The following is a 72,089-nucleotide window of genomic DNA, read 5'->3' as shown; positions in this document are numbered from 1 at the left end:
TGACCTGAGCTGAAGGCAGACGCTTAACGACTGAGCCACCCAGGCGCCCCAGCAGTTGGTTTTTTTAAAATGTATGCTTTAGAAATTATGGAAATAGCATATTCATGAATTTGCCAATCAACAGGATGTTGATATCTATAACACTCCACAATTGCTTACTTCCTGGTTTTCACTAGAAATTTAAGTTTCTAAGAGTTAAGAATTCTAATATATGGAATTAAAACTGCTAAAAAAAAAAGAAAGTAAAACTACTGGAAATAAGAAGAGAACAACTGTGTGTACAAGAAAAAAAAGTAGGTGTTTTGGTAAAAAAAAAAAAAGTATGAGTTACAGAGATGTGTTTTTGTTGAGGGAAAAAGAAACTTTTGGGGAAAACTTTTTCTCCTCTGTCAAGTGAATCAATTTCCATTGCAGAGCTTCAGCAGTTCCAAACCTGGGCAGACTCACAGTTAGCCTTCAAGATGTGCTTTATTTAATTTAAATGAGAATTAATTGCCACCATGCTGTAATTGAGAAGTTGTACATAAAGCTCCATATTTCTACTTTCTACTGAAAACTGAGAAACACTGCCCAGTTTTATCATGATAACAATCGGCTGGACTTGAGGAGCAGCTCCCTCTCTCCCTTAAACAGAGACTTGCTCTAATGCCTACCAGGCTCAGTTCTTTCATTTCCATCAGGTAGTTGCTCCTGGGGGCATATAAACTGGGAACCCTATTCTAAAGCCCTACCTTGAAAGAACCAAGCAGGGAATTCAGAGAATCCCCTGTCCCTTCCTCCTGCTTTTCCCTTTGAGATACCAGTCATCTCATTCAATTTGATTATCAGACCCTGTCCAGACTCCACACTGTCTACAGCATCCATTTGTGCTGGAGATGGTAATAGTCAAGGCAAATTGAACACATTTATTTTTATTATGAACCTAATGGCACATACGTTTGTTTTCTAGAGATTCCCTGAGTATCATAGGTTAATGTTTATCTGAATCTATTGCTTCAACTAGGCAATTTTGAAAGCTTTTCCATAAGTGTAATACCAGCAGCTACTGGGGAATGTCTGAGTTGGTTGGTTGGTTAAGAAAATACATACACCCACAAAGCACATGCACATGCACATGCACGTGCACAGAGTGTCTTTCAATTCTTCAAATCTTCTCCTCCAGAAGCACAGTTCTAAATTTAGCAGCTAATTTAGTCTTCCAACACATCTGTCAAAGAAAGCTGGACATGTCATCTTGGCTGCGCATTAAAATCTGGTTGCCCCTCGGACCAGCCAGCTCAGGATGTCTGCGGGTGGGATTCCAACTCCAAGCTCTCAGATGATTACAACGGGCAGCCACAGTGGGCAGCCACTGCTGCAAGATATGCCTACCAGGCCTCCAGGAAAGTCCTTTTGGTTAATACATAACGCGTTCTCTCTGAGCCACAGGTAATTCATAGAAGTATGAATAACAATGATCTAACTCACTGGGTAAGTGTGAAAAAAACTACCAAGTGCTATGCAAATATGATTAAAAGATGATGACCCTGAGGAGAAGGATAATGATGGAAATGTAGGAGCCTAGCACCTGCCTGCTGAGCACAGGCTTAGAAAATTTGGTTGTATTATTCTCTCTTGATTCTATTTAAATTATTTTTAAAATCCCAGTTTAAAAAAATGTACATCATGTATACCCATCACATGGATAAATCTAATCATTATGCTGAGTGACAGAAGCCAGATACAGAAGAAAAATTCTGCATGATTCTATTCACATAGACTACAAGCTAATCTACAGTGACATAAAGCAGATCAAAGATTAATCTTTCAGGGGTGATAGAAATGTTCTGTGTCTTGATTGTGATGGTTGCTTGGGTGTATTTGGCTGTCAAAACTCATGAAATTGTACAATTTTAATGGATGCCGTCTATTGAATGTAAATCAGTCCTCAATAAAGTTGAAAAGGGAAAAAAATAAACTCACAGAAACCCAGTTAGGAAAAGGTAATATTATTTTCTAATTTCATGTATCTTTAAATCCTGAACTTCTGGAAGAACATCAGCAAGACAAAGGTGGAGGAAAGACAGTAAACAAAATGGAAGTTTGTTTTTTGGTTTTTTTTTTTGAGTAAGCTCTTGGGCTCTGAGTTGAAAAGATCATGGAGAAGGGACAATAGTGTCAATATTTTCATGTTTCATGAGTGAGAGGAAAGAGAGCCAGAGCCCATTCAGCCATCCTCAAAGTACTATTGCTCTTACCCTGTATTTTTTGCTGCAGTTTTCACTCTGGCAACATTTATAGTTGCTATCATTCTCCAATACAAGAAGAACTGCTGCTACTATAAGCATCTGTAGTAGGGAAGAGAGGAAATATCAGAAATGAAATACTAGTCATAATCAGAGCACAGTGATTCAGAGCAGGGACTCTGGGGTCAAGTGAACCTGGGTTCGAATCCCAGTGCTGCCATTTTCTAGCTGTGTGAGTTTGAGAGTCCTTCCCTATAAAATGGTGTTGGGAACGCATCTCATTGGGTTGTTAGGAGGTCATGTATGCAAAATTTTGAACATAGTGCTTGGTTTATAGTAAGTGATTGATAAATGTTAGCTATTATTGGCATGGCATCAAAAGCTAATGATTAAGCAGTAAATGGTATGGACATGGGAATACCACCCCACACAGCAAACCTGCATTTCTCACTGACTGAGTTGCACAGGTCAAAGGAAAATCATTCACCAGACTTTTCTGTTTGCCAGCCTCTCTCCATTTACTGCCCTCTGGGAATGCAGGTGAGAGGCATGGTTAATCTGAAACTACATGTCTTAATTCAAAGTAAAGTCAGTTTGATTTGCCCAAGCACTCAAATCATCTCAGGTTCAAATTTTCAAGCGTGCTTTGTCTCTATCAAGCCGACAGACTGGGAGAATTCAATGTATTCTACTTTCTTTTCTTGGTACCCTAAGCAAAGGGCTCGAGTTCTGAAAAGAACGTGGATTTCTTTACTGTTATAGTTCCCAGTCTGGGCAGGTATGGACCGTGAATTGCTTCTGACAAATTCTCCACCTATCCTTTACTCCCAATGCTCAGGACTGAATCTTGAAGCTGAGTTCCATTGTTATTTTACTATGTGTAGTCAACATTTCCAGTTTCCAAGTTCGTCAGCTTTTGTTTGTCTACTTATTTATTTATCTACATCCCTCTTCTTTCGCTTAAAAAGATTTGATGCAGTAACAGTCATGTTTTTCAAGAATTCCTTGACAATGGAAAATAGAGAACTGGTTCTTTTCTAACTTTTAAATTTTACACAGAATATAAGCCAAAGAGTCTTATATTCTCCTCCTTTCAACACCATTAGTTATCGCAGATTTTAATAGATTCTGGTTTAATCTTATCAATGCCTTGCAACCCTTCTATTGACTACGGTGACATATTGAGGGAAACAATGACGAGAGAAAGCACAGTACAACAGGTACAGTAACTGGCTTCATTACAATATTAGTAGAAACAATTAGACCTAGACCCTGGAGTCCTGTGTCCTAAGAGAAACACAGGCATCGCTCGTGTTGAAAGAGAAACTGCTTTTTTTTTTCATTGTAAAATTATAACTGGAATACAGGGCTCAAGCTTAATGGAGGAACATTACCCCAAATCCCGCACCCTCACATGTTTTTATGTATTTACTCCTAGTATATTACCACATGTGTATATTTGGCATAGTTGTAATCGTAACTTATTCACAATTTTTGTATCTTTTCTTTTTTTCTTAACACAAAATAATATGCATTTTTCATGTTACTACATCTTCATAATTATCATTTTCATCACCATAGAAAGTGAATGTACCACAATTTATTTGGCCAATTCTATGCTAGGGGGCTCCTACTAATTACTTACTATTATGAATAATGCTGCCATATATATCTATGTATGCATCTCTTTCCTTATTATGGATTAGTTGCTCAGAATTTATTCTCAGGTTTAGGATTACTGAGTCAAAAGACATAAGCATTTTCATGGATCTTAATACAGCATATCAAAATCTTCTCCAAAAGGTTTGCATTCACTTATAGTGCAATAACCAAACATTCATTATGTACCTACCTATCACATAGCAACTTCAATAGCACTGGATATCAATACTTTAAAGTTGACTAACTTCATATGCAAAATAGTAACTAAATGAAAACTGTTTTCATCATAGTTATTCAAATATTATAATAATTAAGCACCCATGAAGATGTAGAGATAAATTATAATGCATTTTCTTTTGTGTCATTGGTGGTATAGTAAGCTTGTACTGCACAACGTGCTGTTTTTAGAAATGATATGATCAGGAAAAGGGTTTTTTCCTCCGACTTGCCAACATGATTTACTACCAGCTTGTTTTTAAAGAGCACAAAGTCATCAGGAAAACATTCATGGATTCTGACTGGAAATAATTTGATTTCATTTTCAAAAACACCCCCCATTATGAGGTGTATAATATCAGACTATTTAATGATGATCTGGCCCATTCTTCAACAAGTATTTATAATCGCAGTATTCGCTGGCTACCTATACATGTCAGCCTCCGTCCTGGGCACTTCCTTCATGAGATTTTATTGAATCCCCACAATTACCCTAAAAAGTAAATGCTATCACTCCCATTTTTCAGATGAAGACACTGAGGCTCAAAGACATCAAGTAACTTGCTCGAGGTCTCATGGCACAAATGGCAGAGCTTGTATTTGAACACAAATTTGAATCTCCAAATCTCTGTTTTTTCCACGCGGTCTTGATACCTCTCCAATCTAGAGAAATCATGAGTGCAGATAGAAAGTATTCTAGAAAAGAGCACTGCCACTGGACATTAAACAGCTTAAACCAACACACAGGGTTCATGAGGACATAATATTTCGACCAGCCAGCGACCCACAGACTTTCATTAGGACTAATTTCCTGCACTGCTGAAGTGACATAAATGGGCAGCTTACCGAAGACAAAGCTACCCTCCCAAGCCCTCACAGACTACCTGTCCCTCTACCCCCACCCATCTTCCAAATCCCAAACCCAGGATTAGTGGCATGATTTTTCCATTATTCATTATTTCTGCTAGGAACAAGACAATGCTTAGTAAAAACACCCCCTTCTGCAACCCCAAGTCTCCAAAGTCACACTTACCATGATACCTGAGAAACAGATTCCTTCAAAATACCACACGTAGTTGGTGAGTTTATTGCTGGATGCATAGGAAGTTTGCCCATTTGGGAAATACAATAATATATTCACAATTATGCTCCAAAGTGCAAGCAGAATCAGCAGACCACTTAAGCAGCCTCCACATTTCCGAGACCCCATTTTACCCTGCTCAGAACCTGCAGGAGATTTCAAGAGTGTAGAATTACATAAAGCCTAATTTTCTTCCTACCTGTCCCCTTTTTTTTTTCTTTTTGAGATTACCTACCACTTTCTGGGTCAGAGCCCTTCACTTCATATTCATGAGAAGCCCAGGGCTCGGACAGAACTGCAGCCTGCAATCTCTGGTGAGAAATAGTGGTTTACTGTTTGGAGAACAATAGACAATGATCCAGGGCTGAAGAGCGGAGCTGGTCTTCATCCTGTGCCAAAGGAATGCGGTGTTTTTACTGCATTTTAAAGTAAGTCATTTTCCTCTGGATTACAGAAAGAAAGCCTTAACCCTGAGCATATTTTTAAGAAGGAAGTTGGGGTGGGCGGTGGGGTTGGAATCAAATCTGGCAAATTTCATCCAATGGTGAACAGGGAGGTTAAAGGGAAAACTACCAAGGAAGTTTATGCTAGAGCAGTATATCCTGACTTTATGTATCTACCCTTCATTCAGTATACTCTATTTTGTGCTCACTATTCACCAAGCTTTGTTCCAACTGCAGGGGACACAAAAAGACAAAGACAGGGACAGGCTGATGGGGGAGAAAAACAAGACATCCCTGTGGGTGAGTTTACTGTTGCAACATGGGTACAGTTTTCCTTCCAGGAGTTCATCTCTGTGATTTCTACCTCTCTAGAAAATAATAACAGGTATAAATTCGTATCTCTCTTGCTGCTTAGGAAAATGGGTAAAAGAATCTGGGTAATTTGATTAAGACTTTATGCGTAAGAAGTTTGAAACAAGGATTTAAGAATTATTGCTTCTAAATGACTGCCCTGAATAGAAAGAGCCACAGGTCCTTCTAATTAGGATGACATGAGCAAAGGATTAAGGGATGGCATCCTGACACTGCTATGTTTTTTTGTTTTAAAGATTCTGTTTATTTATTTATTTGAGAGAGCCAGCATGAGCAGGGGGAGAGGGGCAGAGGGAGAAGCAGACTCCCTGCTGAGCAGGGAGCCTGACTCAGGGCTAAATCCCAGGACACTGAGATCATGACCAGAGCCAAAGGCAGGTGCTTAACCAACTGAGCCACTCAGGCACCCTCACCCTTTTTTGATGATTTTATTTATTTATTTATTTATTTATTTGAGAGAGAGAGGAATTGTTGACACTACTATGTTAAAGATGATGTGGACAATGGTGGTAAGGAATTCAAGGTTTGCCTGACCTCATTGCCACCTCTTTCTATTGGTAACAGCAGAACCCTGTTCAACTTAACCTTCTTTTTAAAAATTATTTAATTATTTATTTCTTTATTTGACAAGGACAGAGAGAGGGAGAGAGCACAAGCAGGGGGAGCAGCAGAGGGATAAGCAGGGAGCCCAACGTGGGGCTCAATCTCAGGACCCTGGGATCATGACCTGAGCCAAAGGCAGACGCTTAACCAACTGAGCCACTCAGGCGCCCCTCAACTTAACTTTCTTTTTTTTTTTTCAACCTCTTTCTTAAGTCTCAACTTCCTCATCTGTGAAATGGAAATTAAAAAAAAATTATACCTTCCCTAGAAGAATAATGTGAGGGTTAAACAAGATTTTGTGTACAAACCACAGTGTCAAGTGATATAGAAGGAGTAGACAATAAATCAGAGCCATCATTAACAATAAAAAGAGCAGTTATAGGGACATAATTTCAAAACAGTACAGAGAGCAGAAGTAACATCTGCTCTCTTGGTACCCAAAGAGTTCTGTTTCATGAGCTCTTAAATCTTGATCCCAGAAGTATTTACATTAATTTGTTAGTGTCCTCCAGAAAGTATTAATATTCTATAATATATATACTTTTAAGTCAAGAGAATAAAAACTTATTTTATATAAATAATGTTATATTATATTCATACTTTTTTTTCCCAAAAAATTGAGATCCTGGGCTCCTGGGTGGCTCAGTCGTTAAGTGTCTGCCTTCGGCTCAGGTCATGATCCCAGGATCCTGGGATCGAGTCCCACATCGGGCTCCCTGCTCGGCGGGAAGCCTGCTTCTCCCTCCCCCACTCCCCCTGCTTATGTTCCCTCTCTCGCTGTGTCTCCCTCTGTCAAATAAATAAATAAAATCTTTAAAAAAAAATTGAGATCCTTGGATCCACTTTTGGATTCAAACAAAAAAAACCTAGAAACTAAATCTTATTCTAGGATGGGTTCCAAAGAGATTTCTTGGCACCCCTGGTGAGTGTGATTTTTTTTTTTCCCTAGTGTTTTTGAGCAAAGTGCATCACCAAGTCTGGTCATTGGATTTTTTTTTCCAGGGACATAGAAGCAAACTAAAATCATATTTACTAGAACCCTTAGGATGATAGGGAGAGCAACAGTTTGGGCTGAATATTTATTGAGCACCTCTTATGTGCCAAGCACTGTTCTAAGAGCTGGGGAGAGATGGATCCATGAAGGAGATAGTTCAAAATCCTTGCCCTTGTAAAGCTTACATTCTATTGTGGGGAGATTAACAATAAAAAATATATATATATAGCTTGTCAGATAGTGATCAGTATGGCTAAAATAAATCAAGAAAAGGGCAAGTAGGAGTGCCAGAGAATAGGGATGGGAATATCATTTCAAACAGGGTGGTCAGGAAAGACCTTAACAAGATGACATCTGAGTAAAGATGTGAAGGCAGTGGAGAGTGTGAGCATGTAGGGAACTTGGGGGGAAAGGATTCCAGGCAGAGAGAATGGCAAGTGTACAAAAGCCCTGAGGTCAAAGTGAATCCTGGCGAGGAGACCACTGTGGCTAGAGCCAAGTGAAGGGGGGGGAAAGTAGTAACATCTGAGATTAGTTTTGAGTAGGAAAATGACTTGCTATGTTCAAAGGCTCACCATGGCTGCTGTGTTGTGAATTGGTTGAAAGAAAGGAGGTGAGTTCTAAAGATATTTCAACAATCCAGGTAAGAGATAATAGTGGCTCAGACCATGACGGTAGTAGCCGAGATGGTGAAAAAAAGGCTGGATTCTGTGCATGTGTGTGTTTAAGATTTTATTTTACATAATTTCTACACCCAACGTGAGGCTCGAACTCACAACCTGGAGATCAAGAGTCACATGCTTTACTGACTGAGCTGGCCAGGTGCCCCTGTATGTATTTTTAAGACAGAATCAACAGTATTTGGTGACAGATTGGATTGAGTATAAGAGAAAAAGAGGCATCAAAGATGACTACATGGTGCAAGGCCCAAGCAACTGGAAGAATGAAGTTGTCATTAACTGAAATGACCAAAACAGCAGGTTGAACAGGTTTGGGAGGGGAAAAGATGAAGTGGTAAGTTTCAGGCATTCCAAGTTTTGAGATACCTATTAAAATCCAAGTGGAGATGCCAATTAGGTAGTTGGATATACAAATATGAAGTGCAGGAGAAAAGTCTTGGGTGGAGTGTATAAGAGTTGTCAGCATTTGATATTATTTAAAGCCATGAAACGCTATGAGAATAAGTGTAGACAGAAAAGAGGCCCAAGGACTAAATCCTGGGCAGTCCAATGAGTTGAGTTTGGAGACATGACAGGGAGCCAGCAAAGGAGCCTGAGAAGTGGCCAGTGAGTTAGAGAAAAACCAGAAGCTTATCCTAAAATTTGAGTTTCTAGCTGAGGAGGAAGTAACCAACTGAGTCAAATGCTGCCTATTCTTCAAGTAATATGGGAGGACTGAGAGTTGGCTATTGGATTTAGCAACATGGAGGTCACCAATGATCTTGATAAGAGAAACTGGTGGTGCGATAGACATAGGAGGCCCACTGGAGTGGGTTCAAAAGAGAACGGAAAGAGAGGAGAGGAGTTTTTTTGGAGAGTTTTACTATAAAGGAGAGCAGAAAAATGAAGCAGTAGCTGGAGGAAAATGGAAGTCAAGGGAAAAAATTTAATGGGAAAAATTGTAGTATGTCTGTACATTGATGGGAATGTTCTCGTTGGGAGTGGGTGAGGGGAGGTGGGGATTGACAATGCAAGAGAGAGAGGGGAGAATTGCTGGAATGTGTCCTTGAGTAAATGAGAAGGGTTGGGAGCATGTACACAGATGGAGGAGTTGGTCTTAGATATAGCCTGGGCCCCTCAGTCCTTGGCACAGAAAGGAAGACAGAACAGACGAGATTGGATTTGTTTTCTTGGTGAAACAGGAAGCAGGTTGATCAGCCGAGAAGGAGAATGGGGGGAGAGTATTAAAGGTTTGGAGAGAGAGGAAAAGGTATAAACAGTTGCCTAGGATGGTGGATGGTCTGGAGGATTGCCAGCAGGCAGTGGGGGCCCAATGAGGTCATGAATGGATAGTGAGCCTGGGCAGCATGATTGAGTGTTTTTCCTAGTGAACTGCAGCTGCAGAGGTATGGGCAGAGGAGTAAGGAAGCTGGAATTGTCAGGACTGGGACTTTGCCAGGCAAGTACCGTGAAGAGAGAGAGAGGCAAGGGAATCAAGAATCTATGTAAGAGAGTGATTACAATGATGGATCATGGAACGCAGTGTGAGAAAGTCAAGGACATGAGAGGATGTGAGGAGAGAGAAAAGGGGGTTGGATTTGGAGACTGTGTGTCCCAGTGTGGTTGAAGAGTTCCTTGTTTGGGGTGGCAGAAAGAGAAAGAGCTGGAAAGGCAGAATTTAATGATTGAGAAGTGGGATGCTGGAATTTGAGATTAAAATGTTTCAGGCATTGATGAAGACAAAGTCTAAAGGTGTATTATGGGCTGAATTGTGTCCCTCAAAATTCATTATGTTGAAGCACTAATCCTTATAACCTCAGAATGTGACTATATTTAAAGTGGTAATTAAGTAAAAACGGGGCTGGTAGGGTGGGCCTTAATCCAGTGTGACTGGTGTCCTTATAAGAAGAGGAAATTTGAACACACAAAGAGATACCAAGTGCACCTGGTGTACAGAGAAAAGACTGAGTGAGGACACAACAAGAAGGCAGCTATCTGTAAGCCAAGGAGAGAGGTCTCAAGAGAAACCAAACCTGCTGACATCTTGATCTTGGACCTCAAGCTTCCATTACTCTGAGAAAATAAATTTCTGTTGTTTAATCCCCCTAGTCTGTACTATGTTGCAATAGTAGTCCCTGCAGACTAACACGGTGTGGCCATGAAAGTGAGAGGCGAGGTAGGATGGAAAACAAGAGGATTGGAAAAAGGAATTGAGAGGATTTATTGAGATTTTATTCTTATTCTTATTGCTGATACTTTGTACTTTGAAGAAGAGTGACTAAATACTTTTTGTTAAAGTTTACAGAGAGTGGAATCATTGAGGATTTTCCATCTTCTACCAGCACAATGGCTTCCAGTAAATTCCAATGTTGGTGAGATGAGCAGTCACTCCCAATTCGGGTGTCCCTCAAAGTAATCATGATGAATTGACATCTAATACTCATTAGATGTCTTTTTTCATGCTAGAAACTGTGCTAGAAGCTTTCACATACATTAAAACAAACAAACAAATGAATGAATTCAATGACACTAAGGTGAAAGCATTATTAATCTCATTTTGCATGTGAAAAAAAAGGACCTGAGAAAAAAAAATTTTCAACTTGCCCAAGAACTAGAAGTTAAGTCCAAGACTTTTATATTCTTTGGACTCTTCAACTGCCTTTGCCGGATACACTTCTATGTATCAATCCCTTCTTCTTCATTGCAAATGGGTTTCGAATGTGGATATTCTGATTCCTTGGTAGTGGCTGCCTACAATGTTATTTTGAAGACACACTGGTAACAAGATAGGTTAGCTAGATATATGACTGCTGTCTACTGTGGAGATAGGGTCAGGGAAGGGCAACATGCATGGCTAATACTCCCCAGTCTTAGTCGACTTTTATGTCACAGGTAGTTACGAAGACTTGGGGAGGTACAGGACCAATTGCCATTTGGAAGACCGTTCAGTAAGTGTGAGGGTGACAGAAGTAAATAAAGAGGATATGACAGGCTGGAAAATCTGATAAAATTGTGGAAAGGGGAGTTGAGTAATATCCTTATTTTGGTGATCCCATTAATGAATACATCTAATGAAGTGTCCCCAGACAAGCAAAAAAAAAGAAAAAAAATTTACTTAATTTCATTTCTAAGAAGACTCTTTTTTAACCTGCCTCCTGAAAAAAATAGGTGTACTCATGAAGAAGATTCCTGAAGCCATTTGTCTCCAGTAAACTCCCAATTTTCTTGCCAATGAATTCTTACTAAATCAGGATTTTCTTGCTAGTCCTCCAGGAACCAGGGAGAGTCACTGGGCTGCCGTGCTTATTGGCTGCTTCTGGCCTTGGCTTCCTGTTCTCAACAGCAGAGCTGAGGAAATCCGCAGGATGCTTGCTACCAGGGGACAAGATGACTCAGGAGGAAACACTCCACCTAAAATAGTCTTGGTGTGCAGCCTCTGAGTCACTTTGGAATCAAAGTTAATGTGTGATCCTGGAATTAATCCCACAGGTGATGGGAAATGGAGAAGAAGGAAGTATCTGAAAGAAGTTTATCCAAAAGAAAAGTTTGCCACAAAGATGAAAATTTAACTGCAGAAAAGGCTACTACTCAGGGAGAAATTTCATCCTGGAAGTTCAAAGTGGTTGAATTACGATTTTCTCCAGTGACCATGGGCATAAAGTGGTCGTCAAGGCCCAATCTAGGGACCCACCGGAAGTGGATATTTCCTTAAAAACACATTAGGAAAGCAGCAGTAGAACAGCTGTGTAAACAGAAATGGACCACTGGGTTGCAGTAGCCTTGATTTTTGTCTTTATAATTCTTTCTCAAGAATTATCTGGCCAAAATGTTTATGGTGCTGCTAGACTCTACGTTTATCTCTAATTCATAAACATCTAGTGTTTCACCTACTGAGAGAGGGGATGGAATATACAATTCATATTCAAAGCTCTCCAAGCAACATTCTGTATTTGGAATGGCCTCTCAAACCTTTGTCTTACCTGCCCTTTCCCCTGTTCATCCTGGCTCCAGCCCTCAGAGTCTATTTATTGTAGTTCTTCCCAATGAGGGACCAAGGAACTGGTATTCCATCACTTATTCTTTAAATGTATTGAACGATTACCATCTAGCAGGAAGGCAAAGAATGCCAATTTTTTTGCCCTCAAGATGCTCAGAATCTAATTGAGGAAATAGAAAATTTCAACAACAGGTTTGTAATACAAAATGTCAAATCTCCCAATAGATTTAAGCATAGGCTTCTTGAAATCACAGCAAGGCACAGGGAACTTGAATGGAGCTGGAGGTTCATGGGAGATTTCTTGCTAAGGCAGGGACACAACTGAGTCATCACGGTGAAGAAGCAGGTAGCTGGGCAAACTGTGACTCAATCAAAGTTAAACATTCACTGGTAGATAAATGCAATGTATGAAGCTTGATTGGATCTTGGCTTGGAAAACAACGAGGTGAAATATATTTTGAGGACAATAGCAAACTATGAATACAAAGAGTATTAGACAATATTAGGTGTTTTAAATTTACTTAAGGTAAAGTAATGGTGTAGTTATGAAGGAGGTTGTTCTAATTTTTAGGAGATACATACACTTGAAATGTATTTAGCAAATGGTTTAGTAAACATCTGAAATCTGAAATGGTTTAGCAAAAGGAGGAGGAGGAGGAAAAGGAGAAAGAGGAGCAGAAGAAGAAAAGAAGGAGAGGAAGGAGGACCAGGAAGAGAAGGGGAAGGAGAAGAAGAATGAATCTATGGTAGATAGATAAAGGAGTCAAACATAACAAAATGTTAACAATTGTTGAATTGAATCTGGGTGTTCATTACACTAGTTTTTCAACTTTGTTGAGTTTTTGAAAATTTTCATAAAAAATAGTGGGAGAAAAAAATATCCTGGTAGATATTCAGTTGCATAAATGCCAACACTACCCAAAATTCAGAGAGTGTATTCATGCTGGGAATAGAAAATAAATGCTCTTCCCAAACAACCACATTAGGCTACACAGAAGTACCGAATTAGGAAAAAGGGGCCTAGTCTGCAACTTAGAGCCAGTGTCCAGCTACCTGAGTGGGAGTGAATGTAGTTGGGAGGGTGGGTGAGGAAGGAGCTCAGAGCTTGAAGAGTCTTGTTTGTGTCAGGCTGAGGAGTTTGGACCTTATCCTGAGGAAGTCAGAACCACTTAAGAGTGGAGGGCATTTTAGAGGCACATTTGAGGGATGGATCAGAGTTTGGAAGGCATGGAGCTAAGAGATCATTACAGAGACAAGTGCAGTCATCCCATCAGAAATAAAGAAGGCCAGGGCACCTGGTTGGTGCAGTTGGTTAAGCGTCTGACTCTTAGTTTCAGGTCAGGTCCTGATCTCAGGGTCATGAGATTGAGCCCCATGTCGGGTTCTGTGCTTGAGATTCTTTCTCCCTCTCCCTCTGCCCCTCCCACTCATGCTCTCTCTCTCTCAAATAAATAAATAAAGCTTTAAAAGTAAAAAGAAAGAAGGCCAAATGTTGGGGAGGATGCAAAACAAGCTGCTTTGGAAAAGAGTTCGGCAGTCTCTTACAAAGTTAAATATATACATACCCTACAAACTAGCAATTTCACTCCTAGGTATTTACTCAAGAAAACAAAAAACTTAGTCCACACAAAGACTTTGACAAGAATGTTTAGAGCAGCATTATTCATAATCACCAAAATTGGAAGTATTGACTAGTAAATGGATAAAGTGTACATTCATAAATAGAATAGTGTGTAATAAAAAGGAATGACCTACTGATACTACAACATGGATGAATTTCAAAAGCCTTATGCTAAGTGAAAGGAGCCAAACTAAATACTGTATGATTCCGTTGCTATGACATTCTGAAAAAAAACAAAGCTAATGGTACAGAAATCGGAGCAGTGGTTACCAGGTGCTGGGGTATGGGGAGGATTTGCCTACAGGGCACATGGAACTTTCTGGGGTGATGGGGAAATATTTTATATAATATTTTTATCATGGTGGTGGTTACACAGCTGCACACATTTATCAAAGCTATGCACCTACAAAGGGTGAGTTTCACTGTATAGAAATTGGATATCTCAATATACCTCCCTTCAAACAAAAGAAAAAGAATAATAGGACATGAGGACTGAATGGATAGAGAATAGGAGAAGGAAAAGTAAAAGATGTTTTGGTAATCAAGAAAACAGATACACTAATACAAGAAGTGGAAATGTCAGAGGATAGCACCTGATACAGCCAGTTAACTGTTGCAAGAATAAAATGATCAATCAAGTTATATCTAGGAGTAATTCAGAATATATTAAAATATTTTCATCTATTTTTATGTTACTACTTTAGCAGCCAACTTGGCACAAGTGTGAGGAAAATGTTATTAACTTTAAAAAGTATATAATGGATTCTCAAGAAGAAATTTATATTCTGGAAACATAGAAAGTTTGTGTGTGTGTGTATGTGTGTGTGTGTGTGTGTGTGTGTGTATGCATGGGCATTCCTGTCTCAAAATATCTGATGATAATCTTCTTTGCGTTGTGTTTTTCACTGATTTTACATGGTTTTTAAAATTTATTTATTTGAGTAAAATTAAATAATTTTAATTTAAATAATTAAAATGTATGCAAAATGCTTTCTTAATTCCAATTAATAAAAAACACTAATTTTTTTTTAAATGAAGAATGCTTATAATATGGTGGAAGCAGTAAGTATGGAGATAGTTTGGAGAGAATTCAAGAAGATAGAATCTTTTCCAGGAAGTGATTTTTCAGATAAGATAGGCTTGCACATGGGCATATGGACCTCTCAAATAAGAATACTACTATAGTATTTGTGGGGAGAAAAGAGTGGAAATAATCTAATTTTCCATTAATAGGAAACTGGTTAAATAAATTATGGTACATCTATACAAGAGAATACTACGCAACAGTTAAAAACGAGAAAAATTTATGTGTGCTGGTATGCAACAATGGTTGAATTTTAAAAAACAACAACATTGTACAGAATATTACTAATTATACAACAAAAGAGATCACACACACACACACACACACACACACACACACACACTGCATAGCCATAGACTATCTCTGGAAGACTATGACCAGAAGCTGTTTTATCTGTCAGGGTCCATCCATTCAGGAGACAGAAATTACACAATAATTTGAATAGGAAAGGCTTAATATAAAGACGAGTTAGTGGCTGCCGGACACTGGCTGGGCCACCACCCGCCACAACTGATGGGGCCACTGGCCACATAGAGGCCATGCCGCCTGGACCTGCGCCTGCCCCGCCGCACAGCCCGCCGCCATGCCCGACATTCGCGGGCGCCGTGAACATGGCCGCCAGGGTGTGGCGCCAGCTCTTCTGGAAGAGGTGGCTGCTCGCCCTGGTCTTCCGGCTCTTGCTTGTCTACTTCCTCCTCAGCACCTTCAAGCAGGAGGAGAGGGCAGTGAGAAATCAGAATCTCCTCTAGGTTCAAGACCATGGCCAGCCTATTCTGTGGAAAGTGCTGCAACACTTTCCGGCCTGGCCACCGGTGCCGGAGCTCCATTCAAGGGAAGCACCTCGTCACTGACAGGCTGGGATACGTTGGTGAAAGGGAGGATTTGCTGGGGAATGGCCACTGGGACGTCAACGTCCCTGGCACAAAGCAGTACCGCTGTGACGGCTGCTTGCCTCACCACTGCTGCAGCGCTTGCAAGTACTGCGTGTCCTGCTGCCGGCAGCCCAGCAAGCGACTTCTCCTGGCGCGCTTCCTCACCTGGGCAGCCATGGTGTTCCAGAACCTCTTCATAGCCGTCAAAGATCACTTTGAATTGTGTTTGGCCAAGTGCAGGACCTCATCCCAGGTTCCCAAGTAGTTGATGCTGGCTGCTGACTTGATCTGTTCATCATGACAAGGGTAAAAGAAAAAGTTTAAATTACAGGAGTATCCAGCCCTCTCCCCGCCCACCGCCCACGCAAAGAAGGACCCAGGGTCATTTCGTAGTGAGTTGAATGGTGGCTGCGCAAAAAGGATACGTTCACATCCCGACCCCTTGGAAACTGTGAATGTGAGGCTATTCAGAAAAGTGTCTTTGCAGATGGAATTAAGTTCAGGATCTTGAAATGAGATCACCTTGGATTATCTGGGTGGGCCCTAAATCCAATGACAAAGTTCCCATGAAACACACAGAGGAGGTACACACAGAGGAAGGCCGTGTGGAGACAGAGGCAGCCACAAACCCAGGGATGCTGACAGCCACCAGGAGCTTGAAGAGGCAAAGAACAAAGCCCCCCCTAGAGCTCTGGAAGGAGCACAGCCCTACCAACACCTTGACCTTGGACTTCTGGCCTCCAGAGATGTGAGAAAATAAATTCCTGTTGTGCTAAGCCACCAAGTTTGTGGCAGTTTGTTTTGGTAACCCTGGAAAACTAATAGACATTTCGTCTTGCATTAATGGAAAAGGGGCCAAGTTAAAAAAAAAAAAAAAAAAGGATATTGGAGAAGTCAGTAGGATTTAAATAACAAGTTGGATTTATTGAGTACTATACCACATGCCAGGTACCTGCTTCAGTTAAAACATGACAGAAATTTGACCCAGCAAGATGAGCCCCAGAGCTTATGTTTTTAACTCGTTACCCTGTACTTCTAGGAAAGAATGGAAGCTGGAAAGGAACATGGGAAGGGAATGAGAAAAGTTCGGAAAATTGGGGGTAATTTGAGAGAGATTTGGGGGCCAATCGCCATGAAGGTGAGATACGAGTTTGTAAGTTTGTTTTACATTATGAATTGAATTTTTGGGGGGTGATCCTTGAGAAATTTGGCAAAGATTTAAAGTGCTCTCCAGTTAATTTTTTTTTTTGACTTGAGACTCTGAAGAGACTTGGACATTTGGTACTTTTGTTTTATATGAGTTACATTTTCACACAGTTGCCATTCATTCATTGAGCTCCATTTGGCTTATGTGCCAGCATCTGTGCTCAGAGGTGGGCAGTCCTGCAGATGAGTGAGAACAAGATCCTGCCTTGGGAGGCTCAGGTCGTCCTGGTTCTGTAGACAAAGACTGTTGAGTTTGGACATCATTCTGTGGACAGTGGGAATTTGTATGCAAGGGGGACAAAGCTGAGAGAGACCGAGAACTGGTTCTGTGTTCCCCAGGCTGCTGAGCCTTCCGGATCTGTGAACCCCCATCCCTAAACTTTAGCGGGCTGTTGGCTAAGAGGATAAACTGAACCTTGCTAGTCTACTGAGAATTAAAGGGCTAACTCATTCAGGTAGCACAATCAGATTAAAAATGTTTCCTCTAGGGCTTTTTTTTTTTTTTATGGGGGGGTAGGTGGGTGTGTGTGAAGGAAATAGGAAACAAGGTGTAGCATGGTTGATTGACTTTCCTTTAATCTTATCTCCTTGATAGCCCCTACTGAACCCAGTCGTAGGGTCAGTCCTGGCTTTCAGAAAATATGTGCCTTGACAATATGGACAAAACCAGATTCTAGTCAGCTCTGAGACTCCAGGGAAGTCATATCTGATGTGGTAGGGCAACTCTATAGTTACTGGAACCCCAGGGAAGAACACACATTACTATGGTCAGAAATGACCCATGAAAACCCTTGGAGAGACATTAAATTGAGACTGTTGTGTTTTCTGTCAGTCCAGTGCAGCCAGGTAGCCTACAGTATTGGGGAAGGTTGTTGATTGTTTGGTTGAGCACCGGATGAAGAAGTTGGCCAGCGTTTAGAGGCCATATTGTATGAAAATAGTAGATATTTAAGCACTAGACTCATGCTTGGGGCAGAGAGGCACTCAGGAGTGGGGGAGACTGAATGGACTCCAGTTCCACACTGGGAGAAGAATGGCAGGTGAAAGCCTGCTTGGCACTTAATGTTCATTTGTCCTCTCTTTTCTCCCATCATTTTGCTATTATTGTTATTTTTACTATTCTGCTGAGTGCCTATAATTGAATTTGCATGACACAATTGCATACATTATAAGACTACACAATAATGGAAGTTTTTCTTGAAACTACTTGCTTTTCAATATGAGAGTTACACCTTCCTGGCTGCTAAAACAGGCCTTTAGGGAAACCAGAGCATTTTCGTCTCTGGTCCTTTCTGAGAATAAAATTTAGCCAGCTGAGCTGTCTGTGTGGCTCTGCCAAGGGATTGCATTTTCTAGCCAAGTTGGGTCTTGTCCACAGTGATCTGGAAGCCAATTTTCTGAATAAATCACAAAATCGTTCCTGGGAAAAAAAAGGGGTGGTTTTTTTCAGAGAATTTACTGAGCGAGAATGAGAAAACTCTGAAGAATACTTTAGGGCTGAGAAAGAGTACCCAAGAAAGGAATGAACTTGAAAGGTAGAGCCTCAAGCCTGGACCCAGATCTCCTTGGAGAGGGAGAAGTCCCACCATGGTGTAGCATTTTACTGGGTTCCCTCAAGTCAGAGATGGTCCACAGTTGACAGGCGAGGAATGACAAGCTGGAAATACCTCCAGTGAGGAACCAGTAGTCTGAGACTGGTGGGAAAGAAATCACTTGCTGGGGGGTGCTGATGGAATTCTCTGGGAAACTGCCATGGAGAGTGCTGTTGAACTTGATGGGAAGCTGGCTGGGCCACCGGTTGGTCACAGTGGAAACCTGCCAGGAATTGCTTACAGGAGTGTTGCTGAGTTGGCCCTGGGGAAGCCAGCTGGGCCCCCACCATCATTGCGTTTCCCACATACCTGCCTAGCACCACAGGCACAAGAACAGAAAGCCCACCAGAACTGGGAAGAGAAGCCCATCTTTCCTCCAGAGTCCCACCAGTGTCCTCTACTGGCAAAGCTGAACATTGTGGCAGGGGGCAAGGAAAGCTGCTTCATTTATCAGAACAGAGAAACGAAGAGGAGATTGGGGGCTGGAAGGCAATAAATTCCTAAGTGCCACAGCCAGTAACAGTCATATCTGGGGAGAAAAACTGGTTGATGAGGCTCTGATGTGAGAGAGAAACTCACTTTTCACTGTAAATCTTTGTACTGCTTGATTTGGGGGAGGGACATTGAGAAATTTCTTTAATGCATTATCTTAAGTTTCATACTATAAAATAATAATGCTGTTGGTGATAGTGATAGGCCAGCCATTGTTCTAAATGCTTTGACTATGTTAACTCACACAATCTTTCCCCAGTTACTTATTATTAGACCCAATTTTTATACCTGAAGAAACTGAGGCACAAAGAGATTAAGTAACTTGCCCAAGATTAGCTGGCAAGTGATTCAGTTAGTAACTAGTTATCTGGCTGCAGAATCTGTGTTCTTAATCACTACATTATATTAACTTCTCACATTTATCAATGTTTACTGTGGCATGAAACATAGTGAATGAGCAAGGTGATAATCATTAATACTGCTCATCAGATATTTCCCAATCTTTTATTCCCCGTAGGGGTGAGTTGGATCATTTGATTAAACAGTTTCGCGTGTCATTTCTAGTCAGGCATGTCATTATTTGAAAGAGAACTTCCACAGCTCTCTTTCTCCTCTTGCACCAGACTGTGTTGACTGTGATGGGTAGATAGCATGAGCAAGAAATAAACCTTTGATTTTCTAAGACCTTGATATTTTTGCTGCTGATTCTCACTGAAGCAAAAATCTAGCTTATTTTTATCGATATAAATGATGTGTTTCTGATTAGAGTTAATATCAAAACATGTGTTTTATAAAATGCCAAGTAAGATATATCACTTACTCTAAAATTTTTTATTGGAATTTTGAACTTAAGAAAAATTGAAAAAATGAGAATTATACAAAGATCACTATTCTTCAGCTAGACTCATCAATTGCTCATATTTTTGCTCCCTTTGCTTTATGTTTCTCACATGCTTTTTTTCCTGAATCATTTTTTTTTTAGATTTTATTTATTTGACAGAGAGAGAGCCAGAGAGGGAACACAAGCAGGGGGAGTGGGAGATGGAGAAGCAGGCTTCCCGCAGAGCAGAGAGCCTGACGCGGGGCTCAATCCCAGGACCCTGGGATCATGACCTGAGCCGAAGGCAGACGCTCAACGACTGAGCTACGCAGGTGCCCCTTTCCTGAATCATTTAAAAGAAACTTCACTGGAAAAACTTCAATAAGCATCTCCTTTTTTTTTTTTAAGAATTTTATTTATTCATTTTAGAGAGAGTGCAAGCTGGGCAAGGGGCAGAGGGAAAGGGAGAGAATCCCAAGCAGACTCCACACACTGAGTGCAGAGCCTGACTCAGCGCTTGATCTCATGACCCTGAGATCATGACCTGAGCTGAAATCGAGTCAACCGACTGAGCCACCCAGGCGTCCCTCAATGGGCATTTTCTAAGATCAAGAACATTTCTACATGACCACTGTGAAAATCTTGGTTCCTAATAGCATTCACATATTTACTTCTCGCTGCGTCCTACACTACTGTATACATAAAATAGCTTTAGAACCACAATTTTAATATTAATACCAATCATAAATCTATGAAGTACACTTTAAATGTTTTGCAGTCTCCCTTTTCCTTTAGTATTAAGGACACCAAGGATGTGAAATCATGGTACAATGTATAGTACAGAACAGAGTAATTCAAATAACTTTGAAACCCATCCTCTGTACCTCCTTAGTGAGATATATTCTAAGGACATAAAGGGACTGCCAAGAAATCTTGATAATAACTGGATAGAGATTCATGTGCTTCTTTTTATATTTGATTTTAGTTTTGATTTTTAAAATCTTTTTATTACATTTTATTAAATTGTTTTATGGATGGACTTTTACTTGGTTCAAAAGTCCGAACAATATAAAAAAGTGTATTCAAAGAAGTGCCACTCACTTCCCTTTCCTTTACTCTGTTCCCACCATCTCCAGAAGCAGATATTTTCATTAGTCTTTGTTTTATCCTTCCTGTGTTCCCTTTTTTTTTTTCAAAAATAAGCATGCATATATATATGTATATATATATGTAATATGTATATTCTTATGTTCTCTTATTTTTTACACTTCATTTTTTTCCACTTAATAATATAATCCTGGAAATCACTCCATATCAGTTTATAGAAATATTTCATATTTCTTGTTGTGACCTATAGTACTCCATCATATAACTGTACCACAGTTTAATTTATTAGTGGCTGTTTGGGTTGTTTCCACTATCTTACTATTACAAGTAATACTGTAATGAAGAATATTGTACATGCATTCTTTCATATTTGTGGTGGTTTACCTTCTTTTTTTTGTTTGTTTTTAAAGATTTTATTTATTTGACAGAGAGAGACACAGTGAGAGAGGAAACACAAGCAGGGGAGTGGAAGAGGGAGAAGCGGGCTACCCGCAGAGCAGGGAGCCCGATGCGGGGCTACATCCCAGGACCCTGGGATCATGACCTGAGCCGAAGGCAGACGCTTAACAACTGAGCCACCCAGGCACCCCTGTAGTGGCTTACTTTCAAGGTAGTTTCCTAGAAGTGGTTTTCCTGGGTAAATACATAATTATTATTGTTATGTATTGCCCAATTTCCTTCACCAGGGGTTGTATCACTTTGTATTCCTACTGGCATTGTATGACAGTGCTTATTTCCCCACAGCCTCGCCAACAGAGTATGTTGCCAAGCTTTTGAATTATTGCCAGTCTGATAGATGAGAAATGATATCTCTGTATAGTTTTAATTCTCATAGTTTTTATTATGAATAAATTTCAACATCTTTTTACATATTTAAGAGTCAACTCTAGGGGTGCCTGGGTGGCACAGTCAGTTGAGCATCTGACTCTTGGTTTTGGCTCAGGTCCTGATCTTAGGGTTATGGAATGGAGCCCCACATTGGGCTCTGTGCCCAGCATGGAGTCTGCTTGAATTTCTCTCTCCTTCTCCCTCTGCTCCTTCCCTCAAGGCTGGCACACTCCCTCTCTCTCTCTCAAATAAATCAATAAATCTTTTCTTAAAAAAAAAAGAGGAGGATGAATTAAGATGACAGAGGAATAGGGGGACCCTAAGTTTGTCTCATCCCTAGAATACAACTAGAAGTTATCAAATCATTCTGAACACCTGAGAAATCAATCGGAGAGCTGAGAAAAGAAATGCTGCAAGTCTACAAGTAGAAAAGCGACTACAATTTGGAAGGTAGGAGGTGTGGATATAAGATGTCTGAACTAGAATTTAAAATGATTATAAAGATACTGGCTGGGCTTGAAAAAAGCCTAGAAAACTCTAAAAAATCCCTTACTGTAGAGATAAAAAGACTAAACTCTAGTCAGGCTGAAATTTAAAATGCTATTACTGAGATGCAGTCCCAAGTGGAGGCCAGATAGATGAGGATGAACAAAGCAGAGGAGTGAATCAATGATATAGAAGATAAAATGATGGAAAATAAGGAAGCCGAAAAGAAGAGAGAAAGAAAACTATTAGATCATGAAGGGAGACTTAGAGAATTCAGCAATTCTGTAAAGGGAAATAATATCCATATTATAGGGGTCCCAGAAGATGAGGAGTGGGAGAAAGAGATAGAAGGTTTATTTGAACAAATTATAGCTGAGAGAACTTCCCTAATCTGGGGAAGGCAACAGGCATTCAAGTCCAGGAGGCACAGAGACCACCCCCCCGCCAAATCAACAAAATATGTCAACTCCTCAGCTATTAGAGTGAAGCTTGCAAATTTCAAAGTTAAAGAGGAAATCCTGGAAGCAGCTCAGGACAAGAGATCCTTAAACTATAAGAGTAGACACATAAGGCTGGCAGCAGACCTGTCCACAGGGACCTGGCAGGCCAGAAAGGACTGGCATGATATATATAATATATGGGAAAAATACGTAGCCAAGAATGCTTTATCCAGCAAGGCTGTCACTCAGAATAGAGGGAGAGACAAAGAATTTCCAGGACAAACAAAAATTAAAGGAATTTATGAACACCCAACCAGCTGTGCAAGAAATATTAAAGGGGATCCTTTGAGTGGAGAGAGAGCCCAAAATTAACAAAGACCAGAAATGAACAGAGACAATCTACAGGAACAGCAACTTTACAGGTAATACAATGGCATTAAATTCATATCTTTCAATAATTACTCTGAATGTAAGTGGACTAAATTCTCCAGTCAAAAGACAGAGGGTATCAGAATGGATTAAACAAACAAACAAACAAAAAACCCCAAGGCCCATCGATATGTTGCTTACAAGAGATTCATTTTACACTCAAAGAAACCTCCAGTCACCATTTATCATGCTAATGGACACCAAAGAAAGCTGGAGTGGCCATCCTTATATCAGATAAACTAGAATTTAAACCAAAGACTATAATAAGAGATGAAGAAGGACACTATATCATCGTAAAAGGGTCTACCCAACAAGAAGATCTAACAATTGTAAATATTTATGCCTTTAATTTGGGAGCAGCCAAATATATGAACCAATTAAAAACAAAATTAAAGAAACTCATTGATAATAATACAATAATAGTAGGAGACTTTAACACCCCACTCACAGCAATGGACAGATCATCTAAACAGATCACCAAGGAAACAAGGGCTTTGAATGGTACACTGGACCAGAGGGACTTAACAAATATATTCAGAGCATTTCATCAGCAGAATGCATATTCTTTTTGAGTGCACATAGAATATTCTCCAGAACAGATCACATACTGGCTCACAAATCAGGTCTCAACTGGTACAAAAAGATTGAGATCATACCATGCATATTTTCAGACCACAATCCTATGAAGCTTGATGTCAACCACAAGAAAAAATTTGGAAAGACCACAAATACATGGAGGTTAAAGAACATTCTACTAAAGAATGAATGGGTCAACCAGGAAATTAAAGAAGAATTAAAAAAATTCATGGAAACAAATGAAATTGGAAACACAACAGCTCAAAACCTTTGGAATGCAGCGAAGGTGATCCTAAGAGGGAAGTATATAGCATTACAGGTCTTCCTCAAGAAACAAGAAAAGTCTCAAATACACAACCTAACCTTACACCTAAAGGAGCTGGAAAAAGAATAGCAATTAAAGCCTAAATGCAGCAGGAGAAGAAAAATAATAAAGATTAGAACAGAAATCAATGATATAGAAATAAAAAAAGTAGTGCAACAAATCAATGAAACTAGGAACTGGTTCTTTGAAAGAATTAATAAGATCAATAAACCCCTAGCCAGACTTATCAAAAAGAAAAGAGAAAGGACCCAAATAAATAAAATCATAATTAACAGAGGAGAGATCACAATCAACACCAAAGAAATACAAACAATTATAAGAGGTATTATGAGCAATTATATGCCAACAAATTAGGCAGTCTGGAAGAAATGGATAAATTCCTAGAAACAAACAAACTAAAAAAACTGAAACAGGAAGAAATTTTAAAAACCTGAATAGACCCATAACCAGCAAAGATATTAAACCAGTAATCAAAAATCTCCCAACAAACAAGAGTCCAGGGTTGGATGGCTTCCCAGGGGAATTCTACCAAACACTTAAAGAAGAATTAATACCTATTCTTCTGAAACTGTTCCAAAAAATAGAAATGGAAGGAAAACTTCCAAACCCATTCTATGAGGCCAACATTACCTTGATCCCAAAACCAGACAAAGACCTGATCAAAAGGGAGAATTTCAGATCAATAATCCTGATGAACATGGATGAAAAAAAAAAAAATCTCACCAAGATAGCTAATTGGATCTAACAGTACATTAAAAGGATTATGCACCACGACTAAGTGGGATTTATTCTTGGGCTGCAAGGGTGGTTCAACATCCGCAAATAGATCAATGTGATACACCATATTAATAAAAGAAAGGATAAGAACTATATGATCCTCTCAACAGATGCAGAAAAAGCATTTGACAAAATACAGCATCCTTTCTTGATTAAAACCCTCCACCATGTAGTGATAGAAGGAACATACCTCAATATCATAAAAGCTATATATGAAACACCCACAGCAAATATCCTCAAAGGGGAAAAACTGAGAGCTTTTCCCCTAAGGTCAGGAACACGACAAGGATGTCCACTCTCACCACTGTTGTTCAACACAGACTGGAAGTCCTAGCCTTAGCAATCAGACAACAAAAAGAAATAAAATGCATCCGAAGCAATAAAGAAGAAGTCAGACTTTCACTCCTCATAGATGACATGATACTCTATGTAGAAAGCCCGAAAGACTCCACCAAAAAATTGCTAGAATTGATACAGGAATTCAGCAGAGTCGCAGGATATAAAATCAATGCATAGAAATCAGTTGCATTTCTATACAATAACAATGAAGCAGAAGAAAGAGAAATCAAGGAGTTGATCCCACTTACAATTGCACCAAAAAAACAAAAAACAAAAAACCACTAGATACCTAGGAATAAACCTAACCAAAGGGGCAAAGGATCTGGACTCAGAAAACTACAGAACACTCATGAAAGACATTGAGGAAGACACAAAGAAATGAAAAACTGTTCTATGCTCATGGATTGGAAGAACAAATATTGTTTAAATATCTATGCTACCCAAAGCAATCTACACATTCAATGCAATCATTATCAAAATACCATTGACATTTTTCACAGAACTGGAACAAACGATCCTAAAATTTGTATGGAACCAGAAAAGACCCCAAATAGCCAAGGGAATGTTGAAAAAGAAAACCAAAGCTGGGGGTATCACAATGCTTGACTTCAAGCTATATTACAAAGCTGTGATCATCAAGACAGCAGGTGCTAGCACAAAAACAGATATATAGATCAATAGAACAGAATAGAAAGCCCAGAAATGGACCCTCAACTCTACAGTCAACTAATCTTCAACAAAGCGGGAAAGAATATCCAATGGAAAAAAACCCGTCTCTTCAACAAATGGTGTTAGGAAAACTGGACAGCCACATGCAAAAGAATGAAACTGGACAACTTTCTTACACCATACACAAAAATAAACTCAAAATGGATGAAAGACCTAAATGTGAGACGGGAATCTATCAAAATCCTAGAAGAGAACACAGGCAGCAACCTCTTTGACCTCAGCCACAGCAACTTCTTGCTAGACACATCTCCAAAGGCAAGGGAAGCAAGGGCAAAAATGAACTATTGGGACTTCATCAAGATAAAAAGCTTTTGCACAACAAAGGAAACAGTCAACAAAACTAAAAGGCAACTGACAGAATGGGAGAAGATATTTGCAAATGACTTACCAGACAAAGGGCTAGTATCCAAAATCTATAAAGGACTTAGCAAACTCAACACTCAGAACATAAAAAATCCAGTCACGAAATGGGCAGAAGACACAAACAGACATTTCTCCAAAGAAGACATCTAAATGGCCAACAGACATGAAAAAATGCTCAACATCACTAGGCATCAGGGAAACACAAATCCAACCCACAATGAGATACCACCTCACACCAGTCAGAATGGCTAAAATTAACCAGTCAGGAAACAATGGATGTTGGTGAGGATGTGGAGAAAGGGGAACCCTCTTACACTGTTGGGAATGCAAGCTGGTGCAGTCACTCTGGAGAACAGTATGGAGGTTCCTCAAAAAGTTGAAAATAGAACTACCCTATGACCCAGTAATTGCACTACCATGTATTTATCCAAAGGATACAAACATAGTGATTTGAAGGGGCACCTGCACCCCAATGTTTATAGCAGCAATGTCCACAATAGCCAAACTATGGAAAGAGCTGAGATGTCTATTAACAGATGAATGGATAAAAAAGATGTGGTATATACATGCAATGGAATATTACTTAGCCATCAAAAAAGAATGAAATCTTGCCATTTGCAATGACATGGATAGAACTAGAGGGTATTATGCTAAGTGAAACAAGTCAGTCAGAGAAAGATAAATACCATATGATTTCACTCATATGTGGAATTTATGAAACAAAATAGATGAACAAAGGGGAAGGGAAGGAAAAATAAAATAAGAGGGAAACAGAAAGAGAGGCAAACCATAAGAAAATTTTAACTAGGGCGCCTGGGTGGCTCAGTTGGTTAAGCAACTGCCTTCAGCTCAGGTCATGATCCCGGAGTCCTGGGATCGAGTCCCACATCAGGCTCCTGGCTCAGTGGGGAGCCTGCTTCTCCCTCTGACCCTCTCCCCTCTCATGCTGTTTCTCCCTCTCTCTCTCTCTCAAATAAATAAGTAAATAAAATATTTTTTAAAAAAAAGAAAATTTTAACTATAGGAACAAACTAAGGGGAAGTGGGTGGGGGAAGAGGTAACTGGATGATGGGCATTAAGGAGGGCACTTGATGTAATGAGCACGGGTTTATATGCAACTGATAAATCACTAAATTCTACCCCTGAAACTAATAATACAGTATATGTTAACTAAATTGAATTTAAATTAAAAAATTTTTAAGTCAACTGTATATCTCTTTCTCGAATTGTCTGCTTATGATTTTGTCCATTTTTCTCTCAGGGCTTGAATTTTATTCTTTTTGACTTTTAGGCACTCTTTATGTATTAAAGAGATGAATCCCAATATAAGTTGCAAATATTTTCCAGCAATTTGTCATTGTCTTTTGACTTTGCTTGTGATGTCTTATACCTTGCCAAAAAATTTATTTATTTATTTTTTAAAGATTTTATTTTATTTATTTATTTGACAGAGAGACAGCAAGAGAGGGAACACAAGCAGGGGGAGTGGGAGAGGGAGAAGCAGGCTTCCCGCCGAGCTGCAAGCCCGATGCGGGGCTCTATCCCAGGACCCTGGGATCATGACCTGAGCCAAAGGCAGACGCTTAACGACTGAGCCACCCAGGCGCCCCAAAATTTATTTTTATGTAGTCAAATTTATCAGGATTTTCTATTGTTGCTTTGGGATCTTGTTTTATAGCTTTAAGAAGTTCTTTCCAAACTCAGTTATGTTTTCTTAGTACTTTTATGCCCTTTTTTTTTGCATATAGATTACTGATCCATTTGAAATTTATTCTGATCTATGGTATGAGACAAAGATCTAATTTGTCCTTTTTTGAAATGGCTATCTAGTTGTCCCTACACCATTTTTTTAAGTTAATATTTTTCCTAGTGACCATCTTATTATTTACTAAATTCCCATATATACTTGGGTCTATTTTGGAATGTCTAGTCTGTTCCATTGGTCTGAGTATTTGTCTATTCATGCTGTATCTTTTAAAATCATATGCAAGTATTACTCCCCTATTCTTCTTGAAAAATAATTTTTAAAAAGAGTGCAGTGTCAATGGGACTTGGTGACTAACTGAATGTGGAAGTTGAAATAGAGGAAAGCACCCTGGCTACTCCCAAACTTCTTTCCTATTTGCCTTGGGTAGTAGAGAGTAAGGTTGTTTGCCAATAGGTGTGGGGGAGAAGATGTAAGGAGACAGTATCACAAGGAAGGAAGCCTTGGATCATACAAGGGTATGCACAGGAAGAGGAAACCAGGAAAAGGACTGAGAATGCACAGTTGAAGAGATGTATATTAGTTTCCTAAGGCTGCCATAACAAATTACCACAAACTGGGTGGCTTAAAACAACAGAAACTTAATGTTTCACAGTTCGGGAAACTCGAGGTCTGAATTCAAGGTGCCAGCAAGTTTGGCTCCTTGGAGGTTCTGAGGGCCACCCTGCTTCATGCTTATATCCCAGCTTTGGTGGTTGTGGCAATCCTTGGCATTCCTTGACTTGCGCTACAACACTCCAGGCTTGGTTCTGTCATACCACGGCTTTCATCTCTCTGTGTGTCTTCACATGGGCTTCTTATAAGAATACCCATCCTTGGTTTAGAGTCTACTCTAATCCAACTATTCGACTTATTACATCAGCGAAGACCTTATTTCCAAATAAGGTCATATTCGGAGGCTCTGAATAGATATGAATTTGGGGAACACTATTCAAATATTCACTATTTAAGATGGGAGAAAATCAAGAGGTGGCGGCAACATGGAAATCGAGGACATACAATTTCAAGGTTCAATAGGTCCAGTGATTTGGGAAGATCAAGTGAACCATGCCCAGAGAGTCATCTGCTGCTTGCTATCCTGTTGTCCTCCACTATCCAACTACCCAAGTTGCCTTTCAGTTGCCCAAACCTGTAGTGTGTCCTGCCCCCAGGTCCCATCCTTGCTGTTCCCACTGCCTGAACTCTATCCCCACCTGCTTTGGTTAGTGGGCACCACCTCATCCTTCAGGTCTCACTTTGGAGCCCTATGGGGCAAGCTTCACATCCATCTTAGACAAATGTATATCTTGTGCCTCTCACTGTGCTTGGCACATAGTGGATTCTTAATAAATGTATGTTGAATGAATAAAGGTACTTTTATGTAAATGACATTGTTCAGAGCATATTACTCAACAAATTGCTTTTTTGTTATTACCATAATTTGCTATTTTTTCTTCTTAACAATAAATCAAACAACTTACCTCCTGGTACAGATTTATCTAGCAATATTCAAAGCTCTGCTCTAATCGTCCTCAGAAAATTGACTCTGAAATTGGGCATTTTGTTGTTAATTTCTCATTGCTAAGATGTAGATTAAAGTTAATTTACACTCCCATACTTTGTCTATACCAATGTACCTTAGAGTAAATTACAGATGCTATAACACTGGGTTAAAAAGTGTAATTTTTTTCACACTTCTATGGTGTTTACTATGTTCCAGCTACTGTTTTAAGCATTTTACTAATATTAACTCATTTAATCCCCATAACAACATAATGATGGAGTTACTACTATTTCCTCCATCTAATGGAAGAGGAAACTGAGGCCCAGAGAGATTAAATTACTTGCCTGAAGTCACACAGTTGGTAAAAATTGAAGCTGGGATTTAAACTGGGCAGTGTGACTCTAGATGGACTCTGTGCTGTAGGTTGCCTCTCAAACATACTTTTAATCTTTCCTTACATGGGCAGTTGCCTTGTTCATATAACCTTTTTCTGCAGCATGAGCTGAAGAGATAAGCCTGCAGATTTCTCCAGTGGTCCCTACCTACAAGTTCCACATCTGCATCCAGCTGCCTGCAACACAGCACACACAGCTCTGTAGGAACATACAAGAAAGTACACGTGCAAGGCAGTCCGAGTCAGATTTAGGAAGATGTTAACGTAACCAGATTGGGCCCAAATTGGAGTCACTTCTGCTAAGCCTCATGTCAGTAAACCAAATCTTTTAATTAAGTTTCTATGCTCAGCTTTCCCAGGAAAGGAAGGTCCAGGTCCACCAATCAGTGCTTGCCTGCTCAGCACAGGCTACCAAGCTCCAAGACTTCCCTTTGCTAGAAGGAAGGTAACCTTGCAATAACCAATCCACTTCTGCCCAGTATGACTTCTTGTTCCTGCTCACTTTGGTCTATAAACCCTCTCAAATTGTACAACTATTTGGGGCTCCTTTTTATTTGCTAACTTGAATGCTGCCAGATTCATGAATCTCTGCATAAAGTTAATAAGATCTTTAAAATCTACTCAGTTTAATTTTGTTTTTTGACAAAAATAAATGTTCCCTAAAGTCTCCATAACATGAAAGGAAATAATTCTGCTAAAACAAACAAATAACTAAAAACCAAAAAACAAACCAAAACAAGAAAACCCATCATTTATATTTCTAATTTACATTACTAATTAGAACCCTTAATTTGAATTCTGGTTAACTTTTTATCCTCAATAAAATTGCATGGACCCAGGTGCTTTATATTTGTATATGTTAACTTTAAAAATGAAACTGTCAGTTATTTTACCAGCAAAAATGGGTTTATTTGGGAATAGCAGAAAATTTCGATTCAGGACATGCAAGCTACGGCAAACCCTACGCAAGTTCAGAGAACAAAGGAGAGGAATGGTCTTTTGTAGAGGAAAGTGGGGGGAGTTGGGAGAGGCTTTTATAAACAAAAAGTCCATTGGAGGGCGCCTGGGTGGCTCAGTTGGTTAAGCGACTGCCTTCGGCTCAGGTCATGATCCTGGAGTCCCGGAATCGAGTCCCGCATCGGTCTCCCTGCTCGGCAGGGGGTCTGCTTCCCCCTCTGCCCTCTTCCCTCTCGTGCTCTCTGTCTCTCATTCTCTCTCTCTCAAATAAATAAATAAAATCTTAAAAAAAAAAAAAGTCCATTGGAGTAAGTTGGGAGTTCAAAGTATAGTGGTTTCCCATTGGCTGAGTTGTGACAGTCTCTCATTGGCCTTGCTGTTGCTGGGTAAGGAGAAAATCTTTCTTCCTAATGGCGTTGTAAGGTATAGGGCTCTTCCTGTTGAGAATGCAGGGCTGCGGCCAGTGGTTTGGTGTGAGAGCTCCACCTTCTGGCCTCTGACTCCACTTTGAATTAGCTTTCCTTTATTTAGTTCCACACATAAGGAAAACTCATTACAGTAATTATTTTTCCACAAAAAAGGAATCATTTTACCCTGAGGGCCATACCCTAGATGGTGTTTTTCAAAAGGTTTATTATGATAAATTATTGAATAGGACAGAAAATAGAGTTCATTGCTGTATTGCTTTTGTGAAACCTAGCACACAGAATTGCTACAGAAAATGGTCTCAATCATTCCAACTTGGTACAAGGTGCTTGAAAACTTAGCTCTGGACAGCAGAAATGATACAAAATAACAGCTTTTAGCTTCAAAAAATGCATGTCTAATCTCTACTGGTTATTTTATTTCATTCATATAGTATTATATGGTTTACAAAGTGCCTTACCCACATACCTCATTGACCCAAGAACAGGTCTGTGGGTCATGCAAGCCCAACATTCCCATCTCCTCAAACACACACAGATAACAAAACCGAGATGGGGCAGCCAGTTTCTTGGCTGGGCTATGGTGGAGCTGCCCCTAGAATCCACCTTTCTAACTCCAGCTGTTCCAGACATCCCACGGCAGCTGGCAGGGCAACATGTCCTGGTACTGTAATGACTAACAAATGCCTCCTGGGGCTAGAAGTTCAGGGGCCTCCATCAGTTTTCAGCACCAGGTGGTGGAGGTGACTCCCTCTCCCTCTGGTTCTTTCCAGGACAACTTCTAGCTCAGAATGCAGGTATACAAGGGGAAAGTCATCAGTAACTGCCTTGGTTGCCTGTGACCCAAGGACAGATCTGCTCACTCTCCATATTCAGTTAGACCAGTGGGTCTCAACCTTGATTGCACATTAATTCATGATTAAAAATCCTGAAGCCCAAAGCACACTCCAGATCAGCTGCATCAGACTCTGGGGTTGAAGTCTAGGTATCGGATTTAAGATTCCCCAGGTGATTCTGATATACAGCAAAGGTCAAGATCCAGAGAATTAGAGAAATATGGTAAATCTCATCTGGTCTGAACCCTCAACTCTTTATTAAATGGGTCAATTCTTGATTTGAACATAACAAAAATACACTGATGATCTGATTGGTCTACAAATTTTTGACTTACTATCATTATTAAAATAAATCTCAACTTAGAGAGCAATCCTGCTCAGCATTACACTTTGCCAATATTACCTAATTTAAACCTCTCCTGAGGTCGGTATTCTCTCCAATTCACAGGCAAGGAAGCTGGGGCACTTGGAGCTTAGTAACAATACCCAAGATTACACAGCGGCTAAGGGGTGGAACTGGGATTCAAACACAAGTAGTCTTGACTGCAACACTCAGCACACGACTTCTGAGCAGCCCTGCCTGCATGTAATTATTGATTTTATGGGCTGGTTCTGTGCTTGGTTGTTGGCATTCATCTGTGCCTTATGCCCCTCAAAATCAGTGTTGGCAACTGAGACTGGCTCAGATCTTCCTCCTTTCTGCTCTTATAGCATCTTGTGATTCTCTATAGCCAGGAAGGCTCCTTGAGGAAGATGCCATGTTCTGTTCTATATCATTCTATCTTCCATGACCAGAACAATGCTGCATAGTGGGGCTCACACACTACCTATTGTTTGAATGAATGACACTCTAAGCCACATGGACTATATCCATTTGACTAGTTTACACAGTCTTATTCCCCAAACACTTATAAATAAATGCTTTGAGAGACCAATACTATGGTATTCTGCTGGAAATAAAATGGAAGTTCCTCAAAACCAACTAGTTCATAGTGAGTAGCATGAATAAGTTTTCCAGGAGATTCTTAAAACATAAAACAGTTCCATATAAAACTGTAGACATTTGAGCTGAAAGGTACCTTGGAGAAACATGTAATGGCCTCAGTGTAATCTCATTTGAAATTCGAAAATTAGGTCCTCCCACTCTTCCCTCTTCCTTCTTTTCAAAAAAAAAACAGGTTGGCACACCATGCAGTGAAAGAGGAAACAAAACAGTGCTTGTGTTCAGCGGTCTGGAGTGCGATGCTCAGGGGCTCCAGCAAAACCTGCAAAAGGCGAAACGATGTAGTTATAGATTTTCAGAAAATCTATAAAGTCTATAACATTTATTTTAGAATGTATGTAATTAGTATGAACTGCTCCCAAAACGCAAAGTACCAATACCAAATAAAATCGCTGTGGCCCCCAGCCAGCCTAGTAACAAAAAGGTCGGTCTTCCTCTTGACCTGCCCCCTCTCACATCGTTCTCTTGGGCGTAGGCTGGCCCGGGACCCTTCAATCCCAGCGCTGTCTTTACTTCCCTCGGCCACATGGTGTCACTGTTGAAGACCAGTTGGTTCACCTTAAAGTGCTTCCTCTGCTGTAAGGAGCTCTCAGCATGACCGGGTCTGAAGGGGCTGCAAGAGCTCTTCAGGGGCGGTGCCTTCCTCCAGCACCGGGCTCTGTCAACGGCCCCCATGTGGCTTCCCTTTCAAGCTAGCTCTTTTAGTCTCTACAGTCAGAGCTGGCCCCTGAAGCTCTGAGTTGGAATGGGTTCCACTGTTTACAGAATGCTCTCCATCCTTTCTCTCCAATGATCCCCAAGAGGTGGGGTGCCAGCATTATTTCCGCCACCCATCCCCCACCCCGGTCAACTCCCCAGACATAAAGGGCCTCTCTATATCATCTTCCCCTAGACGATCTAGGCTACTCACCCTTTACTTACTTGTCTTCTATGGTTTAAATTGGTATATATCCTCTTTTTTTTTTTTTTTTTTTAAGATTTTGTTTATTTATTTGACAGAGAAAGAGGGAATACAAGCAGGGGGAGTGGGAGAGGGAGAAGCAGGCTTCCCTCTGAGCAGGGAGCCCCATGCGGGGCTCATCCCAGGATCCTGGGATCATGACCAGAGCTGAAGGCAGACGCTTAACAACTTAGCCACCCAGGCGCCCCGGTATATATCTTCTTAAGGGAAAACTGCCCCCGGGAGTCCACAAAGCTATTTTCTACCCTGGCCCGTAAAGAAAAGTAACTAGCACTTCTCTCACTAAAGAAGTAAAGAGAGAGTGCCTGGGTGGCTCAGTGGGTTAAAACGCTGACCCTCCGCTCAGGTCATGATCTAAGGGTGGTGGGATTGCGCCCTGCCCCGGTGGGGCTCCTCACTCAACCTGAAGTCCGCTTGAAATTCTCTGCCCCTTCCCGTGGATGCTCTGTCTTTATCTCTCTCAAATAATAAAATAAATAAGTAAAATCTTAAAAAAAAGAAAGTGAAGAGATACAAGAGAAGATTAACTCATAGGGCTAAGTTAAAATAATACCAAATATATTTTCATTCTGTCATTTTTTTATTTTCAAGGAAGTTACAAATCTGTAATATAATACCTTTGTAACTTTGTGGATATATAAATATATATATTTACAAATATATAATTATATATTTGTAAAATATATAATTTTATATATATATATATATATATATCCTTCCAATTCTCCCCACTTCCAGCCCTGTGCATGTTTTTACCATAAACTGTTTACATATGGCCTGGTCTAATGTCATGACCATTTAGAAGTGAGTGAATTTAATCAAGTCAGGGGCAGACCTGGGATTGAGGGCCTGGACTCCCAATCCAGCCCTCTTTCTGCAACACTACCCTGCCCCTCCATTTCTGGAGAGAGTACCAGGCTGGGAGGGCCAAGGTGTTACCTATCAGCTAGACGGGAGATAGGATTGAGTCAAAGTGGACAGTCAACGGAGACTCCTTAATATCTGCTCCCACCACTGAACACACATCTTTCTCCAAGAACTGCTGAATTCAAACGGCAGCTGGTCTTTGGAGCCACCTCACTCTGCTCTCTACTTTCCATTCCCTCTCTCCATGTTGGGTGTAAAGTACCCCAACATGGGATTCCCATCAAATCTACTTATAGTAAAGCCAGCATCCATCTTATCAGATCATATCATCCCCAGGCATAGTTGGACCAGCCAGAAAACACGTAGGTCTAGGCTCAGGAGATAGGAATGCATGCTTATCATCCAAAGGAACATATAGGACTGCAACTCCAGAGCTTACAAGTAGTTAATCAGCACTACCCTAAAGATAAAATCACTAGATGTACCTAATGAAATTTCTAACGTATAGAATAAAGATATTTTTCAGATTCCAAGTCTCTTCTCATGGAATAGACCTCCAGGGGACCAGACATTAAGTAACATCTGCTAGCATGACCTCATGGGCCTCCCATCAACGGAGTCTACCTTCTCAGGAGACCTCTGGTAGCATTTCCTCCTGGGCCTCTGATTAACAGCATCCACTTTCTCAGGGGACCCCTCCCCCAAATTTTGCCCTTAAAAATCCTCACTTGCCAGCCATTGGGGAGTTCAGGACTTTCGAGCATTAACTCTCCATTCTTCTGGGTGGTGCCCTACCAATAAGCAGCCTCTTTCTTCACTGCAAAAACTCTGTGTCAGTTTTTTTATTGCCTTGCTACAGATGGGGTGGATGAAATTTCATTTGGTTTGTTATAATAGCAACCATGTATTATTGTTTTGGCCACCTGGAATCTCTTTTTTCCTCCTTTGGGGAACTGTCCTCTAGCATTCCATGCGATCTTGGCATATTTGGCCCATCCCAGCCATCCCTAACTACCCACTGGTGTAAACACATGGCTTGTGCCCAGTCAAAATATCTCAACTTGGGGACTACAGCACATTGGTCTTGTGACCCAAGCAAGGCAATTAGGGCGCATCCTTGGATTTTACTTATGGACATTGGGCTAGACAAGCTCTCATTCTTCTGGATTCACTAATCTAAGATGATAAATCATTTAAGTAAGGAATTATTTCACTCAATGTATTCTGCTCACACACTGCCATATGGAGGAAGCTCATCTGCAATAAGAGAAATGAGGCCAACAAGCCAGGGGATGCAGAGGAATAGGAGAGAGAGTGACAGTAAGAAAACAAAGGGTGTAGACAGCACAGTTTGAGGCCTGGAGTCCCTTGAACTCATTGGCATCAGAGTCGAGTTTCTGTAACATCTAACTGAGAAAGTTTTTTTGCATATTGACCCTCTTGGATCTTTTTTTTCTGTGTGGTGTGATAAGAAATATATTTGGTTTTTGTCCCTAATTCCAGACATAGGTCTCCTAAAACCCTTGGAATTTCCTGAGTGATAGGAGTGTCTTTTGTTATTTATAATTAGCTTCTTTCCACCACACCTGAGTTTCTGGGAATGAGGTGACTTAGGATGGGGCCTCTACATAGCATCAAGATGGGGCTGGTCACCAAAAAGATCAAGTGATCAGAGGATGGAAACTCACTGACCTTCAGGAAGTAGAAGGGGAGCTGGAGATTAAACTTTATAAAAACTCTTGAACAACAGACTTGATGAACCTCCAGGTTGGTGAACATCAAGGTGCTGCGAGGGTGGTGTGCCCAGAGAGGGCATGGAAGTTTTGTGTCCCCCTGTGTGTATCTTGCCCTGTATATCTCTTCCAGCTGGCTTTCCTGAGTTATACCCTAATAATAAATTGACAAACATAAGTGTCTCCCTAAGTCCTATGAGCCATTTTAGCAAATTATTGAGCCTATAGAGGGGGGACATTATGAGAACCCCTGAAGTATGAGTGGCCTAGGACTTGAGACTAGTGTCTGAAGTGGGGGCAGTCTTATGGGGCTGAACTCTTAAATCTGTGGAATCTGATACTAACTCCAGGTAATTAGTATCAAAATTAAATTGAATTGTTAGACACCTCATTGGTGTCCAGAGTACTGGAAAATTGGTTGCTGGTGTTGACAAACACCCTATTTTTTGTCACAATATACTGATGTTGGGTTTCATTTGTTTGAGACTCTACTTTAATGAAAAGAATAGCACCGCCACTATGTGCTGGGGGCAGGGATATGGATGTGTCAAATTCCCAACCATCATATTTGCATTGTCTGCCTTCCTAAAACCCATGCTGGACACATAGTGGGCATCCCCACACTCCTTCAAATGGGTAACACTCCTATCCCAGGAGCCCTCCACGTGCCCCTTCTTACACAACCCACAGCTCCCTCCCTTTTCTCCAAAAGTAACCACTATCCTGAGTTAACAGTGGTCATTTCCTTACTTTTCTTCATAGTTTTATCATCCGAGGACATCCCCAAACACTATAATTTAGTTTTGCTTTGTATGTGTGTGTGGAGGGGGGATGGGGGACTATGACTTTTGGGATATGTCATACACCAAAGGAAAGGATTTTACAATGAGCAGTGGTCCTCAAACTTCTCATGGCATTGGTTCTCAAACTTCAGTAAGCATCAAAATCACCTGGAAGGTTTATTAAAACACAGATGGCTCATTGGGCTCCACTCCCATGTAAGCTGATTCAGTGAACCTGAAGTGAGGACTGAGAATTTCAAATCAGTTCCCAAGTGACGATGCTAGACCAGGACCACACTTTCAGAACCAGACTTAGGGTATGTGGGGCTATACCCAGGGCTGTTCTCAATTCATCTTGAATAACTAAGCTTCTTACTTACCATAATACTTTGGAAATCAGGATTTGATGGCTCCAGAATTTTACAATCATCTGTTTATTCTTTTCATTATGCTGGCAGATGATGATTTGCTTAACTAGTTTCCTTGTACCCAAACAAAAGAGCCTAGGTCTAAGATCCTGTGAGCTCTTGTATTTAGACCATCATCTGGTGCCAAACCACTGCTCTGTAAAGGTCAGAACCCATAAAGGTGGCTGAGTTCTCTTGGGTAACTGGTCTCTAGAGCTTGGAAAAGAGAGATTAGTAAAATCCTAAGATTCTCCATTTTGCACACAAGCCAGAAGGAAAGCTCTCCATCCCTAGCCATACCAAGTAGTCAAACACAGAATCTTCCCTTCAACATCCTTTCACCCTCATTGCATCTGCCTCTCCAGGTAGACTGCTGTATGAACTGAAAGGATGAGTTTGATGCTGGTATAAACCTAAAGGAAGATTCAATCTCTTCCAACAGAATTTATATTCGGTAAAAAGAAGAGTGCTACACAGGGAAAAAAACTAATGTTTATTTCTGACTTTCTTTCCATCACTCAATGTGTTGGGTGCCAGAGGAATCAGTCTTCAAGATGGCACCCGGTGATCCTTGCCCTCCTACCTTATCCCTATCTTGTGACCAATAAAATATGGCAGAAAAGACAGTATGTAACTTCCAAGATTAGGTATAAAAGCTGGCAGCTTCCATCTTTCCATCGTGGGCCTTCTCTCTCACTCTCTCTCTCTGTCTCTCTCACACACACACATACACGCACACACACATCACTGACTCTAGGATCAGTGTCATAAGCAGTTCAACAGAGAGGGCTACAGTGCAGGGACTAAAGCCTCCAACTGACAGCCGCATGAGTGATCTTGGAAATGGATCCTCCATACCCAGTCAAGCCTCAGATGACAGTGGACTCAGTTCACTTTGCAGCCTCATGAGCAACCCTGACTTAGAACCTGAGTTAAACTGTTCCTGGATTCCTGGCTGCAGAAACTGTGAGAGGGCAAAAAAAGTTTATTGCTTTAAGCTGCTAAATTTGGGAGTAATCTGTGATGCAGGGTTAAATAATAAATACAGGTGCCTTTCCCTAATTTTTAGCCCTCATACAGCCCCAAGAGATAGTTATGGCTGTATTTCACTGGATCTAAGATGTCATCAATTGCAAGGTGTTCTGTGAACCATTAAGAAAGGAAAGAAATGTTGTTATTTAAACTGTGGTATGCCTTCAGTCGTAAGATGCACTCCAATCTCAGGTGCAGAGTGACAAAAGTGGGCATCTCAGAATTGATGAAATGTGTTACCTGTATTTTGTAGCAAGGATTTCTTCTCACACATAGGGGAAATGAAAGCTTTCTCTTTGATCCCCATTATTCAGCTCTGTGTGGAGTAACCACTTAGTATGTTTTGAATAGAGAGGTCAATGGTCTACATGGACATAACCTGACTTCTAGGGCCATGCTGAACTCAGTATCGATCTTGTTTTTCAGTATAGTTCAATAAGAGAAATTTTTAAGAGATGTAAGTTCTCCTAATTCTCATTTTAGCCAAAGGAAGGCTCCTCTCTGGATTCTTTTTTTTTTTTAAGATTATTTATTTATTTGAGAGAGAGAGAATGAGAGACAGAGAGCACGAGAGGGAAGAGGATCAGAGGGAGAAGCAGACCCCCCGCTGAGCAGGGAGCCCGATGTGGGACTCGATCCCGGGACTCCAGGATCATGACCTGAGCTGAAGGCAATCGCTTAACCAACTGAGCCACCCAGGCGCCCTCCTCTCTGGATTCTTAATCAGCACTGTCCGTACATTGTCTCTTACTAAAGCGCAGATATACTGCCTTTGTGGCCCTTTAAAATCAGCCCCAGCTGGCCCCAGCTCTAGAACAGCTGACATCAAGTGTCTGTTCTCACATACATTATCTGAGCCAGACATTATCATTCCCACCGGACATAGGAGGGAAGAGAAGCTGAGAGACATGAAGAAACTTGCTTACAATAATAAAGCTAGAAAGTGACAAATGCTGGATGGAGTTCTACCAAGCTGTGCTCACTGCCATTCCTCCCACATCAGCAAGCCTTCTCTAAAGCACAGCGTCGTGGCCTGGTCTCTTGGCCTTAAATGATATTCATAGCCAAGCGAAAAAGACAGCCAATGCCTGTAAGGGTTTTCAGTAGCCTCTAAAAATGCCTTTTCCATGAATAGCCTGCTGTCTTTCATCCTGGGAACACCGAGTGTTTCATCAACAATATCTCATTAGTCCTCATAGCACCGGACTTTTCAAATAAATGAGTTAATGTTTGCAAAAAGTCCTTGAGATCTAAAGACTAGAAACGCTGTATGAAGATACGGCGTTGTCCTAAAGCCTGAACAGCTGCTACAGAGTCTGTTCAGAGTCTGTCGGAGAGCTCTCCTATGAAAATGGTGGACTTTTCAAGTCATGGAGGTGGAGGCAGGAATAGGGGGAGGCAGATGCAACATAGCCGATCCTGGTTTGGAGATGGAGTAAATCTATAAAGCAGAGATGCCAAAGGGGATTCCATTGGCAACTCTGGTCAATTACTGATGCCCTCCTGATGGGCTGAGAAGGATCCTGAGGCCATGTCTGGACTCCTTGGGGAAGAGGTTGGGAATGGTTAGTGATGTCTGCCATGGATGCAGGACTAGTGAATTTGGAGTATATGTTCCAGAAATTTGCCCTTCTTGCTACAGCTCAGTGAGCAACTTTAATCATTTATTAGGTGTGGAGCCAAGGAAAGTATGGTGCTCAGGGAAGGTCAAGGGAGCCTCTGCAGCCCTGCTCATACTTTCTCTCTACACTTGGGCGCTGGTCCTCCCACCTGGCACATCTACAAACTATCAAACCCTGATGTTCTCATCTGCATATGGGAGCCCTGAAGATGCAAACATGAATACTTCTCTCATTATACAAGATGAGATTCACCATTGCCTCTAGTGTGACGCTTCTCTGGGCCCAAGAAACGCCTACTTGCTCATAGGTTACCTGACTCACAGGGCACCCTGACCCTCCAGCCAGGGGTGCTGAAGCCTGAATCGTCCAACTTGCCTTTGCAGAAACTTGTTACTAATATGTCATTTCGTTTCTCTCTCTTTCCAACCTCAAGCTTTGCCTGCCTCACGTCAATGGCTTGTCCTTGCTCCCATGCACAAGAGGATGCATGCACAAATGCAGAGGGAAGTTGCTTCTCAATCTTTCTACACACACCAGGGTCCACACTCACATACAAGCACACCCCATGATAAACACATTGGGACTCAGAAATGGAGTTGGTGGGAGATCTGGCTTGACCCTAAATTATGGAGGGATGAAATGCCTTATAATTAAGTTATTTTTATCTCTGAAATTCTGCTGTCTCTTCCACTCAGAGAGGTCTCCCACTTGGAGACCAAGACAGCTAAGTAGAAACTTTATTCTCCAAAATTGTGACATTGGAAATCAGGACTCCCCACAAAACCTAGGGAGCTGGGGCCCTTGAAGGGCACATAATATTCTCCTAGAGAATTGGAGCAAGATCCTTCTGGATCTTGCAGCGTTAACCCTGCACACTTATTCAAGAGCAGCATAGATAAAGCACATCAGAGTTTCTGTCCATTGAACAGACAGCAGCTAATTATACTGAGAAATGTTTTCTTTCAGCCTAAGTTCCTGGTCAATGGAAATCTCCTCTGGGGGTGTGTGCTCGTTCGGTGCGGACCTGGTACCTCTTTTGTGAAGCGGCAGCTGAGGAGACTCCGGCACTCGCCATGGCCGAGGAAAAGCCCAAGGAAGGAGTCAAGACTGAGAACAACGATCATATTAATTTGAAGGTGGCAGGGCAGGATGGTTCTGTGGTGCAGTTTAAGATTAATAGGCATACACCACTTAGTAAACTAATGTGAATGACAGGGTTTGTCAATGAGGCAGATCAGATTCCGATTTGATGGGCAGCCAATCAATGAAACAGACATACCTGCACAGTTGGAAATGGAGGATGAAGATAGAATTGATGTGTTCCAGCAGCAGACAGAAGGTGTCTACTAAAAAGGGAACCTGCTACTTTACTCCAGAACTCTATTCCTCCAGACCAAGAAGACATTCTCAATTAGAAAGCCACAATTTGGTTCCGCCACATCCTAACTACTACAGTATAGTTTTCTCTATTCTTTCATTTTCCCCTTCCCCCATTCCTTTATTGTACGTAAAGTAACTGTGTATGTGCACAAGCATATTGCATTTTTTTTTTACCTAAATGGCCAATGGTATGTTTTGATCGACATCAAATGGAGATGGGATGGGGGAAAATACTGCTTCTGTGAAAATACCCCCTCTCTCCATTAGTGGCATGCTCAGTCAGCTCTTATCTTTATATTCCAGTAAGTAATTTTGCTCTCACTGTTTAACAAAAAAAGAACAACATAAAAATCCTTGCATACCTTGTTCGATTGGAGAATTTTAATGTTTTTCATTTATCATTGTAAAACCAAGGACAATTTTATAACTTTTTTGTATGTAGCTGTTACATGTAGGGCAATCTGTCTTTAAGTAGGGATAAATTACTCTAAAAGAAATGAATCCTAGATAGTTTTCCCTTCAAGTCAAGGGTCTCGTTGTTTAAATAAACTTCTTGTTTAAAATGAAAAAAAAAAAATCTCCTCTGCGGACGCCTGGGTGGCTCAGTCGGTTAAGCATCTGCCTTCGGCTCAGGTCATGATCTTGGGGTCCTGGGATCGAGTCCTGCACCGGGCTCCTTGCTCAGTGGGAAGCCTGTTTCTCGCTCTGCCTGCCACTCCCCCTGCTTGTGCTCTCTGTCTCTGACAAATAAATAAATAAAAATCCTAAAAAAAAAAAAGAAAGGAAGAAGAAAGAAAGAAAGAAAGAAAGAAAGAAAGAAAAGAAAGAAGAAAGAAAGAAAGAAAGTCTCCTCTGACCTCTATCCTCTATTGTCACTTCACAAGTTTATCATGTTCCCAGATCTGTGCTTTTCTTCTTACCTGCTATTTACTTTCTTTCCAAAGCTGTAGCCCTAGGCTCTGAGAGTTAAATAATTTGGGAAGTTTTGAGCTAAACAGGTTTTACAACAAGACTTCTCAGAGCTTACGGAATGTTAATGGGTACATGGTGACTCTTCGGGAAGATTTGTCTTGTGTGCACTATTTCGCAGACATTTTCAAAGAGGTCTCATAGGCCACCAATTTAGTTCAGAAGATGCTGATGAAGTCCCAGACAGAGACTGCTATCTCTTCCTCTGTTATGGGTTGAACTGTGTCCCCTCAAAAAAGATATGTTGAAATCCCAATACCTAGTATCTCAGAATGTGACCTTACTTGGAAATATGGTATTTACGGAGGTAATCAAGTTAAAATGAGGTTATTAGGGTGGGCCCTAATGCAATTCAACTAGTGTCCTTCTAAAAATGGGAAATTTGGACACAGAGATGGATATGCACAGAGAGAAGTCTATGTGAAGAGACACAAGGAGAGGATGTCCTTTTACAAGCTGAGGAATGCCTGAGACTTTCAGAAGCTAGAGGAGAGGCCTGAAACAGATCCTTCCCTAGCACCTTCCGTGGGGCCCTGCTGACACCTCCATGTTTGACTTCCGACCTCTAGTACTGTGAAATAAATTTCTGTTGCTCTGAGCCACCTAGCTTGGGGTACTTTATTACAGCAGCCCTAGGAAACTAATATATCCCCTAGTATCCATTCTTCTAGCTGGGTGGTAGGTAAGTCAGGTTCATTTTTTCTCTCTCTCTGTTTATTAAAAAAATTTTTTAATTTCTATGATAAGCTTAAAAACAACAAAAATACCCATTCTTCTCCTCTTCTATTGTAATGGAAGTATCAACTTTTAGCTAGGCAAATGGCCAGTTAGACTAGAGTTCAGCAAACTCTTTCAGTAAAGGTCTAGATAGTAAATATTTTAGGTCTTGTGGAACAGATATTTACTTTCACAACTGCCCATTCTGCCATTGTAGCAGGAAGGAAACCATAGACAATATGTCAACAAACGAGCATGGCTGTGTTTCCATAAAACTTTATTTACAAAAACAGTCAGCAGACCCAATTTGCTGACCCCCAATCACTGAGTACTGCTGTTTGCTGGGCATTATTCTAGGAGCTGGGAATACCGTGGTAAGCAACACAGTCAAGGCCTCTGCCTTGTGGAGCTTGTAAAATCTTGTTTACAGCTGTGTCCTCAGCACCTTGTGCAGGGCAGGGCACGTAGTGATCAGTCCAGAAATACTGAGCCAGTGAGTGATTGACAGGCCCTTGGGTGAAAAGAGATGAGTCAAGCCTTGGGGGTGGTAGGCCAGGGGGGAATCTCTGGGCTCCTTGTGATGCTAACTAAAGCCCAACAAAAGAATCTCCACTGGCAGTTTGATTCCTTAACAAGGCAAAAGCAAACCAACACCAGGAGGTTGCTTTTTTTTTTTTTTTTAAGTAGGCTCCAGGCCCAAAGTAGGGCTTGAACTCACTATCCCAAGATCAAGATTGCATGCTCTACCTACTGAGCCAGCCAGGAGTCCCCAGTGTATTCTTATATGCACCAAAAAACATGTACAAGAATGATCATAGCAACATATTTCTAAAGATATAAAAACTGGAAACAACCCAAGTATCCACTAATAGAATCAATGAGTAAATAAGCTATATTATTTTCAAATAATGGAACACTATACAGCAAAGGACAAGAACAAACTACTGCTGCAGAAGACAACATAGAAGAATATCAAAACCACCGCAAATGGAAACCATCTACCCTCCAACCTTCCACTTGGACACTGAGGACTAAAACTGTAAACTGCTCTACAGCTTACTGTCTACATTTACCCAGATTTTGTTACCCCATAGTCTTCATTAGCACAGCTTACTTACTACTATTCCAGGATACACTTGCCCAGGCAAATCACTTTATTGTTCATTATAGAACTTCCTGAAAGACCCATCATCTCTTCAATAGAGAACATCAACAGTTTACACCTCAAGAGTCTTTGAAACTTTTTCACCTCAAAATCCTTCCCTTGCTTTCCCCACAGTCCTAAATGATATAATTCCTGCCAATCCTATTCAAATCTTCACAGTGAAAGACTCACCTAAACCAGAATCAAAATCTCAAATTTAACTTTTTCCTTCCCCCTCCAGCGAAAGCTCATTCAAGGTGGTATTCTCCCTGATGGCAATAAGCAATACATTCAGCTTTGTCCTCTGAACAGATTGTTCTGGTGATATTTCGGGAGCCAGCATTCAACAACATAATGTTTAGTGAGAAAAACCAGACACAAAGAAAGCGTGTTTTATTAATTAATTTATATAAAGTTCAAGAACAGACAAAACTAATCTATGGTGATAGAAATCACAATGGTAGTTACTCGGGGTGTGTGTAGCGGTGGGAGATTTACATACTGCCTGGGAGAGGATATGAGCGAGTTGTCTGAGCACTGGAGGTCCTAGATTTTGATCTAGATGGTGGTTACATGTGAACAGACATATGTAAAATTCATTGAGCTATACATTTTTGTGTGCATTTTACTACATGTAAAAAAGTAATTTATTTTTTTGAAAGATTTTATTTATTTATTTGAGAGAGAGACAGCATGAGTACGAGCATGGGGGTGGGGGGAAGGGGCAGAGGCAGAGGGAGAGGGAGAAGCAGACTCCCCGCCGAGCAGGGAGCCTGATGCGGGGCTTGATCCCAGGACCCCGGGATCATGACCTGAGCTGAAGGCTGATGCTTAACTGACTGAGCCACCCAGGCACCCCATAAAAAAATAATTTAAATAAAGGCTTAAAAAGGTTAAAAATTTAACCTCGGTGTCAGAGGTTACCAGGAGAGCTGAGTATAGTTTTAGAACTTCTCCTTTAGCCAAGAGGTTGCCTTAAACCATACGGAGTTAGGCATTTCGTGAGATCCCAACCTGGCTACCTTGGTTTGTTTTCAAACCTCGTAGGTATGGTGTCCATCTGGGATGCCAGCGGCCATTGCAATTGGCCCTGAGCCCTGGGTATAAATTAATAATATTTATACGCACGGAACAGAGATGGGTGTGGTGAGAATTAGCAAGTGAAACGTTTGACACAGAGTCTTGCACTTGCAGGATGCAACTTGTGGCTATAGACAGCTTGAAACAGCCCCTCTGGGGGAACGACAGTGTTGTTACTATAAAAACTAGTGTGTGAAATGTCGCATAAGGGGACTCGCCACCCCTCTGTCTTTAAGGACCGAGCTACATTAGTTGAGAGTACATACAGAATTGTGTCATCAAAATGCGGGGGGGGGGGGGCAGTCTTGATGGCTTTCGTTCTCCTTATTTGTAAGATTCACCCATGTTGTCTCATGTAGTCACAGTTTGTTTTTTTAACTGCTGTAGGGTAGGAAAATGTGGTTATATATGGGGTGTGTGTGTGTGTGTGTGTGCTCATGAAAGGAAGAGAATTAATTATTTAATTAATTCCAGGAATTAACAAAAAATCCAGCTTCAGAAAGGTTGAACAGGCTTCTTTAGCTGCAATAATTTTTAAAAGCATCTACATTGACAAAGGTGAACACACACACAAAATACTTTGCGTTGAGAGGAAGAACCAGTTGTACTAGCCTAGGGTGGGTGACAATTTCTCTACGTAAGATGCACTGAATCATTTCCACAAACCAGGCCAGACCATGTCCTATAAAGCCATTGTTAACCCTCATCTCAGAAAACTAAAATGAGGAAAATTCAAGCTGTGCCTACAAAAATCCTGATAAAAGGCCAATGCTTAAAGTAAAAGCATTTCATCGCTTTCATTTTTAAGAATGGAAAACCAGATATGTAGTTGATATTTGTAAAAATCTTATTTGGTAGCTAGACCAAGTGGACACCATGTACTTCTGTTTCCCAAACACTGAGTGAGAATTATGGCCTCCCTATCATACGTTTAGCCCATGGTTACTGCCTGCCTCACCTGGCCCATGCCTTTGGTTAATTGCCTGCACAATTATTCTCCAGTGTTCACTGCAGAATGACCCCTCTGTCCACCCAGACACAACGGTTTTCTCCTACACTTGGGGATTTTCCTTCAAAGACTGTGGACCACTCCCTGAATGATTTTAGGAATGAAGCTTTCTTTTCTCAAAAGTAATATGTGTTTGCTGTAGAAACTTCAGTACGTAGAGATAGGCAAAATGAATCCAGACAAAAATCATCCAGAATCTGACCAATATTATTCCTTAGTGCATATGTATTATAAATATAAATAACATTTTATTTTTTATTTTTTAAAGATTTTATTTATTTATTTGAGAGAATGAGATAGAGAGAGAGAGCATGAGAGGGGGGAGGGTCAGAGGGAGAAGCAGACTCCCTGCCGAGCAGGGAGCCCGATGCGGGACTCGATCCCGGGACTCCAGGATCATGACCTGAGCCGAAGGCAGTCGCTTAACCGACTGAGCCACCCAGGTACCCCTAAATAACATTTTATTGTGCTGACATTTTATCAAACCAGTTCCTTGTTGGACATTGAGGCTTTTGTTATTTTTCTTGGTATAAACACCACTCCCAAAATTACTCCTGGAAACTGAATGTCCTTTTTTTGTTTGTTTGTTTGTTTGTTTGTTTAGTTTTTACTTTATAATCACGAACTTAACTCTGCAAGCCAGCTCTTGGAGGGGAATAAGGAAAATATGGAACCACAGACCTGCAGCAAGAGCACAAAGATTATAGGCTATTTCGAGCAGATGGGGGTGAAGCGGTGCTCTCCTGAGCTACAGAAAGAATGGTCTGGTAGTTAAGATAACACACAAGTCAAATGTATTAGATTTGTCCACAGTCAGCCATGGTGATCTTCTGGCTGGTTATGCCATTCCTGGACACAAACCCATCCACGCTTCCACAATATTCATGCCCTCTTTCACCTTGCCAAAGACCACATGCCAACCAGCCAACCACTCCGTCTTGGCCGTGCAGATGAGAAACTGGGAACTGTTTGTGTTGGGTCCAGCATTTGTCACGGACAAGATGCCAGGACCCGTGTGCTTCGGATGAAATCCTCATCATCAACTTTGTCCCCATAGATGGACTTGTCCCCAGTGTCATTATGGTGTGAGAAGTCACCACCCTGGCACAGAAATCCTGGAATAATCCTGTGGAAGCAGGAACCTTTATAACCAAATCCTTCCTCCACAGTGCTCAGAGCACACAAGTTCTCCGCTGTCCTTAGCACTTTGCAAAGTTTTAAACACACACACACACACACACACACACGGGGCTAAAAAGGATATACAGACCTCATAGATAGTTGCTTTTCTGAAAAGTTGCATCAAATCCCATACCTGTTCCCACTGCAGATAAGCGTCAAAGGAAACAAAGTCAAAAAGATCTCACACACACAGCAGAAACAAATTGTAGTGAAGGTCACACTCTATCAATGCCCTTAGATTTTAATTCGAGAGGTTCCCTGTATTTAGCTAGTTATTTGTAAATTTGGTAACTATGACAAATGCATACTCAGAGGGAACTAGCTAAACTTCAGGCCATGTGTGCTATTCAGGTGACTCAGAGTCTACAGTAATCTTATTGTTTTTATGTTGCCAGGTGATAATAAGCTGTTTTAGTACAATCTCTGAGGGAATTTCCAGTCAAATTGAAGGGTTTGGAATATTATAGACCCAGAGTGTGGGCTATAAATATAAGTAAGCTAGGATAGAAGGTAATTTGTTTCAGCTATTTCCTCTGGATGATGGCAATGTCTACAATTAAAGAATTTACAAACTAAGGGAAGCTTTGAGTCACTCAAATTTCAGTTGTGGGATGGGATGACCGAGGGTCCCAGGGGCCTGTCCAAGGCTCCCTCAGGTGGGTGGACAGGCTGAGTCAGTGTTGGAGGAGACAAGACTCCAGCACCTGAGCGGGCAGGGGTAGCAGAAGAGGTACAGGGGGCCAAAGAGAGGAGCCAGAAAAGTGTGGGTTTTCATGTTAACTGACCTAGATTCATATCGTAGTTTTCCCACTTGTTAAAGATAGGGCCTAGGGCATATTACTCAACCTCTCTGAGCTTTAACTCTATACAGTGGAGACAAACACCACTTCCTAGGGCTGCTGAGAGATTTCAGTGAAATAAATGTGTAGGAACTAACTACAGTGACTGATACATCGAAGGAACCCCAACAAATGGTTGCTATTACTACTATCATGATTAATCATTATTATTGCTGTTGCCTTTGAGGATAGATGGATAGATCTAGGGGGGAAGTTGCTTATTACTGATCATTATACCTCTTCTTTGGATTTTCTATTTCAGGGGTTCTTAATCTTGTGCCCAAGAATTCCCAAGAGGCCCAAGGATAGATATCTGGGAGGGGGGCTGTTAAACTCTGGTGAGAAAAAAATGTCAATGTTTTTACTAACCTGTAATGAAAACTTACTATTTCCTCTGTTAGGACCACATGCAACAATTCACAGTAGTGATCATGCTTTGAGGAACAATACAAAATCACATATTATTTTTGTATCACATTAAAATTGTTGCAGGTTTCTCAAAATATCATTTCAATGGGAATCCCATTTCAAAAGCACAGTTGTTCGTAGACCCACTCATTAGACCACTGCTGGAACACATGCGATCTCTGTTTTCCTGTCTACAAATGTTGGAGTGATGGAGCTGGCTGTCAAGGTAACTGTATAATTTTCAAAAATATTTTGATAGAATATCACAATTTGATAAAACATTGTACCTTTATTTTATGCACTTTTTTTTAAAGTAGGCTACACACCCAGCGTGGGGCTTGAACTCACGACCTTGAGATCAAGTGTTGCATGCTCTACTGACTGAGCCAAACAGGCACCTCTATTTTGTGCACTTTTAAACAGTATTCTTCCAAGGGGTCTACAGTCTTCATCAGACTGCCAGAGGGAGACAGAGGCACAACGAAGATTCGAACCCTTGGGCGGGGAGGCCACTGCGGGGCACCTGGCACACAGGAGGGGCCCTGCTGTCCACCAGCCCAAGAAGCTTCTTTATTCCTGTGTCGATTGCCTAGGCCAATAAACACCAAAAGCAGAACACTTCTGAAGACAATTCCTAACAGATCAGGGGATCCTGTCTCTTAAAAGAGCCTAACTCTCTACAGTAGATATAAAATATCAAGGGAGAAAATGTCTGTGACCCTCCACAAGAGCCTGATGCCTGGAGCATCCAGTAGAAAGGAAAGTTACCTAAGTGGTGTAATGAACCCAACCCCAACGGATGCAGAGCAACAACAATGCACGGATAGCGAGAAAAGTAGAAGAGGAGGGCGAGGATGAGGCAGAGAAAGTGGGATAAAAAACCCAGAAGCCACAAAGCCCTGAACAACAGCGGCTGCACAACCTGCAGGCTGGGGCGGGCGGGGGGGTGGGGGGGGGGCGGGCCAAGGCGGAAATAGGGAGAAAAAAGGAGGAACTTTAAATAAAGGACAATGAAATTAAACAAGAAAAAACATGGTAGTGGATACTTTATTTTGTTGGATTTCAACCACCAAGTTTTGGGTTTATTTCCTCACGGTCCTCCTGCCCTTCCTCCCCCTCCCCCATTTTCCCATGATGTTGATAAACTGCTTTATTCCGTTTCCCATCTTTTTCTTGCCCAAGTATCCAGGCCTTTTTCTTTTTAAATGCATGATCCTTAGCGCTTGTCTTTGAAGGACAAAAAGTTTTCCACGTGTTAGAGAAAGTTAGGATTCGGGAGGACTCCCGGAAGCATTGTTTGTATTGACTCCTTCCTTTAGCTCAGGGCACTCTCAACCAGCCCTCCTGCTCCGCGCAAGTATCTGTCTCTCACAAAACTCGGAACAGTTCATAAAGGCCTCTTGTCAGAGATTTGCAGGCATATGAATGGGAAACACCATATAAACAGTGAAAAAAACACATCTTTTCAAGTTGTTAGATTTTTTTCCTTCATGGTCTTAAAAAAAAAAAAAAAAGCAACTAGACATCTTCCATTTAATAAACCCATGCACATATAATAGAAATGGGAATGCAATATTTATCCTTATAACGCTTTTCAAAAACATTACTCAGGCCAGGGTTTATCTCAGCTACGCTGAGGACCAGCCGTCATTCAGTCGACAAATTACCTCATTTATTTTCTCAGTCCTAAAAAAAAGGTTTGTTTGTTACGCTCAAACACTGACATCACATGAAGATGCCAGTCTTTATACACATTTATAAAAGTAGAATATGTAGAGTATGATACAGTGGTACAAAGCTTTACAAATTAATACAAGTCAAATATATAAATTACAATGAAATAGAGGAAGGTTGTGGTTCTGTCTTGGGGTGGTTCTTTTAGCAGTCATATCGCTGTAAAGAAAATGAGATCGGCATTAGGTTACAATCAGGCTAAACAAACAACGATGCCATTTTCGTCCTAAAAATTCCTGTTTGAAGCAGACCTAAAGCAGGCTGATGTCAACTTCAGCTGAGAGCTCAGACAATGCTCATGAAATGTTTCCTAATCAAACGGACAGCCATTGTCCTCTCTGAGGAAAAGCTGCAGGAAAGGGCCATGAAAATGCAGCTTACCAGTGTTGGGTTTGCTCTGAATGTGTTTGGGGTAGGTTTTTAATCTTAAGGATTTTAGAGATAATGCCATGGGAGTTTCACCGGGGAGTGGGCTCAATGTGGGTAATTTTCCCAATTCAATGCTACCAAGTTACAGACTTGACTCATCTACACTAAAAACCTTGCCCTTTGAAAGTGTCTTTTGTCTGAGGAATAAAGTTAGCAGATCTGCACTGGCATGTCTGGGAAGAAGCCATCCCTACTGTGACTCAGATGGGAAACCCTGTGGGACTATTTCCTCTCCACCCCATGCCCCCCTCCCACGCTCAGGGAGGAGAGTCACTCTTCCAAACCACTATGCCTCTTCCCCAAATGCACAAGGACTGATGTCCAGCAGGGCTTCACCTAATTTAAACTCTGCCTTGTACGAAATTCAAGGCTAAAGATAGGTTACATTAGAGTAATTCAGAGAGGATTCTTCTCTGTCTCTCCCCAACCATACTGCCCGGAAACAAGTCCACATTGAAAGTTTTCCACTGTGTTGTTTTCTTGGAAATTTGGCAGGCTCCCAAAGGAAATTATTAATCTTGCTGTACTTGCCTAATAAGGGAAACCAGATTTTTATTTTAACTTCCCCTCAAAAATTTTAGAAAGTTTCCATTTATTTACAGCAAGGTTTTTCATGGTAGCAGTGGGCTTTCAGTTTTCATTAGGTTTTGTCCTATTTTGAAAGAAAGAGACCTTGATTGAACCAAAGGAGCAAATGATTAGGTAAACAGAAATTAAGTTTCTGTTTACCTAATCCTGTTTTACAGAATAATGCATAAAACAAACCCTCCAAAATTGGACCAAAGCTGGACTTCCATCAATTCATTAATACATGGGTTTTTTTTCCTAGGAGGATATAGAAACAAGAACTTTCCCTGCTACTAACAAATGCACACCTCTCTCTGAAATCGTATCTCCAGGAAACAAGTGCTTCCTGGTTTTCTTTCGCCGTGAAAGCCTTTTTACAAGCTGCTATTCAAAGGTTACCAGAGATTCTCTGTGCTTAGCTGTTGGGTATTTGGGGGACTCCCTTTTAGGAAGGAATTGTAAAAAAACGCAACAGAACAGCAAGTATTGCGTACAGGTTGAGAGCAGGAGCTGTGGCATAAGATGACCCAGCGTCTGAAGCCTGCTAGTTCCTGGCTAGGTGATCTTAGACATATTGCTTAATCCCTGACTCATGGTCTCATCTGAAATGTCAGTGTAGCTCAGTGCCTAGTGCAATGAACGTTGGCTGCTATTTGTGTACACTAGTTGGGAACATGAGAGCAAGCAAAGTCGTGTCTCTTTGGCCAGAGCAGGGCCAGTGAAAGGGGGAGTGAGTTTGCTCTTGAAGGGACACTTTGTCTATGGACAGCATTTTCCTTATATACACAGAGCCAACTACAAAAAAACAAGGTAACCCAGGGACTATGACGCTCAAGGAAGCTTACTACCAGGAGCAAAACCGAATGCCGTACATGCTTTGCCACAAAGAGGGTATAGGAACAAATCCTGGTAGGTTGAGCAGTTAGGTTATTCATTCTAAGTTAATTTTGCCCTCTTTTTCTCTATGATGAAACAACAGTGTATTATAGTCATTGAATACCCTAGGGCCAAGCGGTGACATTTTCACACAGGTTCTTACCTGCTGGCGCGAACAGCAATAGCCACACATTCCTCCCATCGTTCCATTTATCACTTGAATGAGGCACAAGATGAATTCAATTCCACCGAGGGCCAAGAGGATAGAAAACAGAGCGACATCCCATTCTACAACATGCTTGGGTTCAAGGCACTGGGACCACGTGGAGGTATCCAGAAGGTACCTGTGGATAAAAAAAAGAAACTTCTGACACCTGACCACACCTAATGGGATGGCTCATAAGCTACTTTCTGTGGGGTGCTTTTTCATTCAGAAAAAAAGGAAGGAATTAATTCATTGACCTGCATCAAACTGTTCTAGTCCTAGTCATTTCACAAAGTGAGGAATTTAGCCCAGGTCGTGTTGCAAGGACAAACATAAAATTCAGCGAAGATTATCGGGCAGTCAGTGTGAGTTAGACATCAAGCCCAGGCTGGGGATATAATGGTGAACATGGCGTGGGCTTTGCCCTGGAAGAGCAGAGCCTCCAAGGGAGGAGACAAGATGCAATCGCAACGCAACAAGTATACTGCGCAGGTTAACCAAGTGTGAGGAAGGGCACCAAGCTCGGCCAGGAGAATACCTGCTTATGTAACCATTCCACAAGTCTGAGCTCCATGAAGATAGGAACCAGACCTTTCATCATTGTCTATATAACCCCTAGACCAGTATCTGGCACATAGTAGGTACTCAACACTTTTAAAAGTAATTGAATGATAAATAATCTGAAGTCATGTTAGCAAACCATGCTGAAGTCACGTATACACACATACACACGGGCACACACATACAAGTCATACACATATATACGTGACTTCGGAGATTTTCTAGATACCTGAGTACTCTTACAGTCTGAAAAATTTCTCTCTCTGATTACTCTCTTAGAATCTCAGCCTTCGCTACCTCATAAAGCATTTGGATCCTTAATGAAAGGAGTCAATCATGTGGGAAAATCTACAATTGACTTAATTCCACAAAGAGGTCTGGTATAACTCTTTTCTTATCAGTTTTTCCTGAAACAGCAGAACAACGGGGCTTGGAATTAGAGACCTATTTTGAATGGTCATTGAGCCTATCAGAAATTCAATTTGTTGATTAAAAAAAAAAAAAGAACTCTGTCCTTATGACCTTGTCTTTCTGTCTATCAGTGGAGAAAAGAATTTGTAATTTTAGGACACAATGTAAAAAAAATTCTTTGGCCCCACTTGTCCATTGAGCAATTAATCATTGGCTGTGACCATTAGTTATTTCCCATACTGAAATCCTTGCACAGGTTGAAGTGAGGAATGATACAGAAGTAAAAGTTTTCTTACACAAGCTGGGGTGGGTCAGGGGAGGGACATACACTCAAACAGCTGTAAAAATGTTTTAGTGATACTTGCCCTTCTCCTTGCATTCCAGCTGCATTCATCATGATCTTTTTTAGAGGTGGGTTTTATATGTCTGTGAATACATGAATAACCAATCTCTCCTAGTACGTTCAGTATGTTCCAAACACAGTTGAATCACGATCAATAACCATTTTTTGACCACCGAAATTTCAAACCCCTCCTTCAGAGGCTACCTTGGCTGTATTCATTCTAAGTTACGAGATAGTATTAACAGCCAGCAGAGGCCATGCTCAGAGTGCATCAGCTTCTGTGACAAATACTTTACATTTATTATCTCATTAATCCTCCTGACAACTGCCTCTGGTTTTATTTTACAGATGAAGTAACTGAGAAGCACTGAGCTCAGTCTACTTTTTCCTGGTTGCTGAGGGAGAAATGCAGAGCTGGGATGGAATCCAGGTCCATGTAATTCCATGCGCATGGTTTATGAACTCACTATTCATGGGGGACAAACAGTCTTGATAATGTAAAGGCAACTGAAATTCATTATTCATATTATTTTCACTCATGAATCTCATAACTAAGCTTTTCAAAATTCAAAGAAGGATGTCATTCATTTGTCATCACGTACATCAGTTTCTATCAGCTATTTCTGATCCTTTCTCAATAATGGATAAGAAATAAGCATCAGTATAAAATAAAAGACCTTAAATTATCCTGATGTTAAAGTCGTGTATCAGACCTGTCTTATATAGGCTGATCACTTTAAATAACGGGTTTGTTGTACGTAGTTATTATGTTTATATGTGAGTGTGTGTATGGGAGTAGTATGATCTACACTGGGCTTTGGTTAAATTCATATGCTTTCCATCCACATTATGTAAGGATTCCATAATATTCTCTTACAAAATAGTAAAATCAGCTAATCGCTCTGGTATAGTGGACACACTGTATGAGCACAAACTCTACAGCAGGCTGCCTGGGTTCGCATCCTGACTGTCCATATCCTTCCTAGCAATGTGACTTTGAATAAGTTCCTTCAACTCTCTGTGCCTCCTTTTCCTCATCTGTAAAATGGGAGCAATGGTGGTACTATAGGGTATCATGAGGGCAGAATCAGAGAATCCACCAAAAAGCACAGAGAGCTTCTCCAGGTCAGAGATCCAAGTGCTGACACCACCGCCTGGTGCAAAAAAAAAAAACCTGGCCGAGCGGACGGACACACGGATCGCCGCTGCCGTTCCAACCTGACGGGCTTGCCACTATACCATGCGGTGGATGAGAATGTGTGGCCCGACGGGAAACAATTACTCACCGTCCATCGGTGTTGGCAAAGGTGTAGTTCCAGTGGCCAAAAGTATCAAGACATTGTGGTCCTTCCGCCAAGCCCAGGGCTGCCACGATGACGCAGTAGCCAGATCCGGCGATTCCGATCAGAGCAGCCAGCGCAGAAGAAAGCATCTGGCGAGAGGAGAAAGAGCGGAAGTGAGCCTGTGTGGCCCCGGCCACGTCCCAGGGACCATTTCCACCCGCCGGAGCTGGAGCACCTACCGCACATCTCTTGCCACAGTTTTCGTGGCCACAGCAGCCGCAGCAGTCGTCCTCTTCCAGCCCCATAAACACAAATGCCGGCAGGAACATCTGGTTCGAAAACAGGCAAATGAAAGTCACCGCCTTTCCCCCAAATCAAAGCCTGCCATAAGGGTCAGGCTAAGCATCTTTTGGTAGAATATATTTTTTCTGACGGTGGTGGATGGCTTTGAGTTCGCTTGCCCAAGTATCTCAAAGAATGTAAAACTGTGAGAACAAGACCCTTCTAAGTGGAGTACCTGCTTGTTTGCGTGTAATGTGTCAAAGCAGTCTTTGGGGTGAGCGTGCAGGATGAGAGGGCTCAAAGAGTAACCTATAAAAATGTTTTTTCCACAAGAGTTCCTAGCACAGTCCCAGAGGGAGCTCTGCTTTGAAACTCTTAAGCCCTGTTTTGAAACTCTTAAGCCCTGTCTTTAAATCTGATTTTTTTCCCTTGTAAAAAATAGACCGTACTAACAGTCTTTCATAGAATAACTGATATTTTTCATAAATGGGAGAGATGAAGACACCATACAATAAATATGAACTGCTTCTTTGATGATACGAGTGTATGGTTGTTGCCTCACAATAAAGCTCTATAAATAAGGTAAGTATGAAATACTCTGAGTTTGAGATCAAAAGAAGCCTAAGCACGTGCGATGTTATATGAAGGACAAATGATTATGCCAACATGATAATAATGCTTCATAATAATGTATTAAATTTAAATGTTGTAATGTCTTTTCTTGACTAAGAAAAATATTCTGTGTGGTACTAGCAATTCCATAAAATGTCTTTTTAGAATTCTCAATCCCAGCATTTAAAGTGGCAAACTCAAGTTCGTCCACATTCTTTCCATGCTGTGGTTGAAGCTAATACTTTCAGCTCCCAGGTTGGCAGGCAAATTCCTCTCACTTCAATTAAAAACAAACCTTGGAAAAAACAACACATTCCACTGTTAGCTTCAGACCCTGATCTGCTGTTAACTGAAGGGTTTTTCCTAGACACCACACCCAGGATTACATAAAGGAGAAAATTTATAGTTCTTTCTAAATAGCAATACACTCATAATTCATGATTTTTTTTTTTTCCTGTCACAGATGCCTGAGAATAAACAGCAGAGAATTTGGATCCAAAACTCTGTTGATTTAGACAGAGAACCAGCGGCGTCCTCCCAGCTCCCCAGAGCAAATGTTATATGCCCACCCCCTCCAGTACTAGAAACTCTATAGTCTCTCAGATCTGATTTAAAAGCTACTGTTTTCTAGCTGTAAAGTAAGAGAACATAGCAAAAAGGTAGTCCACGGTTAGCTGAAAGAGGATTTTGTAAAACGTCTAACAAAATTAATACACCAGACCTATCTTTTGTGTGATCTGCTTTCCAAAGAAGAACGAAAAAAATAACTGGATTGGGAAGCAGGCATCGTAGAAACCTTTCCATGAAAACACGTCATTAACAGAAGAGAATTGTTTAAGCTTCTAATAATTCTGAACAACTTACCAGCAAGCCCCCTCCTACGATGCCAGAGAAGAACCACACGAAGCGGCTGAGATGGTTTTCAGAGGCATATTTTGTTTCCCCATTGGGAAAGTAAAGCAAAATATTGGCCACAATGCAGAGGATGGCCAGCCACACCAGAGAATGTCCGATGCATCGCGCACATTTGCCGTAGCACATGGCGGCAGAGAGTCTGGGAGGCTTTCCCTCTTCCCTCTGCAGCTCAGTGAGGGCCTGAGTCAGGCGAGAGTGTGCCCGTCTGGGGAGAAAGCAAAAGCAGTTCTCAGCCCATTCCTGAATCTCTTAAATACTCGGAGTTCTTAGTCACTGTGTGGGTGAGGTACTTCGCTTTCATTGGTCCTGATTGCAGGCTCCCGTTGGGGTGGGGGGAGGCAGGGGGAACGTCCCGCCCTTCGGATGAAATCCTTGAGACAAGCGAAACCGGGGTAGGGACGTGAGGAAACAGCCTCAGTCATAGGCAAGGAAGAAAATGATTAATCTTCCCCAAGACATGCACCGTGCAACTCCTTCCCAGGACAGAGAACTAACAGGAACGTCTAAGACAACTTTCCAGTAACTGTCGAGGGTCCGCAGCGTGACGGAGCGGGGGAGGCTTTGCGAGGCAGCGGGCTGTGATCCTGCTTCACGCAGCTGTCTGGACAGCTTCCAGTCTGACGGCTCCGTGTTCACTTCCCCCTCGGCCCCGACTTAATGCCAGACCTGGGGCCAGTCTCCTGAGCCCTGAGCTTGTCTCCTTGTCTGTGAGAGGCAAGGGAGGGGGGGAGGCGAAAGCCAGCGCCCACAGATTTGAGGAGGCTGTTGGGAACGTTCCCGAGCAGTCTTCTTTCCTCTGCCTGCAGCATGCTCAGCGGGACTGCTCCGACTGGCCGGCTTTCCCGGAGAGCTGCCTCCAGAACAAATCTGGCACCAAAACAAAGGTGGCATGAGTCAACACGAAGGGCTCGGGCACCTTTTTATTCCTGAGTACTGCTCTCAGGCAAAGTGAGGACTGCGAGGGCCAAGGGAGGCCTAAAGCATGGGGGAAGGATAAAAAGAAAAAGAATTTAAAAAAAGAAAAAGAAAAAGAAAGGAACAGGAGAGAAAGGGACTTGACAAGCAGAGCGGGGGGCCGGGGGGGTGGGGGGGGGAGAGGGGAGACTGAGAGAACCTGGACTGAGTGGGAAGGCACGGTTGTTGATCGGGACTGAGGGTCTCCCCGTGGTCTACCAGCCAGCTCCTGAGCCAGCTGTTGCACCCTCGCAGATGAAGGCCGAGAAAGGGGGTTACACTGACTTTCTTAGGTGGCTGCCTTGCAGAAGGAGGGGTTGGACTCCGAAGAAGTTCAGCCCTTGAAGAGCAGGTTGTGCAGGCCAGGTGGGCTGGGGGAGGACGGGGTGACCAGGTGGGGCCAGGACTCAGGGGCCTTGTCCCCGGGACAGAATAGGGAGTGAAGAGGCAAAAGGCCAAGATGGGGTGTTGTTAGTTCGGAAGAGGAAAGTGAGCAAGGCTGGCGAATCTGGGAGCTCAGGCTGCGGCCAGAGGCTGAAGGATCTGGGCCAAAACTGGAGGGCAGGACACATACAAAATTTGAGGAGGCTAGCCGGGGTTAGTCTCATAGAATCCGGATTGGGAGGAACATACTAACAAAGGTGGGGCCATGATCCAGACTGGCCTGAGGGAAGAGGTGGATAGAAAAGTGCGCGCAGGCTGGGAAGGCTGGAACCGCCCACCTGCTCAGGTAGAGGAAGGCAGATTTTTTCACAAGAATGTCACTCCGTTACCACCATGCATCCAACAACCTGGCCCATGCACCCTCTGTCCTGGCTTCAGGTCCTAATGGAGAGAAGAATCCACAGGTATCAGGGCCTGGGATGGCGTCCTAGGTGAATGCCTGGGCCCTTTGTTAAGGCGTCATCATTGCAAACCTCCACTCTGCAGATCTATCCCACCTGGGGCCAAAATGGGGCGAGCAATCCTGTGAGGACTTTGCGCCTGAGTGCTTAATCCCCTTCCCCCTTCTCTCTCGCCCCTACAGTCTGCAGGGTGTGGAGAAGAGAGTGAGGGGCAGGCGAAAAGTCTGGAGTGACAGCCCACCTCTGCTGTTTTCCAGTTTTGTGGATCAGGCAAGTCATCACATTTGTGGGACTCTGTTTTCTACTCTATAAGACATGGGGCAGGACTAGATCAGTTGTTCTTGAGTTTTTGAGACTCTTGTGATGATATGGACCCTCTCCCCCCCAACCCCCGCCAAAAAAAAAAAAATGTGCAGGTGCATTCATTCAACTTCAGAGGTTTCATGGATTCCCTGAAGCCCATGAGTGGATTCTCTTGCACATTTCTCCAGGTGGGCCCTGTCTGGAGACCATTTGCATCACAGATGCAGATACTTGGTCCACTCCCAACATAATAAATAGGAATTATGGGGGATGAGGCCCAGTCATCTGAATTTTTTACCAACACTCCAAGTGAGTCTTCTGTTTCGCTCAGGTTGGGGATCACTGGCCTGATCCACGGGCCAGCTAAATATCATGTGTATTAGATGTTCCCTGAGGCCACTCCCACCTCCAGTGGCTCCTCAGCTCTAGGCAGACATACAGGGTGTGCATGAATTGTGGGGGACACTCTGCAGTTTGGTGTAAGTCCCTTGCAGGCTTGAGCTGACCAAATTCACTTGTAATATGGAGTCTGTCCACCTTGCCCACACTCCTATCATTCTATATAGTACCTTCTGCTTCTGCCTCTCAGCTGGTAACCTAAATCAGGGTCCTTTTGGGTTTAGTTCCTGGTTTAAGACCAGATATGCTTTTCTGGACAACTGTTTAACCACTTGGCTCTGGTCCTAGCCAGACTTTGCCCTACAGGCCTTTCTCCTGGCTGTGAACTCTCAGCCTCCTGTACAGAGCTGCGATCTCCATGGACACTTTCTGGGTTCCGTCCCACTCTCCAAACCCCACCCCCGTCCCTCCCCCAACGTCTGCGTCCCCCACCCCCCATCATCTTTGTTCTAAGCATTATCTTCTCCCAGAGCTTCCTGCTGCAGGATTCTGCTCATACATCCCCTCAAAGAGGCCCTCTCCAAAGACCCCATCTAATGATGGGATTCCCCCTCCCCTAGCTACTCTTCATCACATCACCCTGTTCTATTACCATCCCAGACTTTATCATCCCTGAAATTTTTCTGTGTATTCACTTGTTTCCTTTTCTATTGTCTGTCTCCCCTCCTCTGAATGGGGAACCCTTTTGGCCCTTGTCCACCATTGTTTCCCAGGGCTCGGAACAATGCCTGCTACATGGTAGGTAGTCAGTAAATATTTGCTGAAAAGCTAACTGAATAAATAAATGAATCGATGAATTCTTAAGCCTGTTCTTACCAGGCTGATGCGCCAGTCCCTCCACCTTCAATTCTGTTATGCCTCCTTGTGAGCCACGGCCTCACTAAAAACCCCCTTAGCTGGTTCACACCATTGCTCCCTGGTCCCGCCACTGCCTGACTGTTTAGTTGGGGCAAGTTATTAACCATTCTGTACCTCAGTTTCTGTCATTCTTTGTTCACCAATATTTATTGAGCTCCTACTGTGTTTTCTAAGTTCTGGGTATATATACAGCAGTCAACAAAACAAACAAAAGTCCCTGCCCTTAAAGAGAGTCTATTCTATCAGAAAGCGAGACACAAATACAAAATAATATTGAATAAATAAAACACCTTGTGCATTAGTGATAAGTACAGGAAAGGGGACTAGGCGAGGGAAGGAGACAGCCTCCTAAAACAGGGTAATAATAGAACCTACATCACAGAGTGTGATGTGCAAAGTGAATCAGTGTGTGCAAAGCATGAAGCACCTGGCATTTAACAATCACTCAATAAATGCTACTTGTTATTACTTACTCTTTTCATCAGCCCACTGGCCCAGGCAAGATGTCTCTACTCCCTTTATGATATATCTACTTCTCTGGCATCCCATCACTCCAATATGTATTGGATCCCTTTATTGTCTTTTGTGACTGATTTTTAGATACTGGAGTTCCCACAGTGATATTAAAAGTTCACTTTTAGGGCACCTGGGTGGCTCAGTCGTTAAGCATCTGCCTTCGGCTCAGGTCATGATCCCAGGGTCCTGGGATCGAGCCCCGCATCGGTCTCCCTGCTCCGCGGGAAGCCTACCTCTCCCTCTCCCACTCCCTCTGCTTGTGTTCCCTCTCTTGCTGTCTCTCTCTCTGTCAAATAAATAAAATCTAAAAAAATTAAATAAAGTATTAAAAAAATTTTTTTAAAAGTTCACTTTTACCTCCCTCGTTCCCTCTGGAATCAGCCTCAATGCACGAATACCTTTGGAAAGAGTGGTCTTTACTTTGCCACAGGACTGTAGGTCTCTGAGCATTGGACACTGGTTCTCAACCCCATGTTTTGGGCATGCTGTCCCACTGCCAAAAAAGCCCTGTTCTTCCTTCTCACCATGGTCCACCCCACCTGGCTTTGTTCCCTTGGCTGAACTCATCGCTTTTTCCATGACACCTTCTGTCACACCCTGCCTGCCTCTTTCCTAGATCTGCTCATCACTCCCACGTTGTCCTTGAACACACCCCCCATCCAGTACCAATCAAACCACGATATGCTGATGTGTATCCTCATCACCTCTCAATAATAAGTGCTAAATTTTGTTCAGATAAATAGGGGAGTTGAATATGTTCAGTTCTAAGGTTATCTGCTTTTAAGCAAAGCCAAAATGTCTTATGGAAAGTTAGGCAAAATTGGCATTTTTTACATTAAAATTTTTTTTAATATTTAATTTATTTATTTGAGAGAGAGAGAGATCACAAGCAAATGGGAGGGGAGAGGGAGAAGCAGACCCCCTGCTGATCAGGGAGCCCAATGCGGGACCCAGTCCCAGGACCCCAGGACCATGACCCAAGCCAAAGGCAGACGCTTAACCAACAGAGCCACCCAGGTGCCCATTACATTTAAATTTTAAAGTGTTCAGTTTTACCTGTCATTCACATGAACACCTGGTATGACTTCTTATGGTGAGCTCTCCTGACCATTTGATGTACAGAATGTGGCTTCAAGAATAATTCCAAGGGAAACTCCTTTTGATAATATCAAGTACCATAGATGCAGAGGTTTTAATGTTGGAAGAAACCTCAAGAGAGTGAATGGTTCAGCTCCTGCCCCTTCACAGAATCTTTATGGCCATTTTATAGTTAAACCCACAGGGATTAAAAACTCTTTCCAATATCATCTAGTTATGATATTGGGCAGTGGAAATGAGTTACCTTTAAGAACTAATGTCAATAGTCTATGATTAGGTGTAGTTGTGGGATTCTAAGAGGAAGATTTAAACCCAGACCTCCTGCCCCGGTTGCTTTCTTCCACATGTGTTTTGCCTTCTTCACTGGGAAAGCACTGGTCTGTCACTGGTTTGAACACGAAAAATATAATGATTCATACATGGTAGCCATACTTGTTAGAGCTTTTTTGATTACAATTGACTCTTGAACAACACGGGGTTTGGGGTCCTGGCTCCCCATACAATTAAAAATTCACATATTACTTTTGACTCCCCCAAATGCTAGTAGCCTACTGTTGAGTAATAGCTTACTGATAACATAAACAGTCGACTACTACATATTTTGGGTATTACATGTCTTCTATACTGTATTCTTATAATAAAGTAAGCTAGAGAAAAGAAAATGTTATTAAGAAAATCCTAAGGAAGAGAAAATACATTTACAGTGCTGTACTGTATTTAGCAAAACAATCTGAGTTAGGTGGATCTATGCAGTTCAAATCCATGGTGTTCAAGGGCCACCTGTATAAGTAGCAGAAGCCGGTTCCAGCTACCTTAACCAAAGGGGTATTAATTATAAACTAAAAGGTAAGGATGCAGAAGGGGTAATAGGACACATGAACAGGGGGAACTGAACTCTGTACGAAATCCAGAATGTCTTCAGTCTCCGTCTTGCCTCTTTTTGACTCTTCTATACTTAACTACATTCTTCCTCATGCAGACTCATTTCTCTCTTTCACGGTCCACACAGAAGAATATGGCTACTGACAGTTCCCAAGTTTACATTTTTCTCTGTTCAAAAGACCTATCAATCTCAGATTCTGAATGATGGGAGGTACACTGGACAAGGCTGGGGCGTGCCCACAGCTTGTGGGGACTGAATAAACACGGCTGCTAGGATCCATCTCTGATCCATGCAGATGAAGGAGCAGGTATCCTCAAGGAAGGGTGAGCATAGGACCAGGCAGAGATGCTGGGAGCCGTCCTTTGTTTGAAACTATAATCAGGGTGTCCAACTGCAGCAACAGAAAGGCAGAAGGAGCAGTGTTAATTAAGCCATCGTAGCTACACTCTCCTGGCTTTCTCCTCACCTTAGATTGTAGCTCAATTTATTCTTGGGTTAAAAATAAGCTTCTTGGGAGCGCCTGAGTGGCTCAGTCGTTAAGCATCTGCCTTCAGCTCAGGTCATGATCCCAGGGTCCTGGGATCGAGCCCCGCATCGGTCTCCCTGCTCCGCAGGAAGCCTGCTTCTCCCTCTCCCACTCCCCCTGCTTGTGTTCCCTCTCTCTGTGTGTCTCTCTCTGTCAAATAAGTAAATAAAATCTTAAAAAAAAAAAAAAAAGCTTCTTGGCCCAAGATTAAACCAGAGTTTACCTTCACCCTCATTGACCTTTCTCCCTGATGCCCCCATCCCCGTCTGGTAGGTGTAGTTCAACATTTCACAGTGGTCATCTTACCCCCTCATCAAGCCAAGGAATCTCCCAGGTCTCATTGCCATGTTCAGACAAGGCCACTCCTGGGATGCCAGCCCCCTGTTCTGAAGCTCAAGGTGTGGGTCTGGCTGCTCAGAAGGGCTGGCCTGCTCCCTTGAGGGATAGGTGAGCTGAGGGCATCCAGAACATGTCTGTGACAACCAGCACATGAAAACAAATACTAGAAAATGAACGTTTTCTAGTTTGAGTATCTTTTCCTTGGGTTTTGTAATAAAGCCAGGCATATGAGATGGTGGAGGGCCTCAAAAATCATCTGAGTCTCAATGGAGAGTGGCCTGTGGGTTTCTAAAACCACACACACTGATTCAGCCTAGGGAAACAGGGAATCTCTGAGGGTGGGGACAGGAATCTGCATTTTAAGAAAGCTCTATAAGTGATTCTATTGCATAGCCAGAGTTGAAACCCACTGAGGTAGGTGGTCCAACTTCCTAATTTTATAAAGGAGGTCCCTAAGATCTAGAGGGATTCATTTCAGTTCAGAAGAAAAGCCACAGATTAAATGAAAACAAAAACAAATGAAAAATTAAAACTAATTCATCTGCTTGTGTATTTTGAACCTGGTCAACCAGGTGGTTCTCTTTGTGATTCTTTTGCTTCCCTGGATCCCAGATGCCTTTCGGGAGAATGATAAAACTGGGTCTCCAGTTTCTGTACATTTAGGGGAAGGAGGGGAGGACAATTAAATAGTGTGCAGAATATACATGTGTCAGTCCTTCCCATGTCATAATTGAACTTTATGGCTCTCCTGTGTGGAGCTGTCTCCAGGTGAGGAAACAGAGACTCAGATGGGTTAAGTATGCAGGCTAAAGTCACAAGGCTAGTGAGTGACATGCTCTGGATTCCTACTCAGGTCTCTCTGACTCAGACACGGATGTTCTTCCTTCACACATTTGGCTTACTTATATGACTTCATAATACCCTCACCAATGAAAAATGACCAAATTGAAGGACTTTTTTTTTTTTTTTTAAGATTTACTTATTTATTTGAGAGAGAAGGAGAGAGAGCAGGGGAAGGGGCAGAGTGAGAGGGAGAGAGAATCTCAAGCAAACACCGTTCTGATTGCAGAGCCTGACCTGGGGCTTGATCTCATGACTCTGAGATCATGGCCTGAATGGAAATCAAGAGTCAGACACTTAACCAAATGAGCCACACAGGCGCCCAGGCGCCCCTAAAGGACTTTCTATTTGACACCTCCAAATAACAAAATTCCAAGACATTAATCATTTGGGTTCTACTTTGATTGGATAAATGGTTTTAAAATTAACCTGGTGTTTTTCAAATGAGAAGCTGTTACACTAATGTGAGTTAAATTGTCAGAAATCTGGTGGATGGCACAGTACGAAGGCTATGGCAGTATTCAATAAACTTGGCTTTATTGTAGCAAAATAGTACTGTCAGCAATCAAGATATGAGCACAATTAGAAGGAAAAAAATAGTAATTAATTTTTCCTACATTTAGTATAGGAAAGAAATACATGGCACCCTTCCCACTGATACTGAATAAGCCAAAAACTTGTGTTACTGTTGATTTTGCCCTAGGGAATTTTACTGAGAAGGCCTTGGACCTTATATAAAAAATATGCTTGCCTTTTTTCAGAAAGGTTGGGGTAAAACCCTCCTGCTCTCATGCCAATAAAATTCAACTCCTTGGGGCTTCTATCAGTTGGGAGTCGAAGATCGCACAAAAATGAGAAGGGAAGGCAGTTGACTCAGAGCAGAATTTTAGATATCACTTTCCAGGGATCCCTGGTGACAGAGGAGCTTTTATGTGTGTGTGTGGTTGAGTTGTAAATAAAAAAATCTTCCTGCTGTACATTTGTTTAGTCTTTTCTATGACTTCACCACTCTTGGAGATGCAGACTGAAGCATGAGTAAGAGGCAGTGTGAGCGTTCTCCAAATAACTATTCCAGGTTGGTGAGTTAATACTCCACCTAGACCTTGTGGCCTTGCCACTCTCAGTCAAACTGGTTTTTGGGGCTGTCAAAGTCCAACATGGCACCCTTCCCACTGATACTGAATAAGCCGAAAACTCGGGTTACTGTTGATTTTGCCCTAGGGAATTTTACTGAGAAGAACATTATAGCAGTGGAGCAACTGAGACCCTGTGTGTGTGTGTGTGTGTGTGTGTGTGTGTGTGTGTGTGTGTGTGTGTGTATAGACAGACAGACAGACAGCAAGGAAACATGAGTTGGCTGCAAGGATTGCTTCTGACCAAGGCGGCTGGTTGACCTTCCTTCTACTTTCCTGTTCATAGTCTCTGCCTGGCACTGATGGAGGAGAACTGAAGCCTTGCTGTCCGTGTAAGCATTACCCTTGCCTCTAATATAAACACCGTGCCTCGGATTTCCTCCCCAGAAAGGGAGTTGAGATTCTAACTAGCTGAATCATCTAGTGACAACGCCTTTCATTGTGTTAGGTTACAAAACACAGTAGTAGCCTACTCTGGGAACCCTGATGGGAAATCCATTCCATTTTCATGTTAAACCACTAGTCTGGCCTGTTGCAAATGACTAAAAGATTCTACAGTCATGAGTTTTCAACGAAGTGATTTGGAAATTACCTTTTCAGACTTAGAAGATGAGGAAAAAAACTTGAGCAAGAATTGCAAAGGGACTGAAATACCAATTGGAAGCATAACAATTATCTAGAATATCGCTAATGCATTTATTCCTGCCCAGTGGGAACCAAATAAGCTTCTCTGGTGAGAGCCTTCAGAATACCTGTCCCTGTGAGTCACTAAATCAGGAATTTGGGATAGAATGAGAGTTGTGAGTTGTTGGGGGAATGTTATTAAAAGCAAGCTGGGGATGTGGAGTCCCTGCTTTGCTTTGCAGCTCCTTTTGCAGACAGCTCTCTCTCTCTGGCAGTTCTCACTCCCCCTCAAGAGAACACTGAGAAGAATTGACTTGTCCTTCTGAACCACCCTTCTCTTCCACTTGCCTGACTGCCTACCCAGTGCTCCTGGTGTGTTCTGTAATGACTTGATGCTTGCAGGAATCAGAATCCCACATACAGAGTGACATCTAGGTTTGGCACCAGGCTTCTGTGTTTCTTTCTGGCTTTTTTATCATTAGAAAAAAGAACATGAACATAAACAAGTCAAAAGCATTTTTTTCCCCTACAATCACATCTGTGACATTATATAGGGATATCCTCTAACTTCTCACAATATATTAAAGATTATTTAATAATTATCATGGGGAGTTTTTAAGGACCTCTGACAAATTCATTTTTTATTTATTTTCTGAAAAGGATATAAGTCAGGATTTTTCTCTCATTTTCATCCTTCTGAAAGAGTTTCTGATCAACCTGAGGATCATTCATTCCACAAATATTAACTGAGTAATTCCTGTGTGCCATGCATGAGTTTAAGAACTTTACTTGTATATCTCACTAAATTCTCACAACAATGTTTTGAGGTAGGTACTATATACACCATCATATGAGTCCTGCATTCTTTTGTGATGACCTACTAGTCTTTGGTAACTTCTTGTCGTCTGGTATAACACGATACACCAAGCTCATTTTGTACATTTCCTGCCCTAGACGTGGAACCAGTTATCTCCCTCAGGAGCCCTGGATCTTAGAGAAAAGGTATTTCAAAATCACAATTTGGGCTCAAGGAAGCATCCCCAGTATCACTGTTCTTAAAATTCTTATCCTGAAAAGACATTGGAAAAAGAGATTCTTCTACTGTTCTTTGTATACTCCTCTGTATTATTTGAATTTACATCACACATATGCATTCTTATCATTTATTTGTTGCATACAAGTAATACATAATTACAGCACTGAAAAAAGTCAAAGTAAAAATTCTTTCACACCTTTTCCATGCCCCTCCCCTTGCCAGAGATAACCACAGTTATCAAATTGCTGTGACTTCTTTCAGACTTGTCTTGGACAACATTGTCACCTAAATAAGACTAGTGCCTTCAGGATTCCAGATGCTATTTTAATCTATTTGGGTGACTCAAAAAAACAATAATCTGAGGTAAAAACGCAATGGACAGCAATGTAAATCTTCACCCGGACAAGCAAGTAGGGTCTCCATGTTTAACTCCAGGGAGCGCTGTTTACAACTCTGTCTGGGTGATTCAGCAGCAACAAACCTGCCAACAAACCGATAAAACAATAAGCAAAGGGCATGAAGAGATAGGAAATGCCTCTTAAATACATAAAAAGATGCGCAAGTGTGCTTTTAATAAGACAAACACAAAATACAACTACACCAGGATACTATTTTTCATCTCTCAGACTGGCAAAGATGAAAATGAACCCTTGTTCAATGCTGGTGGAATGCCCATATTTCTGGCAATTTGACAATAGGCATTCAATGACAAATGTATTAGTATATGCTAACTTAAAAGGCTTCTGGGAATTTATAAATATATGCAAATATGCTTGACTATTTAGGAAATGATGTCTGCATAAGTCAGGGCTTCTTAATAAGAGCTGCACAGGAAAATCTGGGGGATTCATCAAATTGGATGGAGGAAAAACTGTGTTTTTATTTTCATTAAAAAATAACTGGAATTTATCATTTCCGTTCATTATGAAAGTAGGCAAGAAACCATAATAGTATCAGCCTGCGCCCTTGTTACCAGTAAAAATCAGATCTTTTATGTCATATTACAGTTGTTGCAGATATTCTGAAATACCATTTATGTTCATTCATAGTTTGAAATTAGAGTAGTTATTAGTCCCACTGCTAGATCTTGTTATGTAACTCATTAATAAATAAGTGCATAGATTTTTAAATAAAAAATATTTTGATAACTATATTTCAGTATAATTGGTTTCCATTTAATCTTAAGGATTTTATTTTATGCACTTGAAAGAGAACACTGCAGTGGGAAGAAATTCATAGGCTTCACCACACTGCCAAAGGGGTGCATGGCACAAAACAAATTCAAAATTAAGTAGTTCATTGCATCATGTATATAATCATAGCAAATGATGGGAAGCCTCCAAAAGTGTGAACTGGCTAAATAACATCTGTATATTGCTACAGTGGAATACTTTGCAGCTGCAAAAAAGAATGAGGACTCTAGCTAATAAAATGAAATGATATCCCAAATATTGTAAAAACATAAAACAGCACGCAGAAGAATTTGTGTAGTGCGCTACCACCTGTATAAAAAGTGAAGCGGGAGATTATATAATACGAATGCCTATCTGTTCGTATATGTATAAAATACCTCTGGAAGATAAACAAGCGACTGGTAATATGGTGGCCTCCAGGGATGAAATCTGGGTGGCTGGGGGCCTGGAGCATTAAGGAGACTTTTTTCTGATGAACTTCATACTACATTTAATTTTTGAGCCTTGTGAAAGTATAATCTATTCAAAAATTAAATAAAACCTAGCATTTAAAAATTCCTTACTAGAATCTGTCAAAGGGATTACTACAGAACCATGAGAGTACTTCTCCAAGTCCAGTTCCCGCTCTGTCTTTGGAACCACACACAGCCTGACCTGGAGCAAATCCCTGGGGGCTCTATCATTTCAACCCCATACTCTGTCCAAACCCCCAATAAAACATTTCTGAGACTTCCTTGGCTCTTGCCTTTCCTTACACCTTCAGCATTTTCTCTTCCAGAAGTAAAATCTAGCCTATTCCAATTCAAAGCAGACACTCCAGTCTTGGCTCTACTTTTGCTGCATCACAAACACTCATGAAGCAAGTTGGCACTGGCGGGATTATTCCTAATGGGCAGCAAAGGGAAGTACATGAATATTCACCAATTATGCATTTTTAGTCTCCAATATTATTTTTTTTAAGTTTTATTTATTTGAGAGAGAGAGTGAGGGAGAGAAAGAGCATGAGCCAGGGGACAAAGGGAGAGGCAGAAGCAGGCTTCCCACTGAGCAGGAAGCCCGACTCAGGGCTCGACCCCAGGACCCTGGGATCATGACCTGAGCCAAAGGCAGATGCTTAACCGACTGAGCCACCCAGGAGCCCCTAGTCTCCAATATTATTTGTTCATGTTTTCATAATACATTTATTTTTAAAATGAAGTCAAACTCATTGAATGGGGTAGATTTTTAGTGTTGTTAGAAGTGAAGCCTAGTTACTACTATTTGTAAGAGAGCATAAATATTATGGGATTAGATCACTAAAAATATTTCTTCTTCCCAAAACTTCTCTCATGAATTTCCTACTGTTTTCAACATGAAGCCAAGTTTCAGGACAATACACTGATGACCATGCTTGTCTGGTACGTCTTTGGCAATATAGGGTATATTTATACTACCAAAGTAAAATATTTTGAAGAAAACGTTAATACTGAGTCCAAGTAACAATGCTAGCATGAGTATTGATTGTCAAAATCATGCAAGTTACAAAACAATTGTGCCTATAAGTATTTGTTTAGAGCGTTATGACAACAAATGCTAATTCTTCTTGAGATTTGGGTCAGCAGAGAGAAGTCGGCATTAGTTTTGGAAAACATTTTGTTTAGAAGCAGACTTGAGGGTCTTTGCAGGATAAACAAAACTGTAGCAGAATCTTGCCACAAGAACTTGAACAAATCGTTTAAAATTACAACATAACATTATTTTTATGGCAGACTCTGGGAAAATATTTGAGGTCTCAACAGAAACCTCCAGCTTGTTTTTGAGTTAGAAATGTGTTTTCCTTGGAGTCAGGAACAGGATAAAGAAAACTGGGACAGTTGCCAAGGCTCTGGGCTTTGAGCTCTTCCACGCTGCAAAGAGAAATAGTGGCCGGACTGCCAGTGGATTGGGGTCGGGCCTGGGGCAGACTTTGGGAGGAGGAAGATAAAATGTTCTGTTATTTCTGAAGACCTGTGTAGCAAGGTGAGTTGTTAAGAGAGGAATAAGTGGTATTTCCAGCTCCCTTTTTGCCCTGTGACAACAACATCCAGTACAAAAATTGCCCCAGACTGTGTTCCCCAGAGGAGAGCATGGAGGTTAGGGCTTTGGAATTGAAGCCGCACAAGCTACCTAATCGAAGATGGATGGTTTTCTTCAGTCTCATTAGAGATTCTGAGGCCCTAAGGGTCTCTGTGGGCTTGTGCGCAGTAGAGGAAGGGACCACCATGACGGGCATCTCTGGTCTTCCTGATCACACTGCCTGACCAGTACCTTGGAAACTGATAAGTGACAGCAGATGGAGTAGCTGATAAGGACTCTGCAGGGTATGGCATCTCAAATACCAGGAGATCCTCGCATGAACCCCTGGAGAATAAGAGAGAATTCCCAAACATGATTGAGGTTGAATTTGTCTGCCATCATGTAGGTAAAAGTACAGAACCAATTTCTCTAGTTTAGAGAAATGTAGCATTTGCACATCAGAAAGTGGCAGAGTGACATTCGTACTTGCTACATTGAAAGTATTTATCTACAGTCAAGTATAAATCTCACCTCCCCTACTACCACTACTCCCATGCAAATATGGGTGCCTGCTCACATACATGCATACACACACACACACACACACACACACACACACACTTCTATTATACATCTTGGAAGTGAGACTGCCTGGGACCAGCTTGCCTCTCCACCCTTCCTTACCCACCCTTCAGTCTTCATGTTACCTGCCACATTAGTCTTATTTGTTGGCTTCCTTAACTTAGTCATTCAACTGATTCTACAGAAAAATCTTGAGGGCCTGATATTTTCCTGTAACTCAAAGGCATAATTCTAGTCTCAAGACATTCATAGTCTGGAGCATAATGTTGAGTACAGAGTGGGAAGGTACGGGTAGAGGGATGTGAGAGTAGTTCCTGACCTAGAAGATGGGCAGAGGACTTTAATGGTACAGAGAGGCAGGTAACCCAACCTGGA

General features: G+C 41.6%; 2 protein-coding genes and 3 pseudogenes across 4 annotated transcripts in view; 2 read left to right on the top strand and 3 right to left on the bottom strand.

Moving 5' to 3' along the window:
- Positions 1-5,313, bottom strand: part of TM4SF18 (transmembrane 4 L six family member 18) — a 15,294-nt gene extending 9,981 nt beyond the window's left edge. Inside the window, exons 1-2 of the mRNA XM_021685961.1 lie at positions 5,137-5,313; positions 2,238-2,327 (exon numbers count right to left, since the gene is read on the bottom strand). Coding sequence (XP_021541636.1) covers positions 2,238-2,327; positions 5,137-5,313 — 267 coding nt within the window. The remainder of the gene's footprint in view (positions 1-2,237; positions 2,328-5,136) is intronic.
- A 10,183-nt stretch (positions 5,314-15,496) lies between these two features.
- On the top strand, positions 15,497-16,094 carry LOC110576757 (annotated as a pseudogene).
- Positions 16,095-41,613: 25,519 nt separating this feature from the next.
- On the top strand, positions 41,614-41,955 carry LOC110576782 (annotated as a pseudogene).
- A 5,746-nt stretch (positions 41,956-47,701) lies between these two features.
- LOC110576756 lies at positions 47,702-48,881 on the bottom strand (annotated as a pseudogene).
- Positions 48,882-50,349: 1,468 nt separating this feature from the next.
- TM4SF1 (transmembrane 4 L six family member 1) lies at positions 50,350-57,854 on the bottom strand. 3 transcript variants are annotated; one of them, XM_044915210.1, is made up of 5 exons: positions 57,501-57,821; positions 55,982-56,071; positions 55,746-55,891; positions 53,083-53,283; positions 50,350-51,226 (listed from the first exon to the last, which is right to left on the bottom strand). In XM_044915210.1, the coding sequence occupies exons 1-5, from the start codon at positions 57,675-57,677 to the stop codon at positions 51,151-51,153; spliced, it is 690 nt and encodes a 229-aa protein (XP_044771145.1). In that variant the 5' UTR covers positions 57,678-57,821; the 3' UTR covers positions 50,350-51,150. The 3 variants fall into 3 exon arrangements, with proteins under 3 accessions (XP_044771145.1, XP_021541657.1, XP_021541658.1); XM_021685982.2 differs by having other exon boundaries at positions 53,103-53,283; positions 57,501-57,814; XM_021685983.1 differs by lacking the exons at positions 50,350-51,226; positions 53,083-53,283 and adding an exon at positions 53,774-54,542 and having other exon boundaries at positions 57,501-57,854.
- Between the last annotated feature and the right edge of the window lie 14,235 nt (positions 57,855-72,089).

The sequence above is a fragment of the Neomonachus schauinslandi genome, chromosome 1, assembly GCF_002201575.2.
Source record: "Neomonachus schauinslandi chromosome 1, ASM220157v2, whole genome shotgun sequence".
NCBI lineage: Eukaryota > Metazoa > Chordata > Mammalia > Carnivora > Phocidae > Neomonachus > Neomonachus schauinslandi.
This window is presented reverse-complemented; position numbering and strand designations above follow the sequence as displayed.

Bases quoted from the DNA above. Each gene is read 5' to 3' on its own strand.
- TM4SF1 (XM_044915210.1), bottom strand. From the start codon at position 57,677: ATGTGCTACGGCAAATGTGCGCGATGCATCGGACATTCTCTGGTGTGG. The intron at 56,072-57,500 runs GTAAGTTGTTCA...TTTTCGAACCAG, and splicing joins TCGTAGGAGGGGGCTTGCTG to ATGTTCCTGCCGGCATTTGT. The intron at 55,892-55,981 runs GTAGGTGCTCCA...TCCTCTCGCCAG, and splicing joins ACTGTGGCAAGAGATGTGCG to ATGCTTTCTTCTGCGCTGGC.